This window comes from Triticum urartu, chromosome 1A, assembly GCF_056163025.1.
Source record: "Triticum urartu cultivar PI428250 chromosome 1A, HENAU_Tu73, whole genome shotgun sequence".
NCBI lineage: Eukaryota > Viridiplantae > Streptophyta > Magnoliopsida > Poales > Poaceae > Triticum > Triticum urartu.
The window spans coordinates 523,088,584-523,160,672 of record NC_141873.1 but is presented as its reverse complement, the minus strand read 5'-3'; the positions used below and the strand labels follow the sequence as shown (position 1 = coordinate 523,160,672).

The 72,089-nt window shown below is 45.7% G+C and overlaps 2 protein-coding genes, 1 long non-coding RNA gene and 1 pseudogene across 3 annotated transcripts; all 4 read left to right on the top strand.

Moving 5' to 3' along the window:
- Positions 1–38,659: 38,659 nt before the first annotated feature.
- Positions 38,660–39,533, top strand: LOC147992186 (uncharacterized; annotated as a pseudogene).
- Positions 39,534–43,826: 4,293 nt separating this feature from the next.
- On the top strand, positions 43,827–45,152 carry LOC125537257 (uncharacterized). The gene has a single exon (XM_048700554.2). The coding sequence runs from the start codon at positions 44,090–44,092 to the stop codon at positions 44,678–44,680; it is 591 nt and encodes a 196-aa protein (XP_048556511.1). The 5' UTR covers positions 43,827–44,089; the 3' UTR covers positions 44,681–45,152.
- Positions 45,153–47,463: 2,311 nt separating this feature from the next.
- LOC147992185 (uncharacterized) lies at positions 47,464–48,340 on the top strand. Its single transcript, XM_087539927.1, has 2 exons — positions 47,464–48,042; positions 48,118–48,340. The coding sequence occupies exons 1-2, from the start codon at positions 47,477–47,479 to the stop codon at positions 48,338–48,340; spliced, it is 789 nt and encodes a 262-aa protein (XP_087396053.1). The 5' UTR covers positions 47,464–47,476.
- A 7,288-nt stretch (positions 48,341–55,628) lies between these two features.
- LOC147992184 (uncharacterized) lies at positions 55,629–56,219 on the top strand. Its single transcript, XR_015615144.1, has 2 exons — positions 55,629–55,777; positions 55,949–56,219. It is a non-coding gene; the product is annotated as an uncharacterized LOC147992184 (long non-coding RNA).
- The last annotated feature ends 15,870 nt before the right edge of the window (positions 56,220–72,089 follow it).

The following is a 72,089-nucleotide window of genomic DNA, read 5'->3' as shown; positions in this document are numbered from 1 at the left end:
TGGGTCTACTAGGTTGACGTGTACTTTGGCTTTGTCAACTTAGTCCACAAACGATTCTAGCAGCAGTGACCGTTGGATGTTAATCCAACGGCCGTGCTGCTTCTTCAATATCTGATCTTCTTGCTCCAGCCGCCCAAACCAGCTCCGGTGGGACTGCCTGCTCCTGCCTCCCGTGGCCGGCTGTGCTGCCACACAGGCCGCACCGCCCCACCCTACTTCATTGCTGGTCAGGCCATTCCTCTACTCACCCACACCTCCTATTATTTTCCGGCGACGGCAGCCGGACCAGTAAACCCTCGTACTCCCCACCGTGTGGGCAACCATTGCCGAGTCTTCCCCGGCTCCGTGTCGTTCCCTTCCTAGGCTTCGCCGTCGTCCACCGCCATGGTGCTCTCGGCGCGGCCTGGTCAACGTGGTCAACGGACGACATCCATCGGCCGTGGACTGTACACACAAAATAATGATTCCTCCACCTGGCAGTTGGGACCCACCGGAAGGGCATCTGTATTTCGCGAAAAAATGTTCCCCCCGCTGACATGTCGGACCCACTAGCTATATCTTCGCACGCAAGGAAGTGCCTCCTTATTACGCACAAAAAATGAATACCCCCTGCTAGCTGGGACCCACCATTGTGGGAAGCTGACTTGTGGGCCTACTAAGTTGACGGGGACGAAGGGCTTTGTCAACTTAGTCAATATGAACGATTCTAGCTTCAGTGACCATACGATGTCCATCCAACGGCCGTAGTGCTTCTTCAACCTCTGGTCTTCTTGCTCCGGCCGCCCAAAGCAGCGCTGGTCGTGCCGCATGCTCCTTCCTCCCATGGGCTGGCTGTGCTGCCGCGGAGGCCTCACCGCCCCCTACTATTCCCACCACTGGCCAGGCCCTGCGGCGATGACAGCCTCACACCGCAGCCGAACCAGTGAACCATCGTGCTCCTCTTCGCGCGGGCTTCCACTGCCGCGTCTTCCCCGGCTCCACGTCGTCCCCTTCCTAGGCCTCGCCGTCGTCCACTTCCGTGGTGCTCTCCACGCGACGTGGTCAACGTCGTCAAGGCACGACTTCCATCGGAAGAGTACTGTAAGTGGAGAGGCTGACAGCTGGGTCCATGGCCACAGCCCAGTTTTTTTGTGATTTGCCAAGTAAGTCGCTTTGTCAGGCCTGTTGGGCTGCAAATCTTTCAAGACGAGGAGAGCTTTCATTCGGCTGGCCGAGAAAATGGCCCATCAGTAATGAGAAATGTGTTGTACATTTTTAAAACACATCAAACCGGCAATTAGTTTCAAATATCTTTTTTTCATTTCAAGATTTTAAATTACATTAATTTTTATGCGTGGAGAATTTGTTGGATTTTATATTGATATACATTTATTTTTAAAATCATTTTGAATGTGAGTCGAAATTTCGGGATTAAAAACAGTTTGGACCGCACCGAAATATGCAAAATTTCGTATAATTTTTTAACCGTGGCCACAATATGGGCTCCAAAAAAACCCTTCAGAATTAGCAAATGGGCTGTAAATTATTAGAAATAATGGCAGATGGGTTGTATGCTGTTTTCCAAAGATTTGAGGCTTTCCTAAAAAAAGGTTGACACACAAGCAGTGACTATTGGATGTCCATCGAACGGCCGTCGTGCTTCTTCAATCTCCGATCTTCCTGCTCCAGCCGCTCAAACAAGTGCCGGCGGGACTACCTGCTCCCTCCTCCCCACGGCCGGCTGTGCTGCCGCGCAGGCCTCACCGTCCCACCGTACTCCCATCACTGGCCTAGCCATCCCTCTACTCACCCACACATGCTGTTATTCTCCGGCGACGGCAGACGAACCAGTAAACCCTCGTACAGTCGACTCCCCTCTGCGTGGGAAACAACTGCCGTGTCTTCCCTGCCTCCGTGTCATTCCCTTCCAAGGCCTCGCCAATCTCCACCGCCCTGGTGCTCTCGGCGCAGCCTGGTCAACGTGGTCAACGACCGACATGCATCTGAAGTGGACTGTACGTGGAGAGGACGACAGCTAGGTCCATGGCCGCACGCAAGGAAATGCCTCCTTATTACGCGCAAAATAATGATTCCTCCACCTGACATCATGGACCCACCAAAAGGGCCTCTGTATTTCACGAAAAAACGTTACCGCCGCTGACAGCTCGGACCCACTAGCTATATCTTCGCACGCAAGGAAGTGCCTCCTTATTACGCACAAAAAAATAATACTCCCCCTGTTAGCTGGGACCCAGTATAGTGGCAGGCTGACTTGTGGGCCTACTAAGTTGACGGGGACGGAGGGCTTTGTCAACTTAGGCAATATGCACGATTCTAGCTGCAGTGATCGTACGATGTCCATCCAACGACCGTAGTGCTTCTTCAACCTGTGGCCTTCTTGCTCCACCCGCCCAAACCAGCGCTGGTCGTGCCTCGTTGTAACGCCCCGAGACCGATGTGCCAGGTGTCCTCCAGTTATTCGCTATTGTTGCCTTGTCATTGCTTGTGTGTCATGCATTCCATATCATGTTCATCATGTGCATTTCATTTGCATACATGTTCATCTCATGCATCCGAGCATTTTTCCCGTTGTCCGTTTTGCAATCCGGCGCTCCTATGTCACCCGGTGTCCCTTTCTACCTCTTTTCGCGTGCGGGTGTTAAACGTTTTCAGATTGGACCGAGACTTGTCATACGGCCTTGGTTTACTACCGGTAGACCGCCTATCAAGTTTCGTACCATTTGGACTTCGTTTGATACTCCAACGGTTAACCGAGGGACCGAGAAGGCCTTGTGTGTGTTGCAGCCCAACACCCTTACAAAGTGGCCCAAAACCCACCTAAACATCCTCTATCATCTCGGTCGTTCGATCACGATCGCGTGGCCGCAAACCGCACCTCATTTGGACTGTCCTAGCTCCCTCTACCTATAAATATGTGTCTCCCTCCGAAATTCTCGCGCAGACGAAACCCTAGATCCACTCCCTCCGCGCCGCCGGACACTTCTTCCACCGGCCGGACATGTCCAGCCGCCGCCGCCACCTCGCTCCGCCCTATCCGATGCCGCCACGTCACCCCGCCGCCGCCGATAACCAATCCCGCTTCGCCACCTGTCTCCGCCGCCTTCTCTCTCCTCGCCTGCGCCGCCGCGGCCCTGCGGGCCCAAGGCCGGCCCGCCTGGCCCGAGCGCGACCGCGTGCCTACCCGCGGCCTCCTGAGGCACGCGCCGCCCGCCGGGGCGCGCCGCGCGGCCGCCTCATCGCCGCTTCGCCGCAGAGCAGATGCTCCGGCCACCACCACCGCGGCGCCGCCCGCCGGACCACCGCCTCGCCGCCCTAGCGCTGCCGCAAGCTCCGGCGCCGGCGACCTCCTCCGCGCCTGCCCCCGCAGTCCAGCCTCACCCCGGCACCCCTCCGCCGCCTCGACCCTCCTGGCGACCCCGTCCTCCTCACCGTCGAGTACTCAGGCGAGTTCAAGTTTTTCCGGCGAAGATCCAGGCGAACCTCGGGACCCACGCCAAGCAAACCCTAGATCTGTTCTTGATGGTTGACTTTTTGCCTCTCTCGTCGTTATTTTTTTGCACATTTCATCATGCTATATCTCTGCACTCGTGGCTCCGATTCGTGCGTGTAGCATATCAAAATGTTCGTCTCAGAGAGTACATCATTTCGTCTCATTGCGTCATTTTCATTTGAGCTTATCTTGATGCCCGAAATGCTGGTGGAAGAGAGCTATTTGAGATATTTGTCAGATCTGCTGCTCCAAATAGCTATTTGTCATTTTGCCATGATTGATGTGTGCATGATATGCTCCTGAGTTCTACATGTGTTTTGTTATATGTCATGCCATCTTTACAGAGGTGCCTACCATGTATTTTTGTGATATGTGTGGTGACTAGCACAAGCTTGCAAAGTAGTGCATTCGTTAATGCTGATTTCAGGGACTTAGAATTTCTCTAAGTCCTTGATCTGTTTTTATCAATATGCCATATGTTCATGTTGTTTCCTAGTGATTCGTTCCTCTTTTGAGGATGATCAGCAAGGATGATTTGTTAATATTGTGGTGCTCTATCCATCCATGTCCTTGTTTGAATTTATGGAGCACCCTAGCTTGAGTCAATCGAGCTCTACTTTTGCTATTTCGTAATCCCTCACAGATTGTCTACTTGTTAGTGATTTCGCCGAGGATGTTGTTGTTGATCCGTGCATGCTATGTTGTTGTTCTTGCCATGTCTAGCTTCTATGATATGTATTCTTGATGGATGTATGCTTAGTTTGTCATGCCATGCTCTGTAGTGAGTGCATCGAGCTCGTAAACATGCCTACTCGTTAACAGATTTGCATGCTCCAGTTTTTCACCAAGTCTGTAACCTGATTATGTTTTTGCCATGTTCACATGCTTGCAATTGTATTTTCTGATCCCTTTTGGCTCAAGGTCACTAAGGGACTTTTGTTAAGTGCTTTGAGTAGCTTCATGCCATGCCTTGCTTTGCCATGTTAAGTTCCTGTAGCATCTAGTTTTCATGCTCCAAAGTGTGCTACCTGATCTGAAATTCCAGGCTTGTGTTAATTTCACAAAGTCTGAAACATGTTTATCATTTGCACTTTTGCCATGCTTGTTTGAGCCTGTTAATGGATGAATTGGCCGGAGCTCAGTGTTCATATTTTGTCAAGCATCTTGATTGGATCCCTGCCGTGTATCTTGTTGCCATGTTTGAGTGCTGTAGCATATTTATCTTGATGCATTTAGATGGGTACTTGCTGTTTATCGCAGACCGGTGCCATATTTGTTTTGTTTGCCATTTCCAATCCGTGCATCCGATTCCGGTGATCTTTATATCGATTTCAACCGAAATCACCTCACCTTTCCAGTGACACTCTTGGATTTCCAAGTTGAGGCCAGGTTCATTCATTCCCTTGCAAATCATGCATATGCATCGCATACCGCATCCCGCATATCATACCATGTTCATGTGTTGGTTTGTTTACTATGTTGTGTGCTTCTTTCCGGTGTTTGCTTCTTCGGGTTGGTTCCAGTAACGTCACGTTTGTGAGGACCCGTTCGACTACGTCCGTCTGTCTTCTTCATGGACTCGTTCTTCTTCCTTGCGGGATTTCAGGCAAGATGACCATACCCTCGAAATCACTTCTATCTTTGCTTGCTAGTTGCTCGCTCTTTTGCTATGTCTATGCTGCGATACCTACCACTTGCTTATCATGCCTCCCATATTGTTGAACCAAGCCGCTAACCCACCTTGTCCTAGCAAACCGTTGTTTGGCTATGTTACCGCTTTGCTCAGCCCCTCTTATAGCGTTGTTAGTTGCATGTGAAGATTGAAGTTTGTTCCTTGTTGGAACATGGAGATGTTGTTCATTGGTGGAACATGTTTACTTGTTGGGATATCACAATATACCTTATTTAATTAATGCATCTATATACTTGGTAAAGGGTGGAAGGCTCGGCCTTATGCCTGGTGTTTTGTTCCACTCTTGCCGCCCTAGTTTCCTTCATATCGGTGTTATGTTCCCGGATTTTGCGTTCCTTACGCGGTTGGGTATAATGGGAACCCCTTGACAGTTCGCCTTGAATAAAACTCCTCCAGCAAGGCCCAACCTTGGTTTTACCATTCGCCACCTAGCCTTTTTCCCTTGGGAGTCGCGCATCCCGAGGGTCATCTTTATTTTAACCCCCCCGGGCCAGTGCTTGTCTAAGTGTTGGTCCGAACTAGAGTCCTTTGCAGCGCCACCTCGGGGAAACTTGATGGCTGGTTTTAGTTGTACGGAGAGCTCATCCGGTGTTGCCCTGAGAACGAGATATGTGCAGCTCCTATCAGGATGTCGGTGCATCGGGCGGTCTTGCTGGTCTTGTTTTACCTGTCGAAATGTCTTGTAACCGGGATTCTGAGCCTGATCGGGTCTTCACGCTAGAAGGAATATCCTTTGTTGACCGTGAGAGCTTGTGATGGGCTAAGTTGGGACACCCCTGCAGGGATTTGAACTTTCGAAAGCCGTGCCCGCGGGTATGGGCAGATGGGAATTTGTTAACGTCCGGTTGTAGAAAACCTGAAGTTGACCTTAATTAAAATACATCAACCACGTGTGTAACCGTGATGGTCTCTTTCCGGCGGAGTCCGGGAAGTGAACACGGTGTTGGAGTTATGCTTGACGTAGGTTGTTCTAGGATCACTTCTTGATCATAGTTGTTCGACCGTGCTTTTGCCTTCTTTTCTCGCTCTCCTTTGCGAATAGGTTAGCCACCATATATGCTAGTCGCTTGCTGCAGCTCCACATCATACCTTTACCTTACCCATAAGCTTAAATAGTCTTGATCGCGAGGGTGTGAGATTGCTGAGTCCTCGTGACTCACAGATACTTCCAAAACCAGCTTGCAGGTGCCGATGTTACCGAGCAGGTGACGCAACCAAGCTTAGGAGGACCTTGATGAAGATCTTGTCCTTTGTTTTGTTTTGTTTTAGTTGTTCAGTAGTGGAGCAAAGCCGGGTCGATCGGGGGCCTTGTCGCATTTGGGGTTCTTCTTTTATTTTGGTTCCGTAGTCGGACCTTAATTGTATATGGATGATGTAATGCTTTATTCATGTAATTGTGTGAAGTGGCGATTGTAAGGCAACTATGTACCTTTTCCCCTATTATATATTTACATGGGTTGTGTGAAGATTACCTCACTTGCGACATTGCTTTCAATGCAGTTATGCCTCTAAGTCGTGCTTCGACACGTAGGAGATATAGCCGCATCGAGGGCGTTACAAGTTGGTATCAGAGCCTTCCCCGACCTTAGGTGCCCCCACTGCTTGATCGAATTAGCTGACGAGTTGAGTCTAGAAAAAAATGTTTTGAGTCATTTAGGAATTATATATCGGAGAGTCTAGGAATTCTTTTTACTCCCTAGTCCCTTTATCGCTCTGGTAAGGCATCCCGACGTAGAATTTTGGCTCTTATTTTCTCAAATTTCACTAATTTTTTTAGGATCACGCGGGTGTCTTGGAATCGTTCCGATCGATTTGTGACGAGAACATTGTTCTTGGTGCCTCCTGTCATTTAGGGGTTGCGGCAGTGTCCCGGGGAGTTGAGCTCCAAGGTGTTGTCGTCACAATTTTAGCGTTGCAATTCTGGAATACCTGAGTTTAGTTCGCCGACATCGAAAATCTCTTTTATGCAGTTGTTGGTGAGATAACCTCGACGCCACCCAGTACTGGGACGGGAGTTCGGGAGTATTGCCATAACTCGTATAACGGATGCTTTTCGAAGGTTGAGGTAGATGATTTCCGAAGGTTTCTTGGTTATGTGTTGAAGGATGGATACAGCTGGATGTGGGATTTGCTAGTTTTGGGTGAGATATTATGCTTCCCCTGTATCCCTAACACCCGATTGCATAACCGGAAAATTTCGGGAGTTTATAAGTGGGAATTCAAGTAGCTCTTAGGATATCTTTCCGACAGATGTATGATACGAAATTCGGGTTCGACGTCTAGTGGTCCGCCTATTCACGGTTGGTTTTACAGTGTTCTCTTTGTGTCTTAAAGAGTCCTTGGCTATGCCGACTCGGGGACGCTTCGTATGTCATGTGCACTGCCTTGTACATGATGGTGCTGTACGATCGAGCCCGCGTAAGCCCCACCACGAAAACTTCGTATGAAATCTCTATCATATGTTTGTTCCGGCTTATTCCGCAAGCTAATCCTTTGTTTTGTTTTGAGTTGTGGTATTCGAGTTGCTTCGAAGTCAAATGTTGATTCCATACCTTCCCTAAGCGGTGGTCTCATACTCCGATGTGAATACAAATCCTTCACGATAATCGAGATTGTCATGTCAATCCTTTTCAACTAGTGTGCTTCTCTTCAAGTGGATCCGATCATTTCAACATTCGCAAGATCAATTATCAGTTCTTCTCAACGGTGTTTGTTTCATCCGTCTCCAAGTTGCCTTTGTTTTTCCCGCCCTCCCACCCCTTTTCTTCAAGGAATCCGATGTGCTTATCAAGCATCCTTTTTATTCGTGTGACGTCTCTCCATCATTTTCTGTCTACATTCTTATCCGGTGATTCTCATGAAAATGCTAACGGAGCTTCTAGTTCATCATTCTTTGTTCTCTTTTATCCGATGAATTCAATTCAAACTTTGTGGATCATATCCCTTTCCTCATTTCAAGGTTTTCTCATGCCAGTGCAATTCTTAATCGTTCACCTCTAGCTATACTATTGTCCCAGAGTGCTCAAGATATCTCAGAAGGCTCGTCTTTTCATTCAAGATCAGTTCTACCTATTTCGAGGTTGTTATCTCATTCAAGCCATTTAATCCAACCGATGCAACCTCTCTTTTAAATCATTTCAATGGTGTTTCTTTTGAGTGGGCCCTAACCCACAGGTCTTTTCCCAGGATCTTACCTGACTCTTCTTATTTTCCCGGAGCTATCCTAAATTCTTTTCCAAGTCTGACATAAGAATGAATTATCATCAGTCAAATGCTTTCTCCAAGATATTTCAAATTCTTTTCATAGTTGGTTCAACTTTTCCATTCTTCTTTATTCCGGAGTATCTTAACAATTTGGTGGTGTTTCTCATCGTAATTCTCAGATTTCGATGACCGAAGAAGAGTTTTCCTAAAAATCTTAACCATTCTCTCAGAGATGCATAGTTCAAGCTTGTTGCCATCCTCTCATAATTGTTTTCGATTGTGAGATTTCTTTTCACCCATCCGGTGCAAATTCAGGAGTCTTTTCAGTTTGATCATCCGGAGTCCATCATCTCAGAGTTATTCATTCTCAGCTTTCAGCTCTCGTTTCCAAAATATTACCGGTGCATCATTCTAATATTCTCTATTAAGTTCGTGATCTATTCGTCCTCTTGTATCTAAACTCACTCATATATCTTCGTTCATTTGCTAATTCTTACCGGTGATTCACCCCTACTTCGTTCATTTTTAATTCTTACGATGGTTCGTTCAAGAGTTTTCTCTTCCTTGGTTAATATATCAATCTTATTCGTTGTTTCAATCCTTCCGGTGGACCGTCGAAGACCTTTCCAAGTTTGTGCAATATCTATCTTAAACCTTTTCTACGAGAATAAGTAATATGCCAAATCCATTGATTGCCATCAATTTAATTGGTGGAGGATAAGCATAACATAATTCTTATTCTTGATCATTCAAGTGATTAATTCTTTATTCTGGAGGCCCTTCAAATTCTCGGTTTCATTTGTTCCATCTTCTCTTTTTCCCGGAGTTCCAACCTCTTTCAATTATATTATCACAGAGATCTCTATCTAAATCATTGCGAGGCTTCAATCTTATTCTTTTCATCAGTCAATTATTTTGGATCATTCTTTTATTACCGGAGTTCTTCATGAAGGTTCTACATGATGGATTCATCAAGGATTTAATTCCTTCTTGAAGTTTTCATCGAGATTCATTTCTAGGGAGCTCAAGTATTCTTCATCTTGCTATCCGGAGTGCAATTCTTTCTTCCGTATCATTGGAGGTGGTTTTATGTCATTTTTGATAATTTGATTTCATGTTTCATGATTCACATGTTTTCAAGAGTGAGGTATTTAAATCCATCATTTTCTCTTCGCTCAAGTCATCTTTCCAACCAATCAACCTCTTCTTTGGAGTTATCTTGGGTTATATTTCACCTAAAGTTTTCCCTAAGGATTTTGCTATTTATGGTGCTTATAAATGATCCAACTTCTTCTTTATCCTCCCGGTGAAATATTTTCTCGTCTCCTTGGTCATACCAATCCAATTCTTTTTCCCGTGAGTGGCAGGTTGTCACCTCATAATTTGAGTTGTATTCCATAAGACCATATCAAGCTTATCCTTTTCATTGTTGGTTTTCCAACAACTACGTTCTAGCTTTTGTTGTAAGCGTGCTCCCTCAAGATCGTGTTTCCTTCGTTCACTCCATTCCATTGTTACTTTTGTTCCGGAGGCATTGTGATGTTGCTATCTTTGACCTTTCTTTTTGTTCTTATCAGGACCTTGTTCCTTTCTTGCTTATCCATCTAACCGGAGCGTGGTGTCATCTCTTCTAGTTCTTTTCGCCTTATCAAGCCTTGCATATCTTGTCAACTTGAGTGCTGTCTGAGATCTTTCTTACCCCTTGTTCCATGCATTCAATAGTTCCAGAGGATGTATGTTGTGATTTCATCAAGTATCTTCTCATCTTAGCAAGTTCTTATTCAATTCCTTTTTCTTTTCAACCGGGGTGCTACCCAAATTTGGTCTTCCTTGATCCCCTTCCCTAACGGAGTGCTTTCAACTTTGTTCACCTCCGTTGCTTTCTTTCTTTCGATGGTTTAACCTTTTCAAGGTTCTTTGGTTTCACTCGTTTGTCAAAGAAGCAACTTAGTTTTACCTCTTCTCTTTCTCTTCCGTTTTCTCTCCGGTGCCATTCTAGATCTTGGGACGAGATCCTCTCGTAGTGGTGGACTGTTGTAATGCCCCGAGATCGATGTGCCAGGTGTCCTCCAGTTATTCGCTGTTGTTGCCTTGTCATTGCTTGCGTGTCATGCATTCCATATCATGTTCATCATGTGCATTTCATTTGCATACATGTTCGTCTCATGCATCCGAGCATTTTTCCCGTTGTCCGTTTTGCAATCCGGCGCTCCTATGTCACCCGGTGTCCCTTTCTACCTCTTTTCGTGTGCGGGTGTTAAACATTTTCGGGTTGGACCGAGACTTGTCATGCAGCCTTGGTTTACTACCGGTAGACCGCCTGTCAAGTTTCGTACCATTTGGACTTCGTTTGATACTCCAACGGTTAACCGAGGGACCGAGAAGGCCTCGTGTGTGTTGCAGCCCAACACCCTTCCAAAGTGGCCCAAAACCCACCTAAACCTCCTCCATCATCTCGGTTGTTCGATCACGATCGCGTGGCTGCAAACCGCACCTCATTTGGACTCTCCTAGCTCCCTCTACCTATAAATATGTGTCTCCCTCTGAAATACTCGCGCAGACGAAACCCTAGATCCACTCCCTCCGCGCCGCCGGACACTTCTCCCACCGGCAGGACATGTCCAGCTGCCGCCGCCACCTCGCTCCGCCCTATCCGATGCCACCACGTCACCCCGCCGCCGCCGATAACCAATCCCGCTTCGCCACCTGTCTCTGCCGCCTTCTCTCTCCTCGCCTGCGCCGCCGTGGCCCTGCGGGCCCAAGGCCAGCCCGCCCGGCCCGAGCGCGACCGCGCGCCTACCCGCGGCCTCCCGAGGCACGCGCCACCCCCCGGGGCGCGCCGCGCGGCCGCCTCATCGCCGCTCCGCCGAGGAGCAGATGCTCCGGCCACCACCACCGCGGCGCCGCCCGCCGGACCACCGCCTTGCCGCCCTAGCGCCGCCGCAAGCTCTGGCGCCGGCAACCTCCTCCGCGCCCGCCGCCGCAGTCCGGCCTCACCCCGGCGCCCCTCCGCCGCTTCGACCCTCCCGGCGACCCCGTCCTCCTCACCGTCGAGTACTCCGGCGAGTTCAAGTTTTTCCGGCGAAGATCCAGGCGAACCTCGGGACCCGCGCCAAGCAAACCCTAGATTGGTTCTTGATGGTTGACTTTTTCCCTCTCTCCCTGTTATTTTTTTTGCACATTTCATCATGCTATATCTCTGCACTCGTGGCTCCGAGTCATGCGTGTAGCATATCAAAATGTTCGTCTCAAAGAGTACATCATTTCATCTCATTGCGTCATTTTCATTTGAGCTCATCTTGATGCCCGAAATGCTGTTGGAAGAGAGCTATTTGAGATATTTGTCAGATCTGCTACTCCAAATAGCTATTTGTCATTTTGCCATGATTGATGTGTGCATGATATGCTCCTGAGTTCTACATGTGTTTTGTTATATGTCATGCCATCTTTACAGAGGTGCCTACCATGTATTTTTGTGATATGTGTGGTGACTAGCACAAGCTTGAAAAGTAGTGCATTCGTTAATGCTGATTCCAGGGACTTAGAATTTCTCTAAGTCCTTGATCTGTTTTTATCAATATGCCATATGTTCATGTTGTTTCCTTGTGATTCGTGCCTCTTTTGAGGATGATCAGTGAGGATGATTTGTTAATATTGTGGTGCTCTATCTATCCATGTCCTTGTTTGCATTTATGGAGCACCCTAGCTTGAGTCAATCGAGCTCTACTTTTGCTATTTCGTAATCCCTGGCAGATTGTCTACTTGTTAGTGATTTTGCCGAGGATGTTGTTGTTGATCCGTGCATGCTATGTTGTTGTTCTTGCCATGTCTAGCTTCTATGATATGTATTATTGATGGATGTATGCTTAGTTTGTCATGCCATGCTCTGTAGTGAGTGCATCGAGCTCGTAAACATGCCTACTCGTTAACAGATTTGCATGCTCCAGCTTGTCACCAAGTCTGTAACCTGATTATGTTTTTGCCATGTTCACATGCTTGCAATTGTATTTTATGATCCCTTTTGGCCTCAAGGTAACTAAGGGACTTTTGTTAAGTGCTTTGAGTAGCTTCATGCCATGCCTTGCTTTGCCATGTTAAGTTCCTGTAGCATCTAGTTTTCATGCTCCAAAGTGTGCTACCTGATCTGAAATTCCAGGCTTGTGTTAATTTCACTAAGTCTGAAACCTGTTTATCATTTGCACTTTTGCCATGCTTGTTTGAGCCTGTTAATGGATGAATTGGCCAGAGCTCAGTGTTCATCTTTTGGCAAGCATCTTGATTGGATCCCTGCCGTGTATCTTGTTGCCATGTTTGAGTGCTGTAGCATATTTATCTTGATGCATTTAGATGGGTACTTGTTGTTTATCGCAGACCGGTGCCATATTTGTTTTGTTTGCCATTTCCAATCCGTGCATCCGATTCCGGTGATCTTTATATCGATTTCAACCGAAATCACCTCATCTTTCAAGTGGCACTCTTGGATTTCCAAGTTGAGGCCAGGTTCATTCATTCCCTTGCAAATCATGCATATGCATCGCATACCGCATCCCGCATATCATACCATGTTCATGTGTTGGTTTGTTTACTATGTTGTGTGCTTCTTTCCGGTGTTTGCTTCTTCGGGTTGGTACCGGTAACGTCGCGTTTGTGAGGACCCGTTCGACTACGTCCGTTTTTCTTCTTCATGGACCCGTTCTTCTTCCTTGCGGGATTTCAGGCAAGATGACCATACCCTTGAAATCACTTCTATCTTTGCTTGCTAGTTGCTCGCTCTTTTGCTATGTCTATGCTGCGATACCTACCACTTGCTTATCATGCCTCCCATATTGTTGAACCAAGCCGCTAACCCACCTTGTCCTAGCAAACCGTTGTTTGGCTATGTTACCGCTTTGCTCAGCCCCTCTTCTAGCCTTGTTAGTTGCAGGTGAAGATTGAAGTTTGTTCCTTGTTGGAACATGGAGATGTTGTTCATTGTTGGAACATGTTTACTTGTTGGGATATCACAATATACCTTATTTAATTAATGCATCTATATCCTTGGTAAAGGCTGGAAGGCTCGGCCTTATGCCTGGTGTTTTGTTCCACTCTTGCCGCCCTAGTTTCCTTCATATCGGTGTTATGTTCCCGGATTTTGCGTTCCTTACGCGGTTGGGTATAATGGGAACCCCTTGACAGTTCGCCTTGAATAAAACTCCTCCAGCAAGGCCCAACCTTGGTTTTACCATTCGCCACCTAGCCTTTTTCCCTTGGGAGTCGCGCATCCCGAGGGTCATCTTTATTTTAACCCCCCCGGGCCAGTGCTTGTCTAAGTGTTGGTCCGAACTAGAGTCCTTTGCAGCGCCACCTCGGGGAAACTTGAGGGCTGGTTTTAGTTGTACGGAGAGCTCATCCGGTGTTGCCCTGAGAACGAGATATGTGCAGCTCCTATCAGGATGTCGGTGCATCGGGCGGTCTTGCTGGTCTTGTTTTACCTGTCGAAATGTCTTGTAACCAGGATTTCGAGCCTGATCGGATCTTCCCGCTAGAAGGAATATCCTTTGTTGACCGTGAGAGCTTGTGATGGGCTAAGTTGGGACACCCCTGCAGGGATTTGAACTTTCGAAAGCGGTGCCCGCGGTTATGGGCAGATGGGAATTTGTTAACGTCCGGTTGTAGAAAACCTGAAGTTGACCTTAATTAAAATACATCAACCGCGTGTGTAACCGTGATGGTCTCTTTCGGGCGGAGTCCGGGAAGTGAACACGGTGTTGGAGTTATGCTTGATGTAGGTTGTTCTAGGATCACTTCTTGATCATAGTTGTTCGACCGTGCTTTTGCCTTCTTTTCTCGCTCTCCTTTGCGAATAGGTTAGCCACCATATATTCTAGTCGCTTGCTGCAGCTCCACATCATACCTTTACCTTACCCATGAGCTTAAATAATCTTGATCGTGAGGGTGTGAGATTGCTGAGTCCCCGTGACTCACAGATAGTTCAAAACCAGCTTGCAGGTGCCGATGTTACCGAGCAGGTGACACAACCAAGCTCAGGAGGAGCTCGATGAAGATCTTGTCCTTTGTGTTGTTTCATTTTAGTTGTTCAGTAGTGGAGCCCAGTCGGGTGGATCGGGGACCTTGTCGCATTTGGGGTTCTTCTTTTATTTTGGTTCCGTAGTCGGACCTTAATTGTATCTGGATGATGTAATGGTTTATTCATGTAATTGTGTGAAGTGGCGATTGTAAGCCAACTATGTACCTTTTCCCCTATTATATATTTACATGGGTTGTGTGAAGATTACCTCACTTGCGACATTGCTTTCAATGCGGTTATGCCTCTAAGTCGTGCTTCGACACGTAGGAGATATAGCCGCATCGAGGGCGTTACAAGTTGGTATCAGAGCCTTCCCCGACCTTATGGGCCCCCACTGCTTGATCGAATTAGCTGACGAGTTGAGTCTAGAAAAAAATGTTTTGAGTCATTTAGGAATTATATATCGGAGAGTCTAGGAATTCTTTTTACTCCCCAGTCCCTTCATCGCTCTGGTAAGGCATCCTGATGTAGAATTTTGACTCTTCTTTTCTCAAATTTCACTAAATTTTTTTAGGATCACGCGGGTGTCTTGGAATTGTTCCGATCGATTTGTGACGAGAACATTGTTCTTGATGCCTCCTGTCATTTAGGGGTTGCGGCAGTGTCCCGGGGAGTTGAGCTCCAAGGTGTTGTCGTCACAATTTTATCGTTGCAGTTCTGGAATACCTGAGTTTAGTTCGCCGACATCGAAAATCTCTTTTATGCAGTTGTTGGTGAGATAACCTCGACGCCACCCAGTACTGGGGCGGGAGTTCGGGAGTATTGCCATAACTCGTATAACGGATGCTTTTCGAAGGTTGAGGTAGATGATTTCCGAAGGTTTCTTGGTTATGTGTTGAAGGATGGATACAGCTGGATGTGGGATTTGCTAGTTTTGGGTGAGATATTATGCTTCCCCTGTATCCCCAACACCCGATTGCATAACCGGAAAATTTCGGGAGTTTATAAGTGGGAATTCAAGTAGCTCTTAGGATATCTTTCCGACAGATGTATGATACGAAATTCGGGTTCGACGTCTAGTGGTCCGCCTATTCACGGTTGGTTTTACAGTGTTCTCTTTGTGTCTTAAAGAGTCCTTGGCTATGCCGACTCGGGGACGCTTCGTATGTCATGTGCACTGCCTTGTACATGATGGTGCTGTACGATCGAGCCCGCGTAGGCCCCACCACGAAAACTTCGTATGAAATCTCTATCATATGTTTGTTCCGGCTTATTCCGCAAGCTAATCCTTTGTTTTGTTTTGAGTTGTGGTATTCGAGTTGCTTCGAAGTCAAATGTTGATTCCATACCTTCCCTAAGCGGTGGTCTCATACTCCGATGTGAATACAAATCCTTCACGATAATCGAGATTGTCATGTCAATCCTTTTCAACCAGTGTGCTTCTCTTCAAGTGGATCCGATCATTTCAACATTCGCAAGATCAATTATCAGTTCTTCTCAACGGTGTTTGTTTCATCCGTCTCCAAGTTGCCTTTGTTTTTCCCGCCCTCCCACCCCTTTTCTTCAAGGAATCCGATGTGCTTATCAAGCATCCTTTTTATTCGTGTGACGTCTCTCCATCATTTTCTGTCTACATTCTTATCCGGTGATTCTCATGAAAATGCTAACGGAGCTTCTAGTTCATCATTCTTTGTTCTCTTTTATCCGATGAATTCAATTCAAACTTTGTGGATCATATCCCTTTCCTCATTTCAAGGTTTTCTCATGCCAGTGCAATTCTTAATCGTTCACCTCTAGCTATACTATTGTCCCAGAGTGCTCAAGATATCTCAGAAGGCTCGTCTTTTCATTCAAGATCAGTTCTACCTATTTCGAGGTTGTTATCTCATTCAAGCCATTTAATCCAACCGATGCAACCTCTCTTTTAAATCATTTCAATGGTGTTTCTTTTGAGTGGGCCCTAACCCACAGGTCTTTTCCCAGGATCTTACCTGACTCTTCTTATTTTCCCGGAGCTATCCTAAATTCTTTTCCAAGTCTGACATAAGAATGAATTATCATCAGTCAAATGCTTTCTCCAAGATATTTCAAATTCTTTTCATAGTTGGTTCAACTTTTCCATTCTTCTTTATTCCGGAGTATCTTAACAATTTGGTGGTGTTTCTCATCGTAATTCTTAGATTTCGATGATCGAAGAAGAGTTTTCCTCAAAATCTTAACCATTCTCTCAGAGATGCGTAGTTCAAGCTTGTTGCCATCCTCTCATAATTGTTTTCGATTGTGAGTTTTCTTTTCACCCATCCGGTGCAAATTCAGCAGTCTTTTCAGTTTGATCATCCGGAGTCCATCATCTCAGAGTTATTCATTCTCAGCTTTCAGCTCTCGTTTCCCAAATATTACCGGTGCATCATTCAAATATTCTCTATTAAGTTCGTGATCTATTCGTCCTCTTGTATCTAAACTCTCTCATATATCTTCGTTCATTTGCTAATTCTTACCGGTGATTCACCCCTACTTCGTTCATTTTTAATTCTTACGGTGGTTCGTTCAATAGTTTTCTCTTCCTTGGTTAATATATCAATTTTATTCGTTGTTTCAATCCTTCCGGTGGACCGTCGAAGACCTTTCCAAGTTTGCGCAATATCTATCTTAATCCTTTTCTACGAGAATAAGTAATATGCCAAATCTGTTGATTGCCATCAATTTAATTGGTGGGGGATAAGCATAACATAATTCTTATTCTTGTTCATTCAAGTGATTAATTCTTTATTCCGGAGGCCCTTCAAATTCTCGGTTTCATTTGTTTCATCTTCTCTTTTTCCCGGAGTTCCAACCTCTTTCAATTATATTATCACGGAGATCTCTATCTAAATCATTGCGAGGCTTCAATCTTATTCTTTTCATCAGTCAATTATTTTGGATCATTCTTTTAGTACCGGAGTTCTTCATGAAGGTTCCACATGATGGATTCATCAAGGATTTAATTCCTTCTTGAAGTTTTCATCGAGATTCATTTCTAGGGAGCTCAAGCATTCTTCATCTTGCTATCCGGAGTGCAATTCTTTCTTCCGTATCATTGGAGGTGGTTTTATGTCATTTTTGATAATTTGAGTTCATGTTTCATGATTCACCTGTTTTCAAGTGTGAGGTATTTAAATCCATCATTTTCTCTTCGCTCAAGTCATCTTTCCAACCAATCAACCTCTTCTTTGGAGTTATCTTTGGTTATATTTCACCTAAAGTTTTCCCTAAGGATTTTTCTATTTATGGTGCTTATAAATGATCCAAGTTCTTCTTTATCCTCCCGGTGAAATATTTTCTCGTCTCCTTGGTCATACCAATCCAATTCTTTTTCCACTGAGTGGCAGGTTGTCACCTCATAATTTGAGTTGTATTCCATAAGACCATATCAAGCTTATTCTTTTCGTTGTTGGTTTTCCAACAACTACGTTCTAGCTTTTGTTGTAAGCGTGCTCCCTCAAGATCGTGTTTCCTTCGTTCACTCCATTCCATTGTTACTTTTGTTCCGGAGGCATTGTGATGTTGCTATCTTTGACCTTTCTTTTTGTTCTTGTCAGGACCTTGTTCCTTTCTTGCTTATCCATCTAACCGGAGCGTGGTGTCATCTCTTCTAGTTCTTTTCGCCTTATCAAGCCTTGCATATCTTGTCAACTTGAGTGCTGTCTGAGATCTTTCTTACCCCTTGTTCCATGCATTCAATAGTTCCAGAGGATGTATGTTGTGATTTCATCAAGTATCTTCTCATCTTAGCAAGTTCTTATTCAATTCCTTTTTCTTTTCAACCGGGGTGCTACCCGAATTTGGTCTTCCTTGATCCCCTTCCCTAACGGAGTGCTTTCAACTTTGTTCACCTCCGTTGCTTTCTTTCTTTCGATGGTTTAACCTTTTCAAGGTTCTTTGGTTTCACTCGTTTGTCAAAGAAGCAACTTAGTTTTACCTCTTCTCTTTCTCTTCCGTTTTCTCTCCGGTGCCATTCTAGATCTTGGGACGAGATCCTCTCGTAGTGGTGGAGTGTTGTAACGCCCCGAGACCGATGTGCCAGGTGTCCTCCAGTTATTCGCTGTTGTTGCCTTGTCATTGCTTGCGTGTCATGCATTCCATATCATGTTCATCATGTGCATTTCATTTGCATACATGTTCGTCTCATGCATCCGAGCATTTTTCCCGTTGTCCATTTTGCATTCCGGCGCTCCTATGTCACCCGGTGTCCCTTTCTACCTCTTTTTGTGTGCGGGTGTTAAACGTTTCCGGATTGGACCGAGACTTGTCACACGGCCTTGGTTTACTACCGTAGACCGCCTGTCAAGTTTTGTACCATTTGGACTTCGTTTGATACTCCAACGGATAACCGAGGGACCGAGAAGGCCTCGTGTGTGTTGCAGCCCAACACCTTTCCAAAGTGGCCCAAAACCCACCTAAACCTCCTCCATCATCTCGGTCGTTCGATCACGATCGCGTGGCCGCAAACCGCACCTCATTTGGACTCTCCTAGCTCCCTCTACCTATAAATATGTGTCTCCCTCCGAAATTCTCGCGCAGACGAAACCCTAGATCCACTCCCTCCACGCCGCCGGACACTTCTTCCACTGGCCGGACATGTCCAGCCGCCGCCGCCACCTCGCTCCGCCCTATCCGATGCCGCCATGTCACCCCCCCGCCGCCGCTAACCAATCCCGCTTCGCCACCTGTCTCTGCCGCCTTCTCTCTCCTCGCCTGCACCGCCGCGGCCCTGCGGGCCCAAGGCCGGCCCGCCCGGCCCGAGCACGACCGCACGCCTACCCGCGGCCTCCCAAGGCACGCACCGCCCGCTGGGACGCGCCGCCCGGCCGCCTCATCGCCGCTCCGTCGCGGAGCAGATGCTCCGACCACCACCACCGCGGCGCCGCCTGCCGGAGCACCGCCTCGCCGCCCTAGTGCCGCCGCAAGCTTCGGTGCCAGCGACCTCCTCCGCGCCAGCCGCCGCAGTCCGGCCTCACCCTGGCGACCCTCCGCCGCCTCGACCCTCCTGGCGACCCCGTCCTCCTCACCGTCGAGTACTCCGGCGAGTTAAAGTTTTTCCGGCGAACATCCAGGCGAACCTCGGGACCCGCGCCAAGCAAACCCTAGATTGGTTCTTGATGGTTGACCTTTTCCCTCTCTCCTCGTTATTTTTTTGCACATTTCATCATGCTATATCTCTGCACTCGTGGCTCCGATTCGTGCATGTAGCATATCAAAATGTTCGTCTCAGAGAGTAAATCATTTCATCTCATTGCATCATTTTCATTTGAGCTCGTCTTGATGCCCGAAATGCTGTTAGAAGAGAGCTATTTGAGATGTTTGTCAGATCTGCTGCTCCAAATAGCTATTTGTCATTTTGCCATGATTGATGTGTGCATGATATGCTCCTGAGTTCTACATGTGTTTTGTTATATGTCATGCCATCTTTACAGAGGTGCCTACCATGTATTTTTGTGATATGTGTGGTGACTAGCACAAGCTTGTAAAGTAGTGCATTCGTTAATGCTGATTTCAGGGACTTAGAATTTCTCCAAGTCCTTGATCTGTTTTTATCAATATGCCATATGTCCATGTTGTTTCCTATTGATTCGTGCCTCTGTTGAGGATGATCAGTAAGGATGATTTGTTAATATTGTGGTGCTCTATCCATCCATGTCCTTGTTTGAATTTATGGAGCAACCTAGCTTGAGTCAATCGAGCTCTACTTTTGCTATTTCGTAATCCCTGGCAGATTGTCTACTTGTTAGCGATTTTGCCGAGGATTTTGTTGTTGATCCGTGCATGTTATGTTGTTGTTCTTGCCATGTCTAGCTTCTATGATATGTATTATTGATGGATGTATGCTTAGTTTGTCATGCCATGCTCTGTAGTGAGTGCGTCGAGCTCGTAAACATGCCTACTCGTTAACCGATTTGCATGCTCCAGTTTTTCACCAAGTCTGTAACCTGATTATGTTTTTGCCATGTTCACATGCTTGCAATTGTATTTTCTGATCCCTTTTGGCTCAAAGTCACTGAGGGACTTTTGTTAAGTGCTTTGAGTAGCTTCATGTCATGCCTTGCTTTGCCATGTTAAGTTCTTGTAGCATCTAGTTTTCATGCTCCAAAGTGTGCTACCTGATCTGAAATTCCAGGCTTGTGTTAATTTCACTAAGTCTGAAACCTGTTTATCATTTGCACTTTTGCCATGCTTGTTTGAGCCTGTTAATGGATGAATTGGCCGGAGCTCAGTGTTCATCTTTTGTCAAGCATGCATCTCCACGATAGATCTTGCGTGATCATAGGATTTTTTTGAAATTGCATGCTACATTCCCCAACAGTGGCATCCGAGCCAGGTCTATGCGTAGATGATATGCACGAGTACAACACAAAGAGTTGTGGGCAATAATAGTCATACTGCTTACCACCAACGTCTTATTTTGATTCGGCGGTATTGTTGGATGAAGCGGCCCGGACCAACCTTACATGACCATGTTCATGAGACTGGTTCCACCGACAGACATGCAACTTGTTTTTCATAAAGGTGGCTGGCAGGTGTCTGTTTCTCCAACTTTAGTTGAATCGAATTTGACTACGGCCCGTCCTTGTTGAAGGTGAAAACAGCACACTTCACAAAAAATCATTGTGGTTTTGATGCGTAGGTAAGAACGGTTCTTGCTAGAAGCCCATAGCAGCCACGTAAAACTTGCAACAACAAAGTAGAGGACGACTAACTTGTTTTCGCAGGGCTTGTTGTGATGTGATATGGTCAAGACATGATGTGATATAAGTTATTGTATGAGATGATCATGTTTTGTAGAAGTTACTCGCTACCTGCAGGAGCCTTATGGTTGTCTCTTTATTGTATGAAATGCGAACGCCATGTAATTGTTTTACTTTATCACTATGCGTTAGCGGTAGTTGTAGAAGCAATAGTTGGCGAGACAACAACGACGCTACGATGGAGATCAAGGTGTCAAGCCGGTGACGATGAAGATCATGACGGTGCTTTGGAGATGGAGATCAAAGGCACAAGATGATGATGGCCATATCATGTCACATATTTTGATTGCATGTGATGTTTATCTTTTATCCATCTTATTTTTCTTAGTATGGCGGTAGCATTATAAGATGATTCCTCACTAAATTTCAAGGTCTAAGTGTTCTCGCTGAGTATGCACCGTTGCTACAGTTCGTCATGCCGAGACACCATGTGATGATTGGGTGTGATAAGCTCTACGTTCACATACAACGGGTGTAAGACAGTTTTGCACATGCAGAATACTCAGATTAAACTTGATGAGCCTAGCATGTACATACATGGCCTCGAAACACTGAGACCGAAAGGTTGAGCGTGAATCATATGGTAGATATGATCAACATAGAGATGTTCACCATTGAAAACTACTCCATCTCACGTGATGATCGGACATGGTTTACTTGATATGGATCACGTGATCATTTAGATGACTCGAGGGATGTCTATCTAAGTGGGAGTTCTTTAGTAATATGATTAATTGAACTTAAATTTATCATGAACTTAACCCTGATAGTTTTTGCATATATATGTTGTTGTAGATCAATGGCCCATGCTACCGTTCCCTTGAATTTTAGTGCGTTCCTACAGAAAGCTAAGTTCAAAGATGATGGTAGCAACTACATGGACTAGGTCCGTAACTTGAGGATTATCCTCATTGTTGCACAAAAGAATTATGTCCTTGAAGCACCGCTAGGTGCAAGGCCTGCTGCAGGAGCAACTCGGACGTTATGAACGTCTGGCAAGCTAAATCTGATGACTACTCGATAGTTCAGTCTGCCATGCTTTACGGCTTAGAATCGGTACTTCAAAGACATTTTGAACGTCATGGAACATCGATGGTAACAGGAGCAGGGGACACGATGTTTACCCAGGTTCGGGCCCTCTTGATGGAGGTAATACCCAACGTCTTGCTTGATTGATATTGATGATATGAGTATTACAAGAGTTGATCTACCATGAGATCGTAGAGGCTAAAACCCTAGAAGCTAGCCTATGGTATGATTGTTGTATATGTTATCTATCGACTAGCCTGGCCTCGGTTTATATAATGCACCAATGGCCTAGGATAACAAGAGTCCTAGCCGAATACGTCGGTGGGGAGGAGTCCTTGTCTTGATCACCAGGTCTTGTGGAATCTTCCATGTATGCGGCAGCTGTCCGAACAGGCCCATGAGTATACGGCCATGGGGGTCCTCGGCCCAATCTAACAGATCGGGAGATGACGTGTTGAGTACCCCCTAGTCCAAGACACCGTCAGTAGCCCCCTGAACCGGTCTTCAAGTTAGGGACGCTCCTCGATTCTTCCGAACTATTCTTCATCTTCGTTTTTCGGTCATGAAAACTGGTTCAACAAATCTTCTCATCTTCGATCTTGAGGATTGCCAAAATGCATTCGACAAGTTTATACGTCGGGTATCCGAGGAGCCCCTTTAAGTTTCCGGCCTTTATCAATGCCTTGTTATTTTTATGCCACACCTCGGGTTTGAAGTTGTTCCCGGGAGGTAGTGTCCTCTTGCGTCCCCCCCCCCCCGAGGTGGTGCACCACCCCGACTGTGGGACGATTTTTTGTCAATATTTTTATTGGTGCAATTTATTCTCTGCCAAGATATACAGCCAGTAGCCCTCAAGGTGTCTATCGGTCTAAAACCCGAGATGCACCTGAAGGATGACATAAGACCGCTGACCTCAGTAGCCGCTGAGACTCAGGTTGATTTTGCAAAATCGGCCTCAAGATCAAGTCCTAGCTCGACAGAATACTTCGGGACACAAAAAGCGGCGTGCTCAGTCCTCGAGACTCAGGTTGGGTGCGGCCGACCAACCTGAGGATCAAAATCTCCTTGGAAACTATATTGCACATAAAATTTTCTGCATTGGACAGGCAATGCAGTAGCCCCCGAGACACTGGTCGGGTGGCAACACCAGATCAGGGGATCGATGTGCCCCTTTAATATTTGTAAATAATAAGCCCGAAGCCCAGTAGCCCCTGAGCCTTAATGCGGGCATGCGTGGCCGAATTAAGGATCGATATCCATAGTAAAATCACAAATTATGTGTAATGACTCTATGTATCCAAGTACTTTACGTCATTAATGCTCGGATCCGCATTGTACCAAACTTTGTTGACCGACCATCAGCTTCAACCTCCTCAGCCAGTAGCCGAGGAGTGTTTGTCCTACTTTATAAAGTCTTTATGAGGGCAAAGATTTACGACAAACAAGGCAAACTGGCCATACGGTTTTATAAACAAAGGTACGCAAAGAGATATGTTATATTACTGTTTAACATAAGAAATGTCTTCCAAAGAAAATAGTCCCGCTATTGGTTCCTTTCTTTCGGTTTTCATGCTAAGCATGATCATGAAACCTCAGCTCTAATGTAAGAGCAAAATATCAAGGATTTAGTTTGGGAGGCCAGTTAATAGCCCCCGGTAGTGTTCGGTGACAGTCGAGGTCAAGCCGTAAACACTTCGGCCATTGTTATGAATGGCCCGTCATTTAACACCGTCATCGGATCGCTGACCAGTTTACACTTATTGTGACAGTCAGTTTTCGGCTTTCTCCACTGAGGTGCTTAACTATGTGAGCTGGAAGCACAATCGCAGTGGTTCTCCCTTTGCACACCTAGCCGAACAAAGCGGAACGTAGGAGGCAAGCGGAGGAGCCGGGCAACCCAACTATTGATCGAAGACACAATTCGAAACCGATGCATATATAGCAATATCCGAGAAAGTTTTTGCCGAATTTCTAAAGGTGTCCGGCGTTGCACTGCAAGACTTGTGCTGAAAACACACAAATAGTTTAAAAGTGCCAAAAGCTTGGAAAACCAAAAAACGTCAGTAAAAACATGATGTCCGAACAAGATCAAGTGTTCGGTGCCAATCCTAAAATTGGTCTTAGAAAAAAAGAGTGCTTCTGTCGTGCTTTAACATGACACATCCTATCTCAAGACTCCAAGCGGGTCAGCCTACGGCTTCAACCTCCTATCCCGAAGGCGGAGTACTTCTCATTAGGCCAGTTTAGCAAACTAAACTCTAGCGGCTTTGAGAGAGAAATTAGGCTCCCCGGCTAGTGACCACACACTCGTGTCGAAAAAAAGGAGTGATGAATAATAATAGTAATAAAAACTTTGCAACAACTAAGAAGAAGAACACTTATTATAAAACGGCTCATATAAATTTAAGAGCCACCAAGTGACTTGGGTAAAAGAATTTTATGTATAATGATTGTATGTACCGAAGTACTAATATCATATCTTTGTTCACCCGAACTTTAAACACGTCTTAACCGACCGTCGGCTTCTCCCTCTTCGGTCAAGGACCGAAAAGTGTTATGTACTCCACCTGTCGAGAATATTGATAGTGTTTTCGATAACCAGGCAACCGGGCCATAAGGCTGTAACAGACAAAGTGCGCTCAGGGAACTTATGCTATATTACAGACGAAGTGTAAGAAGCGTCTTCGAAGAAAATAGTACCCCCACCGATACCTTTCTTCGGTGCTCATTGTTACTATGAGACTTGCGTAATAGATTTTTTGTACTCATGAGTTCCGTTGTGTTCCAACCATGATTGAAAATAATAAGAGCGCTAGCTTTCGGCTTCACCCAGTCCGAGGTCAGAGCTCGGAGGACCCGGTCGTGACAATCGCAGAGGTGCTCCCTTTACTCCCTAGCCGAACAATCGGGAACGTAGGGGTAAGCACAGGAGCCAGGCAACCCAGCTTGCAAATCGCTTAAGTCAATATGGTGCATATTGTGGCGTAATACACGAACAAGGAACGAAGCCGTACAAGTATAATCATATGCAAGAGGAAAAGCTTCATAAAGGAAGCCCCCAAATAAACGGGGTATTTGAATTTGTGCGTCACAAACAAAGTTTGGACAGGGAAATTTTTTACAAGCAACTTTTTTCCAAAAAAGTATAATGCTTGGTCGAACCGAACACAAGTTAAAAATTTAAAACTTTGAGCATGAAGGCAACTTAGCTGGTTAATGTGTTCGATGTTGATGATGCAGGCCGAGATTGTGGCGGGACAAGATCCCAGCCCCCAAGCCAGTCCCGAGATGTCCGAGTAAAGAACTCAGCTTGATGAAGTGGTGACACAGCATAGTCGACGGGTGAGGTGAAAACCTTAGTCCGACCACGGCGATGGAGCAGGCCGGCAGTGTGACGCCGAAGCCCCCAGCATGTGTTAATGAAGTGATGACGAAGCTCCCGGTCAGCCGAGGTGACGTGGTACATCGGTACGCCGCGGTGACAGCGCTGCCTGGATTATCTACCTGTGCACAGAAAATAGTGCAAGACGGAGATAATAGGAATAATAAAAAAATTGTTGCATAATCAATAATTTATGCAAAGTGAGTAATAAAAGAAATATGGCCTGTGCGCCGAACACTCGATGAGGTAGAGCTCCCTTGGCGATGTCGAAGTCCCCGAGGCAACCGAACACGTCGGTATGGCAATACGACCAACAAGGTGATCACGCGAGCCGATTTACGCCGATTAGGATGACGGCGTCGGCTTGTCGAAGAGACCACGTGACGCGATCGAAGTCGTTCACCTACACACATAAAATAGTGTGGTCCAAAAGGATAATTGCTTTTCGCAAAAATAATTTATTAAAAGAGATGTGGCCTAGCGTCGAAGTCATGTCGATGCAGGGCGTCGGCGTGACGCGGTGAAGGCGTGGCCAAGCCGGAATTCACAGGCCGGTCTGAGTTCCGGATGCGGCATTCGCCGAACTGTATACAGAAACTGACCGAACCACCACGCCACCGTTGTTAATACGGCCACCATTTGATAGACCTGTGTATAGATGATGAAACAAACCGGAGTAATAATTGCTTGGGAAAAATAAACCCAAGCAAGCAAAAAATACTAGGATTAATAGCACCTGGTTTATTTGTTGTAGCAATCCGAAGAGAGGTGACTCCAAAAATTGGGACTCGATCTGCACACCCATTGCCTGATGGGCGATAAAGCGATGGCATGGCGATGCTGGCAAAGGTTGGCTCGCCGAGGCAAAGCCCTCGGTCCAGCTAACGTGATGGAGCTGGTCGGCTACTGACGCCGAAGTCTCCGGAGTAGGTTGATGAAGAGATGGCGAAGCCCCCAGTCCAGCCGAAATGTCGAAGCCTCGATGTCAGCCGATGAGTCGAAGTAGGTCGGCGTGATGGACACCAGCTTGAAGAAGCAATAGTGCGGCCCTGCCGATGCAGGTCGTGACGTGGTCGATGTCAGCTTGATGAAGTGAGTGTGCGGCGATGCCGGTACGCCCGCTCCGTGTAATCCATGGGGCGGCGATGTTGGTGATGATTTATCCTTCGCGATGTCGGACTCTTGTTCGGCTTGCCGAGATGATGATTCGAAGAAGTTGAGCTCGGCTCAACAAAGTGACGACGTGTATAGCGCAGGTTGGCAGCCTTGGAGCAATATTACCGGACTAGTTTGACACCAGCATAATGATGAAGATGACCTCAGGGGAGGCTTAAAAATTTACAGGCACGTTTTTGAAAACAACGCACAATACCCTGGAAGAGAATTCATCTAAAAAGGTTGTCCAATATCACATTCATAAAGAAACATGAATTCGGGTCGGATCTGTATTCGCGTAGAAAACAGATCCAAAAATGGGTCCACTCATCGGAAGATTCCCGGAGTTTGGACCGTCGGATCGAGCTGAAATTTGGAGGAGTGGTAGATATGGGAATTCCTCAGTAGATGAGCGGTTGGATCTTCCAAAGGACTTCTGAGCTGGGCTCTGGAGACCACGCCCTAAACTCGTCCAGATTCCCGTCCAGATTTGACAGGGCTCCGGTATATCGTAGATTGTCAGAGATTCCTCCATCGGAACTTGATGAAATTTTGTATGGCTGTTGTAGACGTAGTTCCGCACTATTCCACCGAAGCAATCGTCAAACCGACGCTCGAATACAAGTTCGCTGTCCATAAAAACAGCACGGCCGCCCGAGGGCAATGTTGACGTTGAGCCCTCGAGCTCCATAGATGACTCCTCTATGATCATGATAGAGATCGGAGTTGATGTTGAAGAAGGCCCCTGTCCGAACATGACGATCGGAGATGGAGCACGTTCCTCGGTCGAGCCAAGGTGACCAGTCGAGCCGGCGACGAAGATGCCGGCGTCGCCGTTGACCTGCGGGCGAGCCATTGATCCTTTTGCCGATCACACAGCGAAACTCTCAATGAAAGCAACAATGTCGGTGTCAAAACCGGGGGATCTCGGGTAGGGGGTCCCGAACTGTGCGTCTAGGATCGATGGTAACAGGAGGCAGGGGACACGATGTTTACCCAGGTTCGGGCCCTCTTGATGGAGGTAATACCCTACGTCCTGCTTGATTGATATTGATGATATGAGTATTACAAGAGTTGATTTACCACGAGATCGTAGAGGCTAAAACCCTAGAAGCTAGCCTATGGTATGATTGTTGTATATGTTATCTATCGACTAGCCTGGCCTCGGTTTATATAATGCACCAATGGCCTAGGATAACAAGAGTCCTAGCCGAATACGCCGGTGGGGAGGAGTCCTTGTCTTGATCACCAAGTCTTGTGGAATCTTCCATGTATGCGGCAGCTGTCGAACTGGCCCATGAGTATACGGCCATGGGGGTCCTCGGCCCAATCTAACAGATCGGGAGATGACGTGTTGAGTACCCCCTAGTCTAGGACACCATCACTATTCCCGAGCTCTTCGCAATGCTTAAAGCTGCGGAGGTAGAAATCAAGAAGGAGCATCAAGTGTTGATGGTTAACAAGACCAGTAGTTTCAAGAAAAAGGGCAAAGGGAAGAAGGGGAACTTCAAGAAGAATAGCAGGCAAGTTGCTTCTACCGGGAAGAAGCCCAAGTCTGGACCTAAGCCTGAAACTGAGTGCTTCTACTACAAAGGGACTGGTCACTGGAAGCGGAACTGCCCCAAGTATTTTGCGGATAAGAAGGATGGCAAAGTGAAAGGTATATTTGATATACATGTTACTGATGTGTACCTTACTAATGCTTGTAGTAGTGCCTAGGTATTTGATACTGGTTCTGTTGCTCACATTTGTAACTCAAAACAGGGGCTACGGATAAAACAAAGATTGGCTAAGGACGAGGTGACGATGCACGTTGGAAATGGTTCCAAGGTCGTTGTGATCGTCGTCGGCACGCTACCTCTACATCTACCTTCGGGATTAGTTTTAGACCTGAATAATTGTTATTTGGTGCCAGCGTTGAGCATGAGCATTATATCTGGATCTTGTTTGATGCGAGACGGTTATTCATTTAAATCAGAGAATAATGGTTCTTCTATTTATCTGAGTGATATCTTTTATGGTCATGCACCCTTGATGAGTGGTCTATTTTTGTTGAAGCTCGATCTTAGTGATACACATATTCATAATATTGAAGCCAAAAGATGCAAAGTTAATAATGATAGTGAAACTTATTTGTGGCACTGCCATTTAGGTCATATTGGTGTAAAGTGCATGAAGAAACTCCATGCAGATGGGCTTTTGGAATAACTTGATTATGAATCACTTGATGCTTGCGAACCATGCCTCATGGGCAAGATGACTAAGTCTCTGTTCTCTGGAACAATAGAGCAAGCCACTGACTTATTGGAAATAATACATACCGATGTATGCGGTCCGATGAGTGTTGAGGCTCGCAGCGGGTATCGTTATTTTCTGACCTTCACGGATGATTTGAGCAGGTATGGGTATATCTACTTAATAAAACATAAGTCTGAAACATTTGAGAAGTTCAAAGAATTTCAGAGTGAAGTAGAAAATCATCGTAATAAGAAAATAAAGTTTCTACGATCTGATCGCAGAGGCTAATATTTGAGTTACGAGTTTGGTCTTCATTTGAAACAATGTGGAATAGTTTCGCAACTCACGCCAACTGGAACACCACAGTGTAATGGTGTGTCCGAACATCGTAACCATACTTTATTAGATATGGTGCGATCTATGATGTCTCTTACCGATTTACCACTATTGTTTTGGGGTTATGCTTTAGAGATGGTTGCATTCATGTTAAATAGGGCACCATCTAAATCTGTTGAGACGACTGTCGGTGTCAAAACCGGCAGATCTCGGGTAGAGGGTCCTGAATTGTGCGTTTAAGGATCGATGGTAAGAGGAGTCAGGGGACATGATGTTTACCCAGGTTCGGGCCCTCTTGATGGAGGTAATACCCTACTTCCTGCTTGATTGACTTTGATGAGTATAAGGGTTACAAGAGTTGATCTACCACGAGATCATAATGGCTAAACCCTAGATGTCTAGCCTGTATGATTATGACTGCCCCTACGTACTAAAACCCTCCGGTTTATATAGACACCGAATGGGGCTAGGGTTTATACGGAGTCGGTTTACACAGAAAGGAATCTTCATATCTGAACGCCAAACTTGCCTTCCACGCCAAGGAGAGTCCCATCCAGACACGGGGAAAGCCTTCTATCTTGTATCTTCAGGGCCCACCAGTCCGGCCCATGTCACATAGCCCCGACGCCCGGGGACCCCCTAATCCAGGACTCCCTCAACGACACCATATGAACTATGGTTTAGCAAGAAACCTAAGCTGTCGTTTCTTAAAGTTTGAGGTTGCGATGCTTATATGAAAAAGCTTCAACCTGATAAGCTCGAACTCAAATCGGAGAAATGCGTCTTCATAGGATACCCAAAAGAAACTGTTGGGTACCCTTCTATCACATATCCAAAGGCAAGATATTTGTTGCTAAAAATGGATCCTTTCCAGAGAAGGAGTTTCTCTCGAAAGAAGTGAGTGGGAGGAAAGTAGAACTTGATGAGGTAGTTGTACCTTGCCTCGAATTGGAAAGTAGTTCATCACACAAATGAGTTCGAGTGATGCCTACACCAATCAATGAAATTTGGAAAATGGATGTCAAAACTGCATTCCTTAATGGATTTCTTAAAGAAGAGTTGTATATGATGCAACCAGAAGGTTTTGTCGATCCTAGAGGTGCTGACAAAGTGTGCAAGCTCCAGCGATCCATTTATGGACTGGTGCAAGCCTCTCGGAGTTGGAATATACGCTTTGATAGTGTGATCAAAGCATATGGTTTTATACAGACTTTTGGAGAAGCATGTATTTACAAGAAAGTGAGTGGGAGCTCTGTAGCATTTCTAAAATTATATGTGGATGACATATTGTTGATTGTAAATAATACAAAATTTCTGGATAGCATAAAAGGATACTTGAATAAGAATTTTTCAATGAAAGACCTCAGTGAAGCTACTTATATATTAGGCATCAGGATCTATAGAGATAGATGAATACGCTTAATTGGACTTTCACAAATCACATACCTTGATAAAGTTTTGAAGAAGTTCAAAATGGATCAGTCAAAGAAAGGGTTCTTACCTGTGTTACAAGGTGTGAAGTTGAGTTAGACTCAATGCCCGACCACTGTAGAAGATAGAGAGAAAATGAAAGTCATTCCCTATGCCTCAGCCACAGGTTCTATCATGTATGCAATGCTGTGTACCAGAGCCGATGTGTGCCTTGCTATAAGTTAGCAGGGAGGTACTGAAGTAATCTAGGAGTGGATCACTGGACGGCGGTTAAGAACATCCTGAAATACCTAAAAATGACTAAGGATATGTTTCTCGTTTATGGAGGTGACAAAGAGCTTGTCGTAAATGGTTATGTTGATGCTAGCTTTGACACTGATCCGGATGACTCCAAGTTGCAAACTGGATACATATTTATATTGAATGGTGGAGCTGTCAGTTGGTGCAGTTCCAAGCAGAGCGTTGTGGCGGAATCTACATGTGAAGCGGAGTACATAGCTGCTTCGGAAGCAACAAATGAAGGAATCTAGATGAAGGAGTTCATATCGGATCTAGGTGTAATACCTAGTGCATCGGGTCCAATGAAAATATTTTGTGACAATACTGGAGCAATTGCCTTAGCGAAGGAATCCAGATTTCACAAGATAACCAAACACATCAAGAGATACTTCAAATCCATCCGCGATCAAATCAAGGAGGGAGACATAGAGATTTGCAAAATACATATGGATCTGAATGTTGCAGACCCATTGACTAAGCCTCTTCCACGAGCAAAAAATGATCAGCACCAAGACTCCATGGGTGCTAGAATCATTACAATGTAATCTAGATTATTGACTCTAGTGCAAGTGGGAGACTAAAGGAAATATGCCCTAGAGGCAATAATAAAGTTGTCGTTTATATTTCCTTATATCATTATAAATGTTTATTCTTCATGTTAGAATTGTATTAACTGGAAACTTGATACATGTGTGAATACATAGACAAAACAAAGTGTCCCTAGTATGCCTCTACTTGACTAGCTCGTTAATCAAAGATGGTTAAGTTTCCTGACCATAGACATGTGTTGTCATTAGATGAACAGGATGACATCATTAGAAGAATGATGTGATCGACAAGACCCATCCATTAGCTTGGCATAATGATCGTTAAAGTTTTATTGCTATTGCTTTCTTCATGACTTATACATATTCCTTTGACTATGAGATTATGCAACTCCCGAATACCGGAGGAACACCTTGTGTGCTATCCAATGTCACAATGTAACTGGGTGATTATGAAGATGCTCTACAGGTGTCTCCGAAGGTGTTTGTTGGGTTGGCATAGATCGAGATTAGGATTTGACACTCCGAGTATCGGAGAGGTATCTCTAGGCCCTCTCGGTAATGCACATCATGATAAGCCTTGCAAGCAATGTGACTAATGAGTTAGTTGTGGGATGATGCATTACGGAACGAGTAAAGAGACTTGCCGGTAACGAGATTGAGCTAGGTATGAGGATACCGACGATCGAATCTTGGGCAAGTAACATACCGATGACAAAGGGAACTACGTATGTTGTCATTGTAGTTTGACTGATAAAGATCTTCGTAGAATATGTAGGAACTAATATGAGCATCCAGGTTCCTCTATTGGTTATTGACCGAAGATGTGTCTCGGTCATGTCTACATAGTTCTCGAACCCGTAGGGTCTGCACGCTTAATGTTCGATGACGATTTCTATTATGGGTTATGTGTTTTGGTGACCGAAGATTGTTCGGAGTCCTGGATGATATCACGGACATGACGAGGAGTCTCGAAATGGTCGAGAGGTAAAGATTGATTTATTAGAAGATGGCATTCGTACACTGAAATGGTTTCGGAGTGGTTCAGGTATTTTTCGGAGCACCGAGGGGTTACCGGAACCCCCCCCCCCCCGGGGAAGTAATGGGCCCACATGGGCCATAGGGGAGAGATGAAGCAGCCCACAAGGGGTGGCCGCGCCCCCCTCCCATGGGGAGTCCGATTTGGACTAGGGGAGGGGGCGCGCCCCCCTTTCCTTCTCCTCCTCCCTCTCCCTTCCTCTTTCCCCCTCCATAAGAAAGGAAATGGGAGGCCGAATAGGACTTGGTGTCCTATTCGGTTTCCCCCCATGGCTCGCCCCCTAGGGCCGGCCGCCTCCTCCCCTCCTCCTTTATATACGGGGGCAAGGGGGCACCCCAATGCACAATAGTTGTTCTCTTAGTCGTGTGCGGTGTCCCCCTTCACAGTTTACTCCTCCGGTCAAAGCATCGTAGTGCTTAGGCGAAGCCCTGCGTGGATCAAATCACCATCACCGTCACCACGCCGTCGTGCTGACGAAACTCTCCCGCGACCCTCTGCTGGATCAAGAGTTCGAGGGACGTCATCGAGCTGAGCATGTGCTGAACTCGGAGGCGCCGTACGTTCGGTACTAGATCGGTTCGATCGTGAAAATGTTCGACTACATCAACCGCGTTAACCTAACGCTTCCACTTTCGGTCTATGAGGGTACGTGGACACACTCTCCCCTCTCGTTGCTATGCATCTCCTAGATAGATCTTGCTTGGTCGTAGGAACTATTTTTGAAATTGCATGCTGCATTCCCCAACAAAACTCTCACCCCTTACGACACATTGTCCTTTGAGATTTTTAGGAATTAAATGTTATATGGACCTAAATCCCAACTAGGGATGGAGTTAGAGGAAATGTAACCCTGATGCACCATTTTGACATGCCACAAAATTTTCATGCAAAAAATGTACTAAATTGTAGTATGTTTCGTGCCATTTTGTAATTTTTATTGCTTTTTTACTAACACACTTGTCTATAATGTATTTACAAACAAAGACACATGAATACATGACACACCAACTAGATAGTTATGAAATCAACATTAATTACTATCCTAACCTAATAATTATTAGCAGACTATGAATTCATTAGAGGAAAAAAAGAGTAGTAAACATCCATATATAGTTCATTTGGATTTGTACTCCATGGAACAATCCGCGCGCTAACCCTATTTTCCTGTAGAGTACACATATCCATAAGCCTGAGTTAATAACTATTTTTTATAGGTTGTATTTCAACGTATCGAAGAATCATCCTAGAGAACTTCCCTATAATTTAATCTATTTTAACGAGACAACAAAGCGTCAAACTCAAGGTTTAATCCGAGATACCACAACCCTCCTCATCATCCAACCACTAGTTGGTTCTCAGTATTTCCTATAATTTCTATCAACATACTGGGACAAATATCATCCTCCCATGATTGCACCTCGTCCATGGCGAGACGGTGTGGTAGTGAGCACATCTTCTAAATTTAGGGTTTATTTCATACCCAAGTCCTACAAATCAACTTCGACTTCTGAAAGAAGCATGTGGGTGAGGCAAACCCAAGAAACTATGTCGGTTTTGTCGATTGTTGTGATCCGACAAAATCTTTCTAATGAAACCTCAAATTCATGACCATAGTTAATAGATATCCGCGTCAAAAAATACATGTTATCCAGCTTTGAACTGGGCCAGTAATAAATCTGGAGGTGCATAGAACATACATACCTTTGGTAACATAATGAAGCTTAATTTCCTACAGCAAAGGCATAACCGCCATGGCTAGCATGAGTTAAGGAATTTAAGTTGTCCTTCAACACACACACACACACATACACATACACACAAGACAGAGCTAGTCACGCCTTAGGTATGTGTAGAGGTTATAACTTACAACATCGGTTTATAGATTCATTCAACACCAACTACAAAAAGTTATAAGCATATGTCAACTAACAATACAAACAAAATCCATAAGCATAAAATGGCTAACCCCTCAAACGAGCCAAATTGAGTACCTTGCCAATGCTCTTCATGATATACGAGCCAAATTGTGGGTCACCACTGTGGTTTCCATTCCCAAACGAGTATATGGTCCATGTTGTTCTAGAGGCCACCACAGAGTCGCCAAGCTAGCGCGCCGCCCACACGTCAATGGAGGGGATTGACTAGGGCTTGGCGCTCGCGGTGAGCTGAGCTAGTGGCGCTCGCCGCACCGCCGTGTGCCGCTCCGGGCACGGCGTCCACCCACCGGCCCTCCGCTCCCTACCGTCGTGTGCCACCCGGGCACGACGTCCACCTCCTGCCGCAGCTTCTAGGAGGTGGGGCTCATCGCTGACTGTTTCCGTCGTGCACCACCCGGGCTCGGCGTCCATCCCCTCCGAGCCCCGCCGTGCTGCTTGAGGTCTAGTCCACGATCAATGTTCTTCGTCCTTCGCTCTCCTCGGCTTTCAGGTCAGTTCTTCGTAGTGCTTGTTCTGGACAATAGCCCTTCCTTGATGCATGCTTGCCGCCCAGGCGTTGTTGCTCCTTTTTAGGTCTAGTTATGGTTTCTAGGCTCTAGTTTTCTGGCTTGTTCCATGGATGGGTCTAGGTTTGAGGATGCCATGTTGTCCAAGTATGGTTGTGGTACTGTTTCAGTCGTCGCTGGCCGTTGCCTGCCGGCCGGCCTTCTCGTCGTCGTCCTCAACGACGGCGTTGTTTTCTCCCCTGCTGCGTTTGCTTCCCTCCTGGTTTCCTGGTTTGGGGGCTGTGCTAGCGGCTTCCGAGTCCAACCGTGTCAGAGGGGTTCTTTTCGTTTCTAGGTGGCTCATGAGTGCATTGCGAAGGAGGTCGTGCTCCGCGATCCATGGTGGTCAGACTTTATCGCTGTTACCATGTCCTTTTCTACTCTAGACTCTTCTGTCTGTCGTGAGCCATCTCCTGCATGGGTGCATGCATGTCGACGTACGTGGGAGGCTAACTCCATTTTGCCGTCTCTCCTCTTACCCCGCCCTCCACACTCTGCACCCACGTCGTTTGCTAGCAAGTCTCGGACTGTCACGGCCCCGCGTGCCCCGATTTCCGGGGATTTTCTGATGTGCTTGCAGGACGGGCGCTCTGCTGCATGCAGGATAGAGACACCATGCAATCAATTAGTTTCGTGCTTATCCCCCCAGCCCCTTGCTTTGCGCTGTTGCCGCCTTCCGCTGACCAACCGCTAGCCGGTCCGCGCGCGGATTCCTTTGGCGAGGTTGGCGACGCTCCAGTTGCCCGTCTTATGCCCACGCTATTGCCAGATCCTACCCCCTACCCCCTACAGAGATGCGCTGCTCTCCCTCCCATCTGCTGCTGCTGCTGATAATATTTTGGGCGCCTCACCGTATCCATGTCAGTGGTTTGGTAAGCCTAGAAACCTGCTTAGTCGCTGTTACCGATGCATTTCCTATAGACACTGGCAACGGGATTGCAGGGATCCGGTGGTCTGCTGGCTTTGCCGTTCAGTGGGTCACACTCGAGCCCGTTGCAGCTACAGGTCTCTCTGCCCTTCGTCTCATCGTGCCCGCTCACCTATAAGTTCGGCTTCCCCGGAGCTGTTCTCTTCCACACAGGCCTCTTCACCTTCTCTCTCTACTCCTCCATCCCCTCTGAGCACAGCCCCCCTGCCTCTCCTCGCCATGGAGCCGGTAGTGCATGGCCGTCCTTATTCCTTGGATGTCCACTACCCTCTCGTGCCTGAACAGAACTCCCTTGTGTGCCTCGTTACCATCTCTCCACCAAAGGCCTCTTTCCTTCCCTGGCTCCGTAGAGTTCTTCGCCACCGGCTTGGCATCACTGCGGCACGCTTCGCCAGCTTTGCTATGGGCACGGCTTTCGTTGTGTTCCAACGCGAGTCCGAGCAGGTTGCTGCTCTGCGTGCTAGCCCGATGGAGGTGGGCGACCACACCATCTAGATTCTCCCGCACAACGCAGGCGACAATGCTTTCCACTTCGCCTACCGCCACGTTGTCAGCCTCTCGCTCGAGTAGTTGCCCTTGGAGTTGTGGAACCGGCGGGGCGTGGCGGCGTGTGTCGCCGGGTTTGTCGGGTTCGCCAGCCTCTTCCGCCTAGAGCACGCTTGCCTCCACGGCAGCGAGTTCTCCAGCATCTTCGTCCTCGTCAAAGTCGAGGCCCTGCACCACATCCCCCACCACATCACCTTTCATCGCGTTGACGGCAACGGCATCTACGCAGATGTCATCATTAATGAAATCTGGGACGTCGCTCGCTCCCTTGGCGCTCCCACGGTCACACCGCACCCGCCCGGTCGGCTCGACGAGGGCGGTGCCGATTTCCGCCCCCCTGCTCCGCTCTCCCCTCGCCATGGGCGTGCCCACTCCGGGTCCTCAACGGGCCGCGGGCATGCGAGTGCTGGTGAGGGTATGGCGGACTGCGCTTTCCGCGCCTTCCTGTACCCGGAGACGGCCGCTCCGGCCGACTTTCTGGCCATGCTCAAGCTGGCGGCCAAACCCAAGCTTATCAGAGGATCTGCTTTCTCCCTACCATCTGAAGCTCAAATCTTGCATGAGGACGAACTCCGGCTATGCCTTCACTCCTCGCTGTGGGTGGCAGAGGTGCGTACGCCGCGGGTCTCGGTCGCTTTCGACACCGAAGGCATGTGTTTCTCCTTCAAGCTTGAGCTCAACAACAGCAGGGTCGTCTCGGACTTTATCCCAGTTGGCCTGTTGTCGATGGATGATGGCTTCTTTCCTTGCTTAGACTACACCAAGGGGATTCTTGCGCGGGAAAGCTCTCACTCTCTCTTTTTCAATTTTCCCAAACTGATGTCTGGTGGGCCGTGCTCCCGCACGCTTCCTCTGCTTCCTTCTGTCGAATGTAGACACCCACCCAAACCAAATGTGCCTGTTGGGCTGCTCCCTGCTGTTGGGCCTGCGCTTGTCCTCTCCGGTGGCGCATCTCATGAGGAAATCCAGTTCCCAGCCCAGCAACACTACCGGCCAATCAGATCCTTGTGGCCCGGCCTATCTGCTCCAGGCCTTTTCACCGCATCCCACGACCTGAGCCTGGGGTCCTGCTGTGTGGTCAACCATCTCCAATCGTCTCCACCGATCTGCAGCATGGGGCTTGTGTTGCGCTCCCTCGTAAGGTTGCCACCGTGTTCTGCAACTGCCGCGAGCCGCCCCACGAGCCTGCTGCTGGTGAGCTCCTGCCCAAGACTGTGCTCCCACTCTTCCCCGCTCCTTCTCTGGGTGCGAGGCCAGTGGCCACGGCCGCCACCGTCGATCTTGACCTGAATCAGGCGGCCGAGACCCAGCCTCTGGTTTTGGGCGACCAGGGGGGCCACAGGGAGGGCAGTGAGCCTGGCCTCGATCAGCAAGCGAAGGAGGAGGTGCTGCCGCCAGTGCTCACTGCTTTGCCCCAGCGCAGCCCGCGCATCAGTCGTGCCTACGACGGCATGCGCCTGGGCTCTGTCGAGCGCCCGGCTAAGAGGAAGGCGGTGGCGGCTGGATCTGATTCCATCTCTGGGCCGGCCCGTCGCCCTGGCTCCTCCTCTCGCCGCTGCAAGAAGACGAAGACCGCGGCAGTGGCCAGCCTGCTTGAGCTGCCTCTGCTGAACACGACGTCTCCTATGACTCGTGTCAAGCTGAAGAAGATTGCCCAGTGCTGTGACCTCAATGCTTCTGCCATCCTGGAACAAGCCAAGATCCATGTCGTTCCTATTTCGTCAGACGACACTTCCGCCACCGATGGTGCAGCTCCTGTTTCCCCTGCATGTGTCTTCAGTTCTTTCAATGGTTAGACTAGGCGCCTCTAGTCTGAGCTTTCGGGCAGTGTTGCCTACAGTTGTTGGTCTAAGTTATCTGTATTGCGAGACGATCTATAGTCCTCTCTTGCCTCTTTTTTACCTTGCGTCTCTAGCTAGTATAGCTATGTTTTTCTTCAAGACCCGTAGTTCGTTATGGTTGTTTGGTCCTGAGTCTGTATGCTGCTCCCCCCAGTTATCAATCATGTCTCTATGTTCTGTCTATCTCTCCATGATCATACTACATATGCATTTTAGTTTCCCTGCTCTGGGCTGTGTGTTCATTTCTGCACTATGAAGATTCTGAACTAGAATGTTCGTGGACTCGGCGAGGACGACAAGTGCTCATTGGTCCGCGACACTATAACCTCTTGCTGCCCTAGTGTTGTGTGTCTGCAGGAAACAAAGCTGTCGTCCATTTCCCCCTTCAAGTTACGAGCGTTCTTGCCCACAAATCTCAAGGAACATGCTGTTACTCTGTCTGATGGTGTGGCCGGGGGCATCTTGGTTGCCTGGGACCCCGCTATGTTTCTCGGCCAAGTGGTAGCGTTTCACAAGTTCCATGTCACTCTGAAGATGGTTTCTACATCAACAAACAACATGTTCTTCCTCACAGCTATCTATGCACCCTATCTGCACCATGAGAGGCCGAACTTCTTTGAGGCTGTCAGCAGTGTTGCAAGTCCCCCTGACATGCCCTGGGTGGTGTTGGGAGACTTCAATATGTACAGATATGCACATGAGAAATCTCGTGGTCAGGTCAACTAGAGTTTGATGGACACTTTTAACTCTTGGATCCGGGACCAGGCTTTGGATGATGTTCAGATCGATAATCGACTGTTTACTTGGTCTAATAAGAGAGAGCAACCTACTCTTGTCCGCTTGGATCGGGTGCTTGTCAATGCAGCTTGGAATCTCAGCTTTCTGCAATCAACTGTCTCCTGCATACCCACAACGACGTCCGATCATGCACCCTTGCTCCTGTCCTTCTGCACCAGCATGCCAAGAAGTAAGTTGTTTCGTATGGAAAACCACTGGGCTGGAGTTGGAGGAGCCTCGAAACAGCATTTCCCGGGCTTGGTCTTGTGGCACTCGTGAGATCCGCTCTGCCGCTTCCTTGATCAGTTTCAAAATGAGGCGTGTACGCGCTGCACTGCGGCAGTGGTGACGTTCGAAGCCTAGTTTACGAATCCTCGTGAACAATAATAAGCATGTTGTGGCTTATTTGAATGTTGTTGAAGAGTTGAGATCACTTTCTTCCATCGAAGCACAGCTCAGGGTTTTTGTGACTGCTAGGGCTGAGCAACTGATCCTCTGGCAAACTGCTGCTTGGCGTAGAAGAGCCAAACTGCGATGGTGTGTATCTGGGGACGAGAATACCCAGTTCTTTCACGCAGCGGCCAACTGCCAAGCTCGTCGTAATAAGATCAGAGTGCTTGTTCAGGACGGGGTGGAGTTTTTTGACACTTCTCAGAAGTTGCGCCTGGCTACTGATTATTTCAAGGATATCTTGGGACAGCCTGCAACCTCCATGGATACTGTTGATGTTGGCTCTCTTTATACTCCGCTTGACCTGTCAGAGATTACTGCTGAGTTCTCCTGGGCTGAGATCATGCAAGCTATCAACTGTTCTCCTAATAACCGAAGCCCAGGCCCTGATGGTTTTACCAATGAGTTTTATAAGGCCTTCAAGCTGTTGATAAAGGATGATCTGTTAAGGTTCTTTGATGCTTTCCATAAGAATGAAGTCGACCTCTCGGGCATCAACTCTGCTTACATTACACTGCTGCCAAAAAAGATACACCTATGGAAATTCGTGACTTTAGGCCGATTTCCCTAGTGCACAGCTTGCCTAAGTTGGCCTCTAAGGTTCTGGCTTGTCGGCTCAAAGTTTGGATTCCTCATTTGATCCACACGCTTCAGTCTGGCTTCGTGAAGGGTAGATCAATCATTGAGAACTTTGCCTTAGCTGCTGAAATGATCCAGTTTGCCCAAAAAAGGAAACTGCCAGTCATTGCGTTAAAGCTAGATTTTCATAAGGCCTTTGACAGCGTCAGTTGGTGCTGCCTTCACAAGATCCTTGATGCCAGGGGATTTCCACAAGTATGGACTAACTAGATATGTGCCCTCTTGTCTACTGGCAGCTCTAGGGTTCTACTCAATGGGGAGATGGGTCCTCCCATCATGGCAAAGAAAGGTTTTCGACAGGGGGATTCTCTCTCCCCGTACCTTTTCATCCTTGTGGCTGATGTGCTCTAGAGGATGTGCTGTCAGTTGTTTCAAGCTGGTTCCTTGCTGCACCCCCTTGGTTCAGACAGCTTCTTCCCGGTCCTACAGTATGCAGACGACACACTGATTCTTTTTCATGGCAGCACGCAACAAGCGGAAATAATTAAGGCAGTCCTCTCAGCTTTCTCTGGTTTTTCTGGGCTTACTATAAACTTTCACAAGAGCACCCTAGTGCCTGTCTCAGTGGATGCAAACATTGCCTCTGCCATTGCTCAGATCCTTGGTTGCCCTGTTTCCTCTTTTCCTTGCACGTATTTGGGCTTGCCTCTATCATTGCACAAAATAAACCATGGTATGCTGATGCCTGTCATCCACAAGGTTGATCGTCGCCTCTCTGGATGGTTAGCCACTTACCTATCTCTAGGTGGGCGGCTAACCCTCATCAACTCGGTACTAGCAGGCATTCCAAGTTACTTCATGGCTTGTTTCCCCTGGCCTATGGAATCCATTGCAAAGTTGGAAGGGTTGCTGGGTGCTCTTTTCTGGCAAGGTAAGAACAAGATCAAAGGTGGTCAATGTTTGGTCGCTTGGGATACAGTCTCTCTACCTCATATCAATGGTGGCTTGGGTGTTCGACAGCTCCACGCACACAATCAAACCATGATGTGCAAATTGGTTTCCAAGATCCTACAGAGCTCTGATATTCCCTGTTATAGCTGGTTTGCCACACACTATTGTCAATCTACTGTCCCTCATGGTGCCCGCAGCCGAGATACAGCTATCTGGAAAGGTTTCAAGGATCTTATCCCTCTGGTGGTTAACTCCTCTAGATGCGTCCTGGGTTCTGGCACTTTGATCTCCTTCTGGATGGACCAATGGCTGGATGCAGGTTGTCTCTGTCTGCTGTATCCCACATTGTTTTCTTTCGCGTCTCAACCAGCCTGTTCCGTGCTCTCACAGTATGCTAATGGATCATGGGTCATACAACTGCATCCTACTCTCTCCCGAACGGCAGTAGTTGAGCTTCTGGCCTTGCATGAACTTTTGTTTAATGTTGCCCCTAACCCAATGAATGAAGACATACGCACCCCTGTATCCGGCTCTGGACAGCTCAGCACAAAACACTTCTACAGTTTGCTCACTTTCCAGGGGATTTCTGCGTCTTTCAGCCCCTGGGTTTGGGATTCGCTGATTCCTTTAAAGCATAAGATCTTCCTATGGCTTGCTTTCAAAGGCCGTCCAAACACCAGGGATAATATGGTTAAGAAGGGCTGGTCTGCTATTGCACCGTTCGCACACTGTGACACTTGCCCTGCGGTGGAGTCCGTTGATCATCTGCTACTGCGATGTGCTCCGGCAGCTGCTCTTTGGAATAAACTGGCGCAGGGTTCTTTGGCTCGCTCGGCGCCTGGCATCCTAGTTTTCGTCCAACAAGCGCAACACCAGCTCAGTTTCAAATGACACTGGAATGTTGCATTTGCAGCGTGTGCTCTCACTCTATGGCATGCTAGGAATGACCGGGTTTTCAACTGCAAGGTTTGGACTGAGAATTACCTTAGCTTCTATGCAGCAAACATGCTGCATCTCTGGAGCAATAGAGCCCATAGTCAATCAGTAAAAGAGGACATTCAGTTCTGGTGCCAGAAATTTACCACCCAGTGATGCAATTTGCTTCCCTGTTATAGCTGGTTTGCCACACACTATTGTCAGTCTACTGTCCCTCATGGTGCCCGCAGCCGAGATACAGCTATCTGGAAAGGTTTCAAGGATCTTATCCCTCTGGTGGTTAACTCCTCTAGATGCGTCCTGGGTTCTGGCACTTTGATCTCCTTCTGGATGGACCAATGGCTGGATGCAGGTCGTCTCTGTCTGCTGTATCCCACATTGTTTTCTTTCGCGTCTCAACCAGCCTGTTCCGTGCTCTCACAGTATGCTAATGGATCATGGGTCATACAACTGCATCCTACTCTCTCCCGAACGGCAGCAGTTGAGCTTCTGGCCTTGCATGAACTTTTGTTTGATGTTGCCCCTAACCCAATGAATGAAGACATACGCACCCCTGTATCCGGCTCTGGACAGCTCAGCACAAAACAATTCTACAGTTTGCTCACTTTCCAGGGGATTTCTGCGTCTTTCAGCCCCTGGGCTTGGGATTCGTTGATTCCTTTAAAGCATAAGATCTTCCTATGGCTTGCTTTCAAAGGCCGTCCAAACACCAGGGATAATATGGTTAAGAAGGGCTGGTCTGCTGTTGCACCGTTCGCACACTGTGACACTTGCCCTGCGGTGGAGTCCGTTGATCATCTGCTACTGCGATGTGCTCCGGCAGCTGCTCTTTGGAATAAACTGGCGTAGGGTTCTTTGGCTCGCTCGGCGCTTGGCATCCTAGTTTTCGTCCAACAAGCGCAACACCAGCTCAGTTTCAAACGACACTGGAATGTTGCATTTGCAGCGTGTGCTCTCACTCTATGGCATGCTAGGAATGACCGGGTTTTCAACTGCAAGGTTTGGACTGAGAATTACCTTAGCTTCTATGCAGCAAACATGCTGCATCTCTGGAGCAATAGAGCCCATAGTCAATCAGTAAAAGAGGACATTCAGTTCTGGTGCCAGAAATTTACCACCCAGTGATGCAATTTGCTTCCCCCCCCCCCCCCCTCCTTTTCTGTTTCACTTGTGCTTTGCACCTTGGTGCAATGGCCAAGTTTTGCTTTGTACTTGTCACCTCATCAGGCTCTGCCTGTTTTGAAATATAAGGTTGGCAGTCTGCCACCTTCCTGTTTCAAAAAAATGGCTAACCCTACAAAGAAAATCCATAACCATACACCATCTTCACGTACAAATAAAATCCATAAGCATAGAGCAACTACTCCTACAAAAAAAACATAAGCATACGACAACTACCCCCTACAAAAATACATGGGTGCGAAGGTCAGAAACAATTGGGAGCTCACCGTGACGGAGATTGAGTACGCCTAGGGAGGATCGTGTCCTGGAGCATCTTTGTCGTCTTCGTCGTGGCCGGATCCAACATTCTATACATCACCATCATGGCTGGATCCGTTGCTAAATTGACAAACCGGGCTACACGACACCGGGTCCTTGGTGGTCAGGCGCGCGAACAGGGCCGCCCGCGGCGTACAGGCCAACGGACGCGCTCGCGCACGCGGACACGCCATGGCTGAGCCGCCCTGCCAAACTAACCCATTTGGAGATGCCGACGCGACGGCGCAAGACCATCCATTCCCCGCTCACCTTTTCCCCTCGCCCTACGGCCAAATTGGGCTAGGCTGCCACGGCGAATTTCCGCCACGCTCTGCCCTCTTCGTTCCTCCTAAGGCAAAGCTAGCCCACTCCGCTACGCCGGTCCACGCCACCCTATGGCGGCTTGGCCAGTATATAAGCCAGCACGTTCCCGCCCCCGCCATAGCAGCACCTTGCGTTGAGCTCCGCGCGCGCTCTTGTCTTGTTGGCCATTGTAGCTGTAGTAGGCTCATGGCAATGCGCATGGCAGCGGGAAGGGCCTGTGGCGCTTGGAGCGCGCAGCGCATGCTGCTCCCCCGCCAGCGCGTCGACTTCTTCCGGCCGTCTCCCGCGGCGGCGACGCTACGGTTCGGCGATCGTCGCGCCGTCGGGAGCAGAGTGATCCTCTGCCTCGCGTCGGGAGGCGGTCGTCCGCGGGACGACGGCGGCGAGTTCGAGCCCACGGACTCGCCGTTGGATTCGGACGGGCGGATGGTCGACGAGGGCATGGACACGCTGTGGCGGCGCATCCGCGAGGTGGAGGCGGCATCAGCTGACGAGGAGGACGAGGAAGAGCCAGAGTACGAGGGTGGCGTCGACGTCTTCGCGCCCCCGGCTGAGTGGACAGAGCTGGAGCGTCGGCATTACGTGCTGTACGTTGCCGCCCTGCGCGAGGCACTCGGCGCCCTGTTCGCATTGCTGGCGCGCGAGCGGCCGGCGTTCGGCGCGGCGGTCGTGGCGCTGCTGCTGCTCAGCGTGCCGGTCTCGGTGCTCCACGTCTCCGTGGAGCTGATCAGGGCCGTGTACTCCATGTTGGCCGCCGTGCACAACGGTACAATATAGTCGTAGGATTGTACTGCATGATTGCGTACCCGTACCGATGTACTCCTACGTATGTTTGTCTTGTGCACGCGTTGGTTGTCCTTGTTCTGAAGGTGTATTAGACCAACGGCGGAGACAGCAGGGGACCAGCAAGGGCCAAGGCCCGGGCCAACATGCCAAAAAAAAAATTTAGAGTAGCAATCTTTTGTTTCAGAAGTTGTGTGTTATGCTGTTCTGGGCCTTGTGGCCCTCCCTAACTGATGAGCAACAGCAAAAATGGCACAATGAATCCTGTAGAAGACTTGACTTTTCTCTAGTGTTATTCTATCCCAATTCCCAAAAGCTGATCCCAAACACAAAGAGGCAAAGCCACCCTTGTCTTCCAGCCACACGTGATTCCTCTTCCCACCTTTCCCTTTCCTTGGTCCCCCTTTGCTCTGCTCATCCATGGAGACAAACCACTAGCCCCCAAATCTCCTAAATCTTTCTAGTTGCTCTCTCCTACTCATCCATGGAGACAAACCACTAGCCCCCAAATCTTCTAAATCTCTACTTCTAATGAAGCAGTTGGTAGTCTCGCTTCCAGGTTTTTTTTTCGTCCCACCACTTTCGTCCGGTTTTTTTCGTAGGTTAACCGTCGTAGATTTTTTTCGTCGCCTCCTCCACTTCATCGGTTTATTTTCACTTCATCCTCTCACACAACGAAAAAAACTGAACGGATCAGAACTTTCCATACTGACGCAAATTATTTAATAATGTCTTTATGTAAAAGAATCAATCACAATCAATCTCTAAAGATCAAATCTAAATTAATTAATCTTCATAACGTTTGTTTCCTTCCGAATCACGTCCATAACTTTCCTTCCTTATTTGGGCAGAAACTGTTTGGTAGCAGAGATTAGGAAACTTCCTATGAGTGTAGTAATAGAAAGTATTCTTTTTCTTGATAATTCGTTTCCATGCATGATGATAGTAAATTAGGCCAACATTCACCACTATTTATCAACGTCATCAATCGTATCCATTCCTACCAGTTTTAAGGGAATCTGGTCGCTATGTCTTTTTTAAGGGGATCCACTCGCTAAGTCGTCGTCGCACGTTATTTTCACAAGCAATTCCCCTAAAAAAAGGCGTGGGTAATGGAGCAGTTGGTAGTCTCGCTTCCAGGTTTTTTTTCGTCCCACCACTTTCGTCCGGTTTTTTTTCGTAGGTTAACCATCGTAGATTTTTTTCGTCGCCTCCCCCACTTCATCGGTTTATTTTCACTTCACCCTCTCACAGAACAAAAAAACTGAACGGATCAGAACTTTCCATACTGACGCAAATTATTTAGTAATGTCTTTATGTAAAAGAATCAATCACAATCAATCTCTAAAGATCAAATCTAAATTAATTAATCTTCATAACGTTTGTTTCCTTTCGAATCACGTCCATAACTTTCCTTCTTTGTTTGGACAGAAACTGTTTGGTAGCAGAGATTAGGAAGCTTCCTATGAGTGTAGTAATAGGAAGTATTCTTTTTCTTGATGATTCGTTTCCATGCATGATGATAGTAAATTAGGCCAACATTCACCACTATTTATCAACGTCATCAATCGTATCCATTCTTACCAGTTTTAAGGGAATCTGCTTGCTATGTCTTTTTTAAGGGGATCCGCTCGCTAAGTCATCGTCGCACGTTATTTTCACAAGCAATTCCCCTAAAAAAGGCATGGGTATTGGTAGTTGAACGCCCGCTAGGTTTTCCGCCTGTCCCATCCCCGCGCTGTGCCGCCGCCACCCGCCGAATTTCCAGCCGCCCGAGCCCGTTAACTTCGCCAGCCATCGGGTCGACTGCCCCCGCCCCAAACCCCCATCCCCGAGCACTAACTATCGCCGCGTTGCCTTCCCAAGCTCCACGCCACCGGGAACGAATCAAGCGCCGTCCCAGCACCTCCAGCCTTGCATGGACAACTTCAATGTGCAGTCTCCCTTGCTGCCTCACCTTCTGCCAGCGCATGCAGCGGCGGGGTTAGACGCGTGCGTGCTTGCTAGCTTGCTCTCCGTGCGTACGTACTTGCTCTGCGTGCGTCGCACCGGCCAATGCGCATGATGCGTGTGTGCCTGCTTTTCTGTATGTGTATGCCAGCGTGATGCGTGTGTGCGTTGCTGTGTGTGTATGATATAGATGGCCCGAGTGTGTGCATGTTGTGCTCTGCTCTCTGCTGATCTATGTGTTGGTGCTCCTGCTATATGTTCATGTCATACAAATGAAATTTCTGTTAATCTTCTGACATGTTGAGTTGGTTCTCTCTGTCTTCTGAGGGGGTGAATGCAAAGCAGTCTATTAAGCCAGGCACTATTGCTGAGCTAAATTGACAAAAAAAATATTGGTAGCCATAGTTGTAGTTTAAGTAGTAGCGAGTTGTCTGATATGTATAAAGAGCCCGTTGCAACTGAGCCCGTTGCTAAATTGACAAAAAAGGTCGTCAGTGTCACTTGATATGTATGAAAATATTAAATGTATTATTAACATGATTAATATTGAACTCTTAACCCTAATGTGGCCCCGTTGCAACGCACGGGCGTTCTTCTAGTCTTTCTAGTTGCTCTCTCCTGTAGCTGTTGCAGCGCGGCCGGCCGGCTAGATGACTCATCTTTCTTCAAGCCGCTGCAAGCACACAAAAAGAGGTATATATTCTTGATTTGAGATCCCCCTTTCTCTGTCTCTCAGATCTGAAATTTGTTCTATAATTTTTGTTTGGCTTTTCAATTCTCTAAATTGGATAGTCTTATAGTGGTCTGTGTTTAATTTTTCTAGGGTAATCGGTTGTCTCCATGGCCAAAAATAAAAGAAAGCTTGCAACACTGCATTCTTTTTTTGAGAAGAAAAGAAGAACTGATGATGTTCCAGAACAGATTAATTTGGTTGATGCCCCTCCCTTGGTAGATGAAGAAGAGCAAGTAGATGAACAAGAACAAGTAGAAGAAACACCACATTTCAGTGAGTTATATGTGGATTTCATTAATTCTCGTGCGGAGGATGAGACTACAGTTGAGCACCATTATCGCTGTGACATTTTCATGGTTGCTGTTGATCAGCAAGCACAAGAGCTGAATTGTAGATTCAACAAACAAGCAACAGAGCTTCTCATCATGTGTACTTCCTTGGACCCAAAAGATTCATTCCGTTCATTTAACATATATAATATATGTTCTCTGGCTTCAAAGTTCTATCCTGCTGATTTTAAAGAACAAGAAATGAATAATCTAAGATGTCAGTTACGACATTACGAGAATATTGTACCCACAAGCCCAAAGTTTCAGAATTTGACAACTATATCAGAACTTTGTCAACGGCTTGCATCTAGTGGAAAATCAGATGAATATTACTTGATTGAAAGGTATCTAATGTTCTCTGTTCTTGTATTGGTTGATTTATTCATTGCTAAAAATTCCAACTACTTCTTAATGTGCAGACGCATTCGGCTTGTTCTTACTTTACCGGTTTCAACGGCAACGACAGAACGTGCATTTTCTGTCATGAAACTTGTGAAGACAAGGCTTCGGAATAAAATGGAAGATGGATTTCTAAGGGACTGCTTGCTAATTTATATTGAAAAGAAGATTGCTGTTGGAATATCAACAGATGCAATTATAGATGAGTTCGATGAACCATCACGTCGAGTGCCATTTAGTTGAAGGCCTGGAGCAAGTTAGTTTCTCTATCTTTTATTATCTAGTTTTTCTTTTGTGTGATGTACAATTAAAAAATAGCATATCCTCTTGTATCAACGGTGAATGGTGGTGTAATGAATGAAAAATATGCTATTACATCTGCTTCACTGTTTTTTTGACCAAAAATTTGTAGGGAAGTGTTGCTGCCTTCAGTCGGCCCGTGTTATACATTTTTTCTGGCTCCGCCACTGTATTAGACTATTATAAATGGCGTTCGTTTTCTCGAATCGCAATGGACAGCAATCACATACGGAGGCACTCACCGAAAGTGAAAAGGCATTTCTCAAACTTATACGTCAAGGCAGTACATGCACGCAAGGGTTCAACATTCAAATTTGACACAAAATGACTACTACTTTGTCGTGCATGAGTGCTTTCACATCATCAAATTTGTTAGAGAAAAGTATATTTTTTTGTCCCTCAATTCTTAGCGAAGTTTAGATTTGGTCACACAACTTCAAGATTGGACAATTTGCACCGTCAAATCTTAAAATCAGACAAGTTTTGTCCCTCAACCCGGCAGGTTTTCATCCGTCGTCGTGCTCACGTGGCAAGGTATCTCTTTCCTTCCATCTACTCTGGTATGGACATTTTGACAAACATTTGGCGTGCAATGTGCCACTGTCTGCCGCTGCCCGCCTCCGCCGCACCACGTTCATCACCACCACCGGCAGAAACTTTTGTGGTGGCCGGCAGTTCTGGTGCCCATGTCGGACTCACCGTACTCGGTGCACGGCTTGCCCTTTGCGTTCAAGTCCTGCTGAGTGGACGGGTCGCCGGGCCCGTCTGGGGAGCAGTGCAGCTCAGCTGCTGCCATTCTCGCTGACAGAGTGCTCGCTGCAGCAACCTAGCGATAGTGCAGTGTTTAGTCGTGTCATCCCCTTGGCCGCGGTGGCTCTGAGTCAGGGATGCCGAAGCTTGCAGAGATCGTGTCTGGGTTCAAATGCGCCTACGCTGGCAGACACGAATGATGTACAGCAGGATGTTTAGCTGCATGTTTATTTTTCCTTGTGCATGTGCATGTCGTGGGCATGCACAGGTCTGGGTCGTGTCGTGCGCTAGGACACCGGACACACAGGCCACCACCACCTGGCTATCGCCGCGCACCCCCTGCCCGGCCACCGCGTACAGGTCCTCGCCGTTCTCATGCTCACTGTTTGCTTCTGTCGCTGTCAGCCACGACGCTATTGATGCCCCTACGTCGCCCCGAACCGAGCGCCCCAAGCCTACACCACTAAGGGCTCCTTTGATTCAATGAAATTATTTAGGATTTTGGGAGAATTGAAATCCTTAGGAATTTTTTCTATATCGACCTTTTGATTCATAGGATTGGATCCTATAGGAATTTATTCTATGGAATCTTTTGTACTACATTTCATAAGAAATCTAGCATCCACTCCAACCTTTTTTTACAATTCCTTTGTTTTTCATGTGGCATCAAACACTCTTTGCTAATTCTATAGGATTCAAGTTGACATGCCACTGCAATCCTATACTTTTCTTATTCCTACATTTTCAAAATCCTGTGAATCAAAGAGGCCCTAAGGCTGTAAGGCACCGTCCCCCGCTCCACGAGCACGATCAGCCTAGACGCGCACCCTCCGTGCTTTGCGGCGAGCATGGTGCGGGTTTCAACGCGCTTCGACGCAGGCGATCTGCACCGCTGCGTCGCCTCATCCTCTGGCTCCGGTACGAGCGCCGCGACCGCCGCCGCCGCTCGATCCCTGTAGCCGGACAGCCTCGCTTTGCAGTCTCCCCCATGGAGTCCTTCAACGATGAATCTGGTGCGGCGATGATGGTGTGACTGGTCAGCACGGTCATGGACGGCGGCATCAACTCGCTCGTGGTCCTCTTCCTCCAAGAGCTCACCATTGCAGCAGCTCCAGACCTTGCACACCAAGTGCTTGATAGAATGCCCACACTAGTTGGATGGATTAGATGGGGGTACCACCTCCTCTAAACCATCCTACCATTAGTTGGTTCTCGGTCTTTCCTGCAAGTTGGTCAAAATGTCAGGACTAAAATCATCCACCCACAATTGCACCTCTGCCATGGCGAGATAACGTGGTGGTAAGCACATCTTATAAATTTTCGCAGGATATATGTGAGATTTTATTGCTCATAAAAGCATTACATTTTTCTACACTAAAACTAGATGTGAACTATACTTGGGTGTATGGTGCAACAAACAAGCAGTGTCTTTGGGGCCTTACACTTCTCACATGATTACCTAACACATGTGAAACATGTTTTATTCTCTAATTTCCTGATCACAATCTCACGCAAACCTATCAGCTTTTCCAATCTCCTTCAGCCAAACATCATGTGCCTTGACTGCAACATTGCTTGATAGACTAGTAGTGATATTACCATAGTAAATTTGCAATAAAAGAGGTGAGTTCACTAGTGTAGCTGAGGCCGGGGGTTTTATCCATCATTTCAAAAGAAAAAAGGCAATAACCTCCATCACCCCACTAGTCTCTACTTCAAGGGCAGACCGAGCAGTGTAATAAATTTTCGCAATACAATGACATATTACTTCAACATCTCTATGGATCGTTACTACTCCTGCCGATCAACGTCTTCAAATATGATTTGTAATCATAAATAGAACATTTTACCATTCGGTTTGTAAATGAGGGAGTCGCTCGTTTCTTGATGGAAATGACGAGTGATCGAGTGTGAAATAAAAATATGAGCTGCTTGACTAAAATTACACCAGAAACAAATAAGGATAAGTATTTTGAGAAAATAATGGTAAGACTCAAAGGTCACCGGCTTGACACAAAGAGAGCATTCGATAGTGCTAATTAATTACAGATACCAAATATGTGATCCAGTAAATAAGATATCTACAATTTTCTTTTGTATGTAGAATTTATCATGAAATTTACTTTGAATGTAAATTTTGGGTAAATATTTAATAGCAAGGTACACAGTTTTTGCACTAGTTAATTCACCAAATTAACGATGCTCATACAATCCCCACAAAAAAAATGATGCTCATACAAAATAGGAATAAAACATTAATGTATGAAAATATTTGACCGTCGGAGAATTAGCCATTCCTCTATACAAGCAACAAAGAAATTTTGAGATGCTCCCAAACTATTTTGAACTGTCAATTCCACTAATCATGGGGTCTAGTTTGAACATGATGACCTATTATCCATGTATAAAATATGCATTCTTAATTTTTATATTTGAATGCTAAGCACAAAGGAAACAAGGCGATTTAAACAAGATGTGATTCAGTAAAAAAATCATAAATAAATAAATAAAACTTAATCAACACGGTAGAATAAATATATCATTCTTCTTTTGTAGATTACAATTGTAAAACCCACCTAACATTAGAAATCCTCTCAAATTTCTCAGAGAAAATCTTTGAAACGGGAGAGCGAAAATGTCGAAGACGTGAGAGGACTGGAAAGTGGCTCAATTTTAATGTCCTAAATTTTCAGACATGCTAAGCGGGCCTTTCTTACACTTTCTATCATCCATTGACCTCACATGTATCAGGACTAGAATTTACAACCTTGATTGCACCCCTGACATGGTTGTGAGCATGTAAATAGCTAGAGCCTTGATGAAGGCTACTGTGTGTCTGTGTAACAACGCAGACATTCAACGCCTAATTATGGGTCATAGGTTGTTAGGCTACAAGCTAATCTTGGAATGTATATTTTGAACTAAGCCAAAGAAAAAGATGTTTTTTACTATGAGTCATGCAACATATGTCAAATAAAGTAGTATTTGAGCTTTGGCTGCAATTTAACATGGGCTGGATGTGCGGGATAAATTTGTCGATCTACTTTTAGCATAAAAGTATAGTATCTAATATAGGATGAAAATTTAGAACTAGTCAATAGTTTGAGTGTTCAAGGTTGAACTTTGACCTTAATTCTTCTAAAATATTTGTCCAAAAAATGAGGCGAAGCTTTATGGAGAAAATCCTATAGGTCCCACTTCCCTAATTCGCCTTCCCCATTTTTTTGCTTCACACATCACGGGAGACACATTTCAAAAGATTAGTTTCAACTACCAGTGATGACTATGTTTTCGTCTCCTTATTTTCCCATGTAATAGTAGGCGATGACATTGGCACGGTCTACACATGTGTGTGCCTGTATTTTTTCAATCTCCGGCCTCTTAGCTACATCGTCCTACGAACCTTCAACACTTCACATCCTCTAGCCCCCCCCCCCCCTCCTACTTTGCCCGACGTATTGGCCAAAAGCTACCACGGCTAACAAAGGTATGTAAGCATATGGTCATATGAATGCACAGTTAGATACACAAATGATCACTAGTAGAAAACGGACCATTAGTACCGGTTTGTAAGGGCCTTTAGTGCCGGTTATGGAACCGGCACTAAAGTTTCGGCACTAAAGCCCCCCCCCCCTTTACTACCGGTTCGGCACGAACCGGCGCTAAAGTGCCACCACGTGGCGTGAGCTCGCGCCCTGGTACGGGGGACCTTTAGTACCGGTTGGTGTTACGAACCGGTACTAAAGGTTTTTTTTTGAAAATTTTGAAAAAAAATTTGATTTTTTTTTATTTTTAATTTTTCTGAATTATTTGATGATTTAGTCTCTAATCACCTCTCTTAACTGCTCAAGTGTGGATCACTCATTCCAAATCATCTAACTTCCCGACCAGTCACCCATCCCTCTCACTACTCCAGCCCGAGCACGCTTAACTTTCAGGTTCTATTCTCCTTCGTTTCCGAGTCTGCACTTGTTGTTTTCCTGACAATAGTAACATGTCAATCCTATTAACCCTCAGGAGTTTAGCTTGAGCATGAAGTCACACATTTCACCGTTTGAGTTTGAAACTATTATTCTAAAAAAATAGCAATTATTTAGTAACACTAATATTTCTTGAATAAGTTTGACCATAGTTTGACCAGATTTGACCAAAATTCAAAAAATTGAAATAATTATTTAGTAACACTAATATTCTTGAATAATTATGTAGTAACACTAATATTTCTTGAATAAGTAGTTTGACCATAGTTTGACCACAGTTTGACCATAGTTTGACCAGATTTGAACAAAATTCAAAAAAACTGAGATACTTATTTAGTAACACTAATATTATTGCGTAATTATTTAGTAACACTCTATATTTCTTGAATCAGTTGTTTGACCGGTTTGACAAGATTTAACCAAAATTCAAAAAAACATAAATTACAGCATATCTTTTTTTCCTTTTACAATTTGTCATTTCAAAAATTGTCCTAAACCCTAAACCCGAGACTTAAAACGTCGGAAACTCGATGCTAAACAGTGAAAACTAAGGGTTTAGACCATAAAACCTAACCCTAAACGCTGAAATCTAAACCCTAGCACTAAACGCTAAAAACGTCCAAAAAAACGTCTAAAACGCCCAAAAACTCTATTTTCCCTTTGGAATTTTGTGATTTTAAAAAATTGTCGAAACAGAAAAATGGTTGTTTCAGTGGATCAATCTTTTTGTTCTGCAAATTTTGATATATTATATGTATTTTTCTGAATTAGGATGATTTAGTTATGATTTTTTCAAGTTTGAAAATTGCCCTATAGTGCCGGTTTGTGTCTCCAACCGGTACTATAGGTCAGACCCCTTTAGTACCGGTTCATGGCACGAACCGGTACTAAAGGTTAGACCTTTAGTACCGGTTCGTGCCACGAACCGGTACTAAAGGTGATCGTGGGGCCCCGGCCTGACGCCAGCCTGCCACCACCCCTTTAGTACCGGTTCGTGCCATGAACCGGTACTAAAGGTTCAACACGAACCGGCATTAATGCAAATCCGTTTGAACCGGCACTAGTGGTACCATTAGTACCGGCTCAAATACAAACCGGCACTAATGTGCTTCACGTTTGACCCTTTTTCTACTAGTGGATTTGTATCCGTGTGTTTGATTCATGGATGCACTACTTGTCTTTGGGTGAAATCATCATCAGATCTCATGTCAGTGGCACTAATCGGGGTGGATGGGAGATGGGAGGAACTGAGGATGTTGACATATGTACTTTGATATTAGTAAACGTGTGTGGCTTGTGTTGAAGTGCGTTTGATTTTATGAGAAATACCACGTCCTATAGATTTTTCTTATGAGTGGTGCCTATTATATTGATTAAGAAAATGTTGCATAGTTAATGAAAAGAATACCAAACGAAAATGAATACCACCATGGCAAAAGCGCACTCACACTAATGACCTAACAAGCACAACAGATGAATATGACACACAATATCCACAAACCGATGGAAAATTGATCCATGAAACTAGCCACCCCCATCAGCGGGAGAGAAGAAGTCAGAACTACAATGGGAAGGGCAGGCTCGGGACCCTCCAGCCATGGAGAGAAACCAACACATGATACACTATGCTAGTTGCGACACCAGACACGTCAATGGCCAACATTAAAACAAACTTGTCCTCCACACTACACTAAGCTAACACCTATATTATTGGATCAATCACTTTTTTTGCAAACTTAAGAAAGTGTTCCTTGAGTGCGAATATTGTTAATCAGTTTGTGCAACATATAGTTCAAAAAAAGTTTGTGCAACATACCCACATATTATTGGATTAATCATCAATGCAAGATATTTACTTTGGCAACTCAAGTTCCATCCAACATTCATGTATGTATACAATGGAAGTATTATATGGTTTCCTGGTGACAAGAGGATCACCAGCCGCTAGGTTCATTTAAGTATATGTCATAGAACGAAGGCAAAGTTTCTCCATGAATGTGAGGCGAAAAAAAGTGTTATAAAAATTCTTAAATTACCAAAAGCTAGTCAACTAAACAAATGAATTACCACAGTTCACTATAATACACCAATACTGAACACGGTTGCTCTTTAGCGATTTCTAATATTTTGTTGGAGAAACTATAATGGATGGGGTATATCTAACGGGTAAAAATGTAATTTGTAATTCCAAAACTAAAAGCTAAAATACTAAAAATGACGCAATTTAAAATGTGGCACTGGTGGTTAGTCTAATTTAGGAACGTACCACATACAAGCTATCCAAGATTTTTTTAATTATATATGATCAAATCTTACGAACTAATTAGTTAGGAGATTTCAAAAAGATATACTTCTACCTCTATATAGAAGGTGTATCATCAAAGGATTTTAGTTAATTCCAGCCAGAATGCACAAAATATAAGAAGATAATTACTGCCAAAGATAATAGCCTAAAAAACTAGGTTGTGCCTCTATATAAACAACAGAATGAGAAACTAAATTGACCGGAAGTACAGCGATAGGAGAAAAAGAATAGTGTACCCCCTCCCCATGGTGCTTCTCAAGAACACCCCAGGGGTTTTGTGCTTGGCGTCCCTTCTTGTGATATCTGCCACCTTCTTATCATGTGATGCATCCTACGGGGTGACGGGTATATTCCTTTCATTATATTCATATTTATTTTTTGCTCTATACAACGGGCTGGAACATTTTTCCGATGATCAAACAAATGCAAGTCATTGTGTTATGTCTCTCTCGATATATTTATATAATATACCTACAACTTTGGCCATGGCTTAAATATATATGCTTAGGTGTGCAGATGGAGAAGGTTTAAACAAGTTCTGTGTGGGTTGGGACCAAGGCTGCAAGGATCCAGTGAATGGAATCCCTAGTCAGTGCCAGATTTACTGCAGAGATAACGGTTTTGTCTTAGAGAAAGGCAAATGTGCACCGGACAACGGGAAGCCCAACCGCATGTGTTGCTGCTATAAGTAGACACTTCCGCGCAAATTTGTGGAAGAGTGCAAAACATTTTCTGTATGAGAGATCTCGAAAAATAAATTAAGAAAGCATTGTTTGATCTATGTCTATCATCAGAATGACTACTCGGGTGATCCCGGGCAGTGCTACTCAGTACAATATTCAGCAATCAACGGTCGTGGAGTAGTTGCGATCCCTACAACAGCTAGGAGTACTACATAGAGTTTTTATCAGACTTATATTATACATAGGTAATAGGATTTCTGATACCTACAATATACTTGTAGTGATCGAAATATAAGGGTGGTCCGAGCCGCTTCATCCCACAATACCGCCGAATGAAAATAAGACGTTGGTGGTAAGCAGTATGACTATCACCGCCCACAACTCTTTGTGTTCTACTCGTGCATATCATCTACGCATAGACCTGGCTCATGATGCCACTGTTGGGAATTGTTGCCTGGAAAACGAAAAACTCTACGCACAGGCAATGATCTATCCATGAAAATGCATAGCAACGAAGGGGAGAGTGTGTCTACGTATCCTCATAGACCGTAAGCGGAAGCATTTCTTAACGCGGTTGATGTAGTCGAATTTCTTCGCGTTTCAACCGATCAAGTACCGAATGCACGACACCTCCGCGTTCTGCACACGTTCAGCTCGGTGACGTCCCTCGCCTTCTTGATCCAGCAAGACGTCAAGGTAGTAGATGAGTTCCGCCAGCATGATGGCCTGGTGATGGTGATGGTGAAGTGATCCTTGCAGGGCTTCACCTAAAAACACTACGAAAATATGACCGGGGGAGTAAATGGTGGAGGGGGCGCTGCACACAGCTAAACAATTGTTTCGTGTGTGCTAGGGCGCCCCCCATATATATATATATATATAAACGCTATTCTGATCACGGGATCAGAATAATATTCTGATCACAACATGAACTTCCCGAGTAACACACCTGAACTTCCCCGAGTACTAGGTTGAACTTCAGCTAAAAGGTGTCTAAATGGGGCTTGCGATATACCGTTGGATAGCTATTGACATCAGTATCATGACCCAAGTTAAATTTTTGGCAAAATGTAAGCGGTTTAAGAGCAGTTTTGAAAACCGTTTTTTCTTCATACAAAAAACGTGAATCGTATTTTCGATCGCATTTTTAAACCGTTTATCGGAATGAGGCAAATAATATGGCGTTGGAAAGCTGCTGCAAAACCGCCCCTTCCACATGTTGAAAGTTTCTCTAATTCCCTACAGTTAAAGATTAATTCGTAAAATTGTACAATTTCGCAAACGGAACACCCGAGTTTGTATTTTCAATGCCATTTCTGAACGACTAATCCAATTGAGGCAAATAATATGGCGTTGGAAAGCTTATGAAAATGCGCTACTTTTTCATGTTAAAAGTTTTTTCTAATTTTGAACGGTTTAAAAGTAATTTAGAAAATGGTACAAGTTCCACCGAGTTCGTATTTTAAAACTATTTTTTTAACCGTAAGTCCGAATGCAACAAATGATACGGCGTTGGAAAGCTTGAGTGAATGTGAAACTTTTTTGTATGTATTGTTTCTGCTAATTCCTGATGGTTTTAAGTCAATTTTGAAAATGGTCGAAAACATATTTTTGCCGTAATTTCTACAAACTTTATCGTAATTGGGCAAATAATATACCGTTGAAAAGCTACGGAAAATGCAAAACTTTTTCATGTTTTATCTGATTCCTAGCCGTTTTCAAGTAATTTCGAAAACAGCGGGATCATTCGTTCTGCCTCTATCGCGAAACAGATTCTTCGAAAATGCATCGCGTGAAGAACTTGAACTTCTCGGCATGTCTACCTGAACTTCACTCTGTTTTTGACATGCTTTTTTTGCTCGCAGATCTCCATCCACTACTTGTAGTTCTCCATCCACTCCCTGGAATTCAACGAGTGATATACCGATGGAAAGCTGCTGTAAACACGCAACTTTCCCGTGTTGATTATTTTTTCATACTCGCGATGGTTTTAAAAGTTTTTCATCTGAAATTCATTCAGTTTAGTAGTTGAACTTCCTGCTATTTTCACATTGAACTTTCGTGACATATTTGCCTTTGTAATTTTCTCATCCATTCGTTAGTGTTACACAAATGATATTCCTTTTGTACAAACCACTATCACAATAGTTTTTTTTAACTTTCTCCGACGGAGTACTTGAACTTATAACAATAAAACTTTTAGTATTTGATTTTTATTCTTTTTTTAATACAAAATGCACACCGTGTACCGTGTGAACTTCTGGCAGTTATCAATCTGAACTTCTCTCGGTTACATGAAAATATCTGAGTTTTTTATGAATACTAATCTGAATTTCTTAATATTTTTTATGAATTTCAAAGCGCTCTATTTTTTAAATTTCAACTTCTTGTTATTTTATTTTTGAACTTCTTGTTTCCATTCTTTAATAACGAGGAAAATCTGAGTTTTCTAGAATCATCAAACTTCTCCATCTTTTTAATATGGACTTCCTAGTTTTATTTCTTAATTTTTTTATTATGAATTTTTTAATATGGACTTCTTGTTATTTTATTTTTGAACTTCTTGTTTCCATTCTTCAATAACGAGGAAAATCTGAGTTTTCTATACGCATCAAACTTCTCCATGTTTTTAATATGAACTTCTCCATCTTTTTAATCTACTTTTAAATGTTGAACTTCTTGTTATTTTATTTCTGAACTTCCTTTTTCATTCTTTAATAATGTGAAAAATCTGAGTTTCTATAATCATCGAACTTCTCCATCTTTTTAATATGAACTTCTTGGTTTTATTTCTTTCAGTAACTGAGAAAATCCTACTTTCTGATAGACATCGAGTCGCTCCGTTTTTAAATTTGTATAAAACACACACTGTATAGTACATGAACTTCTCGGAGTTATCAATCTGAACTTCTCTCGGTTACATGAAAATATTTGAGTTTTTTTATAGACATTGAACCACTCTGTCCTTTTTATTTGAACTTCATTCTATATTTTTTAGAATATGAAAAATATTTGAAGTTTTGTAATTAATATCGGACTGCTTCGTTATTTCAAATTGAACTTCTTGGATTGTCGTCAGTCAGTGGGAAAATTCGTGTTTTTTTAATAAATATCGATCTGCTTCGTTGTAAAAAAATGAAATTCTTGGTTTTATTATCTAGTAATGAGGAAAATCTGAGTTTTTCATATATAGTGAACTAGTCAATTTTTTTCATTTGAACTTCTTGGTTTTAAAATTGGACTTTCTTTGGTTTTTTAATAAATAATGAACTTCTTCGTTGTTAAATTTAAACCTCTATGTTTTTTTGAGAAACGGGAATAATTCATTTTTTATACAATGAACTTCTCTTTTTTTAATTTGTACTTTTGTGTTATTATTTAGTAACGCAAAAAATCTATGTTTTTTAATAAACATCAAACCGCCCTCGTTAGTTAAATTTCAACTTCTATGTTTTTCTTAGAAACAAGGTAAAGACCATTAAACTTATTTTAACTGTTGTGTTTTTATAAACACTCTTGTTGCTTTTCACATTATTTTTTGTTCTTTTTTCTCTGAAGTAATTACGTGAACTTTTTACAACAAAATGATTGAACTTTCAGAGGACATATGTGCATAATTTCTATTTTTGTAAGGTCGCCAGGCATTAATTACTGCCCAAAATGAAAAGGGGATATTTTTCCACAAGCCCACAGACATGTATTACTCCTACTTAACAAGAGCTAACTGAGGACACTGAAGCACATTTTGTATGGTCACACATAATCTTACCTTTTCTGTGCACACATAAACCAAATTAATTTAAACCACCAAAATGCACAAAGACATCGCTACTATTTTTGTGAAGTTCAAGTACACAAAGATGATTCCCCTGCCCATTACATCCAACATCTAGTATGCCCAAAATAGGAACATGCAGATTTTCCATGTCTAGTGGATCAATCAGGGATCAATCAAACTCATGTGAACTTAAGTATCAGTGTATCACCAAAACGAAAATATAGTCAAAAAAATCTGAACGTGGACCTCCTATGAGTGTTGGCAGTCGAAGCAAGAAAACAGAGAGAGAGAGAGAGAGAGAGAGAGAGAGGCGTGGTGGCCCAAGACCTCAAGGAAATCTTTGCTAGCCCGTGCAGGACCGCCCTGCCGACGGAGGAGAGAGTGGACTGCCGCGACGCTCCGGGAGCAGTTGAGCATCCATGCAGTGGGGCGACAGGGCCGAGCGGGCGAAGGTGGGAGGCATGTCAGGTCGGGGTGGCTGGCGGCGGAACTAGGGGCACGGGCCGACACTGGGGACGTCGAGGGCCGGGAGGAAGCGGGGGATGGGGAAGTTGGGGTGAAGGGCCCCAGGCCAGCGACGAGGAACCAAGGTGGCCGTGGAGAAGTGGACCGGCAGGTGGTAGTCGCGGCGGTGCTGGGCCGCCATGGTGGATCGCAGGGCGCTAGATCGGGTGGGGCTGTGGGGGAAGGCCGGCGCTAGTTGGGGGGCCGTGGGAGAAGACCGCAGGAGAAGGCCGGCTGCATGGCCGTCGCAGGCGGCCGGTGGTGGGTCCACGCGAGGAGACCAGCGGCTGGATCTCGGGAGGAGGCCTGTTGCGGGGTTGCAAGAGGTGGGGTCCGGCCACGACGACGTTTGTGGTAGGCGGCGATGGGGCGTGCAGGAGGTCGTGCGGCGGCGGGGGATCCCGGGAGGTCGGGCGGTGGCGGGGGAGTCGGGGGAGGTCGCGTGGCGGCGCGGGGGAGGTGGGTCTAGGGCGGGGCAGGAGATTTGGTGGTGATGAGATCGGGGGTGGGTGTTTTTTTTTCTGTCGATGTAGTTGCGGAAGTTCGGAAACACCGCTCGCGCTCCTTACAAAGCCCATCGTGATCCAAATAGCTATTCTAATCCTAGGATTAGAATAGTGCTACTCTCTCTCTCTCTCTCTCTATATATATATATATATATATATGTGGGAGGGAGAGGTGAGGCTGCCAGGAGGCGCCCAAGTAGGCCGAATCCTACTTGGGGCCTCCCCTTGGACGCGCCCCCCTGCCATATTTGCTGGAGGGGGGAGGAGGGAGGAGGGAAGGAAGGGGAGGCCGAATCCCCCCCTTTCCATTCCCTTCCCCTCTTTCCTTCTCCTCCTGGTTCAGCACATATGTGGGGCGCACCAGCCCCTTGTGGCTGGTGTGTTTCCCCCTTGGCCCATAAGGCCCATATCTTTTGCCGGGGGTGCCCGAAACCCCTTCTGGTGACCCGATATGTACTCGGTATCCTCCGGAACACTTTCGGAGTCCGAATACTATCGTCCTATATATCAATCTTTACCTCTCGACCATTTCGAGACTCCTCGTCATGTCCGTGATGTCATCCGGGACTCCGTGATGTCTACTATGCACCCTTCTTCTTGTAGACGTTGTTGGGCCTCCAAGTGTAGAGGTTTGTAGGACAGTAGAAAATTTCCCTCAAGTGGATGACCTAAGGTTTATCAATCCGTGGGAGGAATAGGTTGAAGATGGTCTCTCTCAAACAACCCTGCAACCAAATAACAAAGAGTCTCTTGTGTCCCCAACACACCCAATACAATGGTAAATTGTATAGGTGCACTAGTTCGACGAAGAGATGGTGATACAAGTGCAATATGGATGGTAGATATAGGTTTTTGTAATCTGAAAATATAAAAACAGCAAGGTAACAATTGGTAAAACTGAGCACAAATGGTATTACAATGCTAGGAAACAAGGCCTAGGGTTCATACTTTCACTAGTGCAAGTTCTCTCAACAATAATAACATAATTGGATCATATAACTATCCCTCAACATGCAACAAAGAGTCACTCCAAAGTCACTAATAGCGGAGAACAAACGAAGATATTATTGTAGGGTACGAAATCACCTCAAAGTTATTCTTTCGGATCGATCTATTCAAGAGTTCGTACTAGAATAACACCTTAAGACACATATCAACCAAAACCCTAATGTCACCTAGATACTCCAATGTCACCTCAAGTATCCGTGGGTATGATTATGCGATATGCATCAAACAATCTCAGATTCATCTATTCAACCAACACAAAGTACTTCAAAGAGTGCCCCAAAATTTCTACCGGAGAGTCAAGACGAAAACGTGTGCCAACCCCTATGCATAAGTTCACGAGCGGAACCCGCATGTTGATCACCAAAACATACATCAAGTGGATCACGTGAATATCCCAATGTCACCACAGATAAGCACATGCAAGACATACATCAAGTGTTCTCAAATCCTTAAAGACCCAATCCGATAAGATCACTTCAAAGGGAAAACTCAATCCATTACAAGAGAGTAGAGAGGGAGAAACATCATAAGATCCAACTATAATAGCAAAGCTCGCGATACATCAAGATCGTACCATCTCAAGGACACGAGAGAGAGAGAGATCAAACACATAGCTACTGGTACATACCCTCATCCCCGAGGGTGAACTACTCCCTCCTCCTCATGGAGAGCGCTAGGAGGATGAAGATGGCCACCGAAGAGGGATCCCCCCTCCGGCAGGGTGCCGGAACGGGTCTAGATTGGTTTTCGGTGGCTACGGAGGCTTTTGGCGGCGGAACTCTCGATCTATTCTGCTCCTCGATGTTTTTAGGGTATATGGACATATATAGGAGAAAGAAGTTGGTCAGGGGAGCCACGAGGGGCCCATGAGGGTGGGGGCGCGCCCAGGGGGTAGGGCGCGCCTTCCTGCCTCGTGGCTTCCTCGAAGCTTCCTTGACGTCTACTCCAAGTCTCCTGGATTGCTTCCGTTCCAAAAATAACTCTCCCGAAAGTTTCATTCCGTTTGGACTCCGTTTGATATTCCTTTTCTTTGAAACACTGAAATAGGCAAGAAAACAACAATTTGGGTTGGGCCTCCGGTTAATAGGTTAGTCCCAAAAATAATATAAAAGTGTTTAGTAAAGCCCATAAACATCCAAAACAGATAATATAATAGCATGAATACTTCATAAATTATAGATTCGTTGGAGACGTATCAACATCCCCAAGCATAATTCCTGCTCGTCCTCGAGTAGGTAAATGATAAAAGAAACAATTTATGAAGTGTGAATGCTAGCAGGTGCACAAGTTTTATCAATCGTAATTTCAATCACCTTTTCTAGCATCATTATATATCATAACAGTAGCTCAACTCATAGGACTTCTCATGATCAAGTAACAAGCTATTCACATGTTAATGTATAGATCATAAACTTTCTTGAAAACTAACAAACCGTGTTATTAGTCATCAAACAATTACAATTCATCTTATTTTCAGGAAGGGTCTATGTCAGAGTTTTGATTCAGCAAACTTCACATACTCAACTATCATTTAGTCTTTCACAATTGCTAACACTCACGTGATATTTATGGGTTCAAAGTTTTAATCAGACACAAAGAAAGATAGGGGCTTATAGATTCACCTCCCAACCTTTTACCTCAAGGGTAATGTCAACAATAATAGTTCATGATGCCTTACATCCAATTGGATATATATATCAGGATCTTTCCAACACAATGTGCTTGCCAAAGGATAAAATGTAAAAAGGAAAGGTGAAGATCACCATGACTCTTGCATAAGGTATAAGACAAGAATAAAAGATAGGCCCTTCACAGAGGGAAGCAGAGGTTGTCATGCGCTTTTATAGTTGGATGCACAAAATCTTAATGCGAAAGAACGTCACTTTATATTGCCACTTGTGATAGGGACCTTTATTATGCAGTCCGTCGCTTTTATTGCTTCCACATCACAAGATCGTATAAAGCTTAGTTTGTCCACACTAATAGATCATACATATTTAGAGAGTAATTTTTAGTCCATGCACCGATGACAACTTGCTTGAAGGATCTTACTCAATCCATAGGTAGGTATGGTGGACTCTCATGGCAATACTGGTTTAAGTGATGTTTGGAAGCACAAGTAGTATCTCTACTTGGTGCAAAGAATTTTGCTAGCATGAGTGGGAAAGGCAAGCTCAGCATGTTGGATGATCCATGACAATATACTTTATTTCAGATATAAGAAAACATAACCCATTACGCTGTCTTCCTTGTCCAACGTCAACCTTTTAACATGTCATATTTTAATGAGTGCTCACAATTACAAAAGATGTCCAAGATGGTATATTTATATGTGAAATCTCTCTTCCCTCAATATTCTTTCATGAATTGTTCAAGTGACCAATACAATGTTTGCTAACCTTCAATAAATTTACCACCTCTACTTCTTATATGTGAAGTCATTACTCCCCATGGGATAAGCACATGAAACATATATAATTTCAGTTTTATTATATTCAATTCATTCAACCATTTACTCATAGGATATATGTGAAGCACGTGAATGAATAACAAACTACTCCGAAAGATATAAGTGAAGGTCAATGAGTAGTTAAATAATTATTTAGCTATGTGAAGACTCTCCCATTTAATAATTTCAGATCTTGATACTTTATTCAAACAGCAAGCAAAACAAAATAAAATGACATCTAAGAATAGCAAACATCATGTGAAGAAGCAAAAACTTGGGATCAACCGATACAAACCGATAGTTGTTGAAGAAGAAAGGTGGGATGCCAACCGGGGCATCCCCAAGTTTAGACCCTTGAGACTTCTTGAAATATTATTTTGGGATGCCTTGGGCATCCCCAAGCTTGAGCTTTTGTGCCTACTTAATTCCTCTCATATCACGGTCTCCCTAAATCTCAAAAGCTTCATCCACACAAAACTCAACAAGGACTTGTGAGATAAGTTAGTATAAACCAATGCAAAAACCTTATCATACTCTTCTGTAGCAAATCACTAAAATTATTAATCAACATTTCATACTAAATGCCTCCGCATATTTAATAGTCCTATCCTCAAATAGAATCAGTAAACAAGCAAACATATGCAAACAATGCAAACATAACAACAATCTGCCTAAACAGGACAGTCTGTGAAGAATGCAGCAAGATCCATACTTCCCTAGCTCCAAAAATTATGAAATAAAATTCCCACTGTAGTAAATTTATCATAGCTTATTATGCAAAAGGTTTCAACATTTTATCACATTCTTACTTTTCTAGGGAATTTTTGCAACCGTGGTAAACTTTCTGTTTTCAAACAGCAACATGTAGACTTATAAAATAGGCATAGTAAAGGCAATCAATGCCACTTTTATTGAAATAAAAGATGAAAAAAATTGTTCTAGATAACATCAATCAAATCCTAACAAAATAAATTGATGCTCCAAGCAAAACACATATCATGCGGTGAATAAAAATATAGCTCCAAGTAAAGTTGCCGATGAACGAAGACAAAAGAGGGGATGCCTTCTGGGGCATCCCCAAGTTTAGGCTCTTGGTTGTCCTTGAATATTACATTGGGGTGCCTTGGTCATCCCCAAACTTAGGCTCTTGCCACTCTTTATTCCATAGTCCACCGAATCTTTACCCAAAACTTGAAAACTTCACAGCACAAAACTTAACAGAAAACTCATGAGCTCCGTTAGTAAAAGAAAACAAACCACCACTTCAAGGTACTGTAATGAACTCATTATTTATTTATATTGGTGTTAAAACTACTGATTCCAACTTTTCTATGGTTCATAAACTCTATTACTAGCCATAGATTCATCAAAATAAGCAAACAACACACGAAATACAGAATCTGTCAAAAACAGAACAGTCTGTAGTAATCTGTAGGTTTCGAATACTTATGGAACCCCAAAAATTCTAAAATAAATTTCTGGACGTTAGGAATTTATCTATTAATCATCTGCAAAAATAATTAACTAAATATCACTCTTCATTAAAAACTGGCAGCAAATCTCGTGAGCGCTAAAGTTTCTGTTTTTTACAGCAAGATCGCAAAGACTTTCCCCAAGTCTTCCCAAAGGTTCTACTTGGCACAAACACTAATTAAAAGCATAAAACTATTGGGGAACGTAGTAATTTCAAAAAATTTCCTACGCACACGCAAGATCATGGTGATGCATAGCAACGAGAGGCGAGTGTGATCTACGTACCGTCGTAGACCGACAGCGGAAGCCTTATGACAACGCGGTTGATGTAGTCGTACGTCTTCACGACTCAACCGATCAAGCACCGAAACTACGGCACCTCCGAGTTTTAGCACACGTTCAGCTCGATGACGATCCCCGGACTCCGATGCAGCAAAGTGAAGAGTTCCGTCAGCACGACGGCGTGGTGACGATCTTGATGTTCTACTGTCGCAGGGCTTCGCCTAAGCACCGCTACAATATTATCGAGGAGTATGGTGGAAGGGGGCACCGCACACGGCTAAGAAAATGATCACGAGGATCAACTTGTGTGTCTAGGGGTGTCCCCTGCCCCCGTATATAAAGGAACAAGGGGGGAGGCCGGCCGGCCCTAGGGCGCGCCAAGGAGGAGGAGTCCTCCTCCTAGTAGGAGTAGGACTCCCCTCTTTCCTACTCCTACTAGGAGGGGGAAAGGAAGGGGGAGAGGGAGAAGGAAAGGGGGGCGCCGCCCCCCTCTCCTAGTACAATTTGGACCAGAGGGGGAGGGGCGCACGGCCCACCCTGGCCGCCCCTCTCTCTCTCCACTAGGGCCCATAAGGCCCATTATTTCTCCTTGGGGGGGGGGTTCGGTAACCCTCCGGCACTCCGGTTTTCTCTGAAATCACCCGGAACACTTTCGGTGTCCGAATATAGCCGTCAAATATATCAATCTTTATGTCTCGACCATTTCGAGACTCCTCGTCATGTCCGTGATCACATCCGGGACTCCGAACTAACTTCGGTACATCAAAACTCATAAAATAACTGTCATCAAAACCTTAAGCGTGCGGACCCTACGGGTTCGAGAACAATGTAGACATGACCGAGACACGTCTCCGGTAAATAACCAATAGTGGAACCTGGATGCTCATATTGGCTCCCACATATTCTATGAAGATCTTTATTGGTCAGACCGCATAACAACATACGCTGTTCCCTTTGTCATCGTATGTTACTTGCCCGAGATTCGACCGTTGGTATCTCAATACCTAGTTCAATCTCGTTACCGGCAAGTCTCTTTACTCGTTTCGTAATACATCATCTCGCAACTAACTCATTAGTTGCAATGCTTGCAAGGCTTATGTGATGTGCATTACCGAGAGGGCCCAGAGATACCTCTCCGACAATCGGAGTGACAAATCCTAATCTCGAAATACGCCAACCCAACATTTACCTTTGGAGACACCTGTAGAGCTCCTTTATAATCACCCAGTTACGTTGTGATGTTTGGTAGCACACAAAGTGTTCCTCCGGCAAACGGGAGTTGCATAATCTCATAGTCATAGGAACATGTATAAGTCATGAAGAAAGCAATAGCAACATACTAAACGATCGGGTGCTAAGCTAATGGAATGGGTCATGTCAATCACATCATTCTCCTAATAATCTGATCCCGTTAATCAAATGACAACACATGTCTATGGTTAGGAAACATAACCATCTTTGATTAACGAGCTAGTCAAGTAGAGGCATACTAGTGACGTTTAGTTTGTCTATGTATTCACACAAGTATTATGTTTCCGGATAATACAATTCTAGCATGAATAATAAACATTTATCATGATATAAGGAAAAAATAATAACATTATTATTGCCTCTAGGGCATATTTCCTTCAGTCTCCCACTTGCACTAGAGTCAATAATCTAGATTACACAGTAATGTTTCTAACACCCATGGAGCTTTGGTGCTGATCATGTTTTGCTCGTGAAAGAGGCTTAGTCAACGGGTCTGCAACATTTAGATCCGTATGTATCTTGCAAATCTCTATGTCTCCCACCTGGACTAGATCCCGGATGGAATTGAAGCATCTCCTGATGTGCTTGGTTCTCTTGTGAAATCTGGATTCCTTTGCCAAGGCAATTGCACCAGTATTGTCACAAAAGATTTTCATTGGACCCGATGCACTAGGTATGACACCTAGATCGGATATGAACTCCTTCATCCAGACTCCTTCGTTTGCTGCTTCCGAAGCAGTTATGTACTCCGCTTCACATGTAGATCCCGCCACAACGCTTTGTTTAGAACTGCACCAACTGATAGCTCCTCCGTTTAATGTAAACACTGTGACGCCCGGGTAATTAAGCTACAGTGATCCTTTGCTAATGATGCCACGTCACCTCGTTCATAGTTGCTAATCTCGAGTTAGTTCAAAACCGATTCAAATTCAAATTCAAAAATAGGCAGACAATAAAAGTTTTCAAATGTTAAAACTAAAATGTTCGAAGTGAATCAAATAATGCATAGGTAAATATGGTGGAGAAACCACACTTTTATAAAATATTTAAATGCCCAAATGGGAATGAAACAACAACATAACAAATTTATTAAATGCCTTTTGTTAATTATAAAATGTTAAAATATTTTACTTAGGGGTTTAAACTTTTTGTAGTAGAGGTATAATTAGTGATACAAATTTAGGCACAACTGTTGTGATTTATATAACTAAAATAAAACAAATAAGAACTAAAAGAATAAATAAAAGAAAAGAGAAAATAAACAACAAAAAAATAAAAGAGACAGAGACCCCCCCTCCCCCGAGCTGGGCCTCGGCCCAGCAGGCTACCGGGCCGCCAGGCCGGCCCAACCGCGCCCGCTACTAATCCCCTCGGGCGCCAAAAACCCTAACCCATCCACCCCGTCACCCCCCACTCCCTACGCCTCTCCTCTCCCCTTCCCGATCCGATCTGGATCGGGGACGAGCCCGCTCCCCCCCACCTCGCGACGCCAGCGCCCCAACCCAGTCGCCGGGCACCCCATCGCCTCGACCCCGCATCGGCCCCCCCTCCTCTCTCCCGATCTGGGTCGGGATCCAGAGGAGGCCACCGCCGCCCGGAACCCCCTTCGCCGGACCACCTCGCCGGCCTGCTCCACCACGCCGGACTCCATCGCCGCTCCTCCCCTGCGTCGCCGCGTCCCCGTCCTCCTCCCCAAAGGCTCCACCGAGCCTCGCCGACCCTCGTCTCTGCAACGCCGGTGAGGCCACGGCCTCCTCTTCCTCTTTGCGCCCTCTCTGCACGTCTCCCCGTCGCCAACCGCACCGGCCTCCCCTGCTCGACGCGCCACCGCGTGCGCCCGGCGCTCGTCGCCGCGGCCACCGCGCGCGTGCGCCCCGTGCACGCCTCGCCATCCCACTCGTCGCGCCCGCAACCCCGCGCTCTCCGTGCGCTCACCGCAACCGCCGCCCTCACTCCCCTGCTTGGCCGCACGCACTCGCGCGCGCGCCCTCGCCCCGGCCCCCCTGTACCGCCCCAGTCATCGCCCCCCAATCACCGCGGCTAACGCCCGCCTTCCCTCTTCCCTGCCTGTGGTGACTGACCAAGGCCGGTCGCCGTTCGGTCCGGCCGCACCTCTCCACGGCCCCGGCGCCCTCCTCCGGTGGCCGCCGCTTCACCACGGCACCGCTCCGCCCGTGGCCTCCCCATGGCCACTGCCCCCCCTGCTCCGGCGCCCTGCTGGGAACGCCCGCTCGGGCCGCGTCCAGCACCCATTAGCCCGAACCGCTGTGGCCCCTTTGGCCCAATGACACAGGGGCCCACGCCCCAGAACTTTATAAAAAAATAAATAAATAATAATTACATTAATTAATTAATCAATAAGTGATTTAATTAAGTTAATTAATCATGCTTAATTAATCTAATTAACTAGTTAGTTTAATTAAATAGTAATTAGTTTAACTAAGACCTAATTAACCTAAGCAGTGTATGACAGGTGGGTCCCACTGGACCCACATGTCAGTTTGACCCAGTCAACTCTGTTGACTGCTGACGTCAGCATGACATCATGCTGATGTCATTAATTTATTTTCGAATTAATTTAAATAATTGATTAAATACCAGAAATTAATAAAATCTTTAGAAAATCATATCTTTTAATCCGTAACTCGGATTAAAATATTTTCAACATGAAAGTTGCTCAGAATGTCGAGACGAATTTGAATATGCAGCCCGTTTATCCGCCACGCATCCCTAGCATAGGGAACATGCAACTTTCCCCCTCCGTTTCATCTGTCCGAGAACGCGAAACACCGGGAATACTTTTCCGGATGTTTTCCCCCTTCACCGGTACCCCCTCGTACCGCGTTAGGGCACACCTAGCATCATGTTTTGTCATGTCATGCATCTTTATGCATCTGTTTGCATTATATTTATTGTTTCTTCCCCCTCTTCTCTCGCTAGACACCGAGACCGACGCCGCTGCTACCCAGTACGACTACGGTGTTGACGACCCCTCTCTCTTGCCAGAGCAACCAGGCAAGCCCCCCCTTTGATCACCAGATATCGCCTACTCTTCTCTATACTGCTTGCATTAGAGTAGTGTAGCATGTTACTGCTTCCCGTTAATCCTATCCTGATGCATAGCCTATCCTTGCTACTACTGTTGTTACCTTTACCTGCAATCCTAATGCTTAGTATAGGATGCTAGTTTATCATCAGTGGCCCTACATCCTTGTCCGTCTGCCATGCTATACTATCGGGCCGTGATCACTCGGGAGTTGATCACGGGTATATACTATATACTTTATACATGATACATGTGGTGACTAAAGACGGGTCGGCTTGAGGAGCACCCGCGAGTGGAGTTTTGAGGAGGAAAGGCAGGGCAGGTTCCGACCACCTAGGAGAGAGGTGGGCCTGGCCCTGGTCGGCGTTCGCGGATACTTAACACGCTTAACGAGATCTGGGTATTTGATCTGAGTCTGGCCATTTGGTCTATACGCACTAACCATCTACGCGGGAGTAGTTACGGGTATCCCGGCGTCGTGGTATCAGCCGAAGCCTTCGTGACGTGAGCGACTGAGTGGCGCGCGCCGGATTGGACTGGAAGGCCACTAGGCTAGGTCTGCTTTCGGCCGCGTTCGCAATGTGCAGGTGTGCTAAGGGCGATGGGCCCAGACCCCTGGGCGCTTAGGTTTAGACCGGCGTGCTGACCTCTCTGTTGGTCTAGGTGGGGCTGCGACGTGTTGATCTTCCGAGGCCGGGCATGACCCAGGAAAGTGTGTCCGGCCAAATGGGATCGAGCGTGTTGGGGTATGTGGTGCACCCCTGCAGGGAAGTTAATCTATTCGAGTAGCCGTAATCTTCGGTAACAGGACGATTTGGAGTTGTACCTTGACCTTATGACAACTAGAACCGGATACTTAATAAAACACACCCTTCCAAGTGCCAGATACAACCGGTGATCGCTCTCTCACAGGGCGACGAGGGGAGGATCAGCGGTTAGGGTTATGCTATGCGATGCTACTTGGAGGACTTCCGTCTACTCTCTTCTACATGCTGCAAGATGGAGGTTGCCAGAAGCATAGTCTTTGAAAGGACTAGCTATCCTCCTCTTATTCTGGCATTCTGCAGTTCAGTCCACATATGATACCCTTATTCCATTTGATACCCATGCATATATAGTGTAGCTCCTTGCTTGCGAGTACTTTGGATGAGTACTCACGGTTTCTTTCTCCCTCTTTTCCCCTATCCCTTCTACCTGGTTGTCGCAACCAGATGCTGGAGTCCAGGAGCCAGACGCCACCTTCGACGACGACTCCTACTACACCGGAGGTGCCTACTACTACGTGGTGCCCGCTGACGACGACCAGGAGTAGTTAGGAGGATCCCAGGCAGGAGGCCTGCGCCTCTTTCGATCTGTATCCCAGTTTGTGCTAGCCTTCTTAAGGCAAACTTGTTTAACTTATGTCTGTACTCAGATATTGTTGCTTCCGCTGACTCGTCTATGATCGAGTTCTTGTATTCGAGCCCTCGAGGCCCCTGGCTGTAATATGATGCTTGTATGACTTATTTTATTTGTAGAGTTGTGTTGTGATATCTTCCCATGAGTCCCTGATCTTGATCGTACACGTTTGCGTGTATGATTAGTGTACGGTCAAATCAGGGGCGTCACAAGTTGGTATCAGAGCCGACTGCCTGTAGGAACCCCCCTTCCACACTCCTTGGCCGAAGTTGAGTCTAG

Bases quoted from the DNA above. Each gene is read 5' to 3' on its own strand.
- LOC125537257 (XM_048700554.2), top strand. From the start codon at position 44,090: ATGGCAATGCGCATGGCAGCGGGAAGGGCCTGTGGCGCTTGGAGCGCG.
- LOC147992185 (XM_087539927.1), top strand. From the start codon at position 47,477: ATGGCCAAAAATAAAAGAAAGCTTGCAACACTGCATTCTTTTTTTGAG. The intron at 48,043-48,117 runs GTATCTAATGTT...CTTAATGTGCAG, and splicing joins GAATATTACTTGATTGAAAG to ACGCATTCGGCTTGTTCTTA.